This window comes from Triticum urartu, chromosome 7A (assembly GCF_056163025.1).
Source record: "Triticum urartu cultivar PI428250 chromosome 7A, HENAU_Tu73, whole genome shotgun sequence".
In the NCBI taxonomy this organism is placed as follows: Eukaryota; Viridiplantae; Streptophyta; class Magnoliopsida; order Poales; family Poaceae; genus Triticum; species Triticum urartu.
In genome coordinates, this window is record NC_141879.1 from 746784166 (window position 1) to 746856254 (window position 72089).

Below are 72089 nucleotides of genomic sequence, written 5' to 3' on the forward strand. Positions count from 1 at the left end.
AAGCATCTTCATGTGCATGCTCGCCTTCATACTCATGGTGACGAAATCGCCGCCGCCGCCATTAATAGTGGACCTGCTGTAGTAGTTGGTGGAGATCTCAATGGCGGCACCTGTGTCTCCGCCGAAGAATGTGTCGCGGAGGAAGAATCTGCCAGAGCTCTTGTGCCGGTACAGGACCAGATTGCCGAAGCAGGCGCCCGCGCGGCAGCCCTTGGGCGTGGGGAAGCAGCGGCGCACCTTGTTGTCGGCGAGGCTTCGGTACGTGCCGTTGCCGAGATTGATGCACGGCAAGGCTGGCCGTAGCAATGAGCGCTGGTGCCGCAAGGCGTGGCGCCAGTCTCGACAGACGGCGCCGAAGCTCAGTCGGTCGTTGTGGGATGCGAGGCGGGAGAGGACGAGGCCGGCAACCTCCGGCGGCAGCTCCCGCCAGCTCGGCGAGGAAGGACAAGTGTCGCCGTAGGTCGACTTGCCGACGCAGAGACCCATGAGGAGGCGCCCAAGGGCGACGCGACAGCGGCGGCGGCGATCTTTCTGGGAAGTCTTCGTATCAGAGGTCCGGGAGGATATATATGGTTTGCTGAGCTGTGCGCCGTTGATTCTCCTCCTCATACAACGTTGTTAACAATGGACCAAATATTACGGGTCATTCGTAACAATCACCTTAACAATAATATATTTGGCCACGCTCTCAGCACCCATCTCCAACGGCATGCACGTCTCATCGCTGCACCTCTTCTTCTTTTTTAAACTGTCACCTGACTTTGTTAACATACAGAAGCAGAAGCAGCTAGATCGCTAGCCACCAAAGAAGATAAAATGTCAGGAACAAGGATGGGCATATGGGCACCATGGTCCATGGGTAGCCAGGACATTCACCACTGAGTTACAGACACGATTACACACATACACTTTAAACAAGATAAAGCTTGTAAAAAGAAGAAATTTTGCATCCCCAAAAAGAACTCCGAGCAATATACAATTCATTGGAAAGAAGAGCCGAAGTGAGCACTGTGGATACGCCAACCCTGACTTTAGCCGCGAACTCAATCCACAGACAAGCTATCGTCCGTGTATGCAAAGCATCCATCCGGAACTGGATTTGGCCGATACGAAGGCCGATGACATCAATGTTTATCTTTAGCACCCCTAACACAAAAGCCTCAACGTCATGTACCATTATCTTTTAGGAACGAGCCATCAATGTTTATCTTTAGGAAGCTGTCGGGAGGCTTAGACCAGCGCTCAATAGGGGCAACAGCTGGACATGAAGTATACCAAGATGTGCAGAAAATTATGTAACTTGTATAGCAGTGGGTTCGGCTCCTCTACAGTTACGTTGTTGTTAGAGCATCTCCAACAGCCGCGCTAAGCGCCGCGCGCAAAAAACCTGTTTACCGCGCGCGCTGCGGCTGGTTTTGCGCGCCCGCCTGCGCTGGCTCCAGCAGCCGCGCTATAATGCAGCGCGCGCGCCGCTCCAGCAGAGCGCAAAAATACAGCGCGCGCGACTCGCCGGGCATTTTGCATATATGATATTTTGGAAAAAAATGAACATGTGAAATTTGACACAAACAAATTGATGAATAAAAGTTCATGCCCACAAGTTCATCCAACCAAGTTCAAATGCAAACTAAAGTTCAAGACATGAAAGACACATCAATCTTCATCTTCCTCGTCTTCGTTTTCGTCCTCATCTTCCGAAGACGACTCTTCCGCCTCCGAAGATGAATCTTCCTCCCTCTCCTCATCACGCACCGCATCACGCACCGCATCATGTGAAGCTCCGACAGTGTTGGCAAGATCTTCAACGGCATCTTCATGGGAATGTGTGTGAGAAGGCACATCGAAAGACATTGCACCCATGGCGGCCGGAGGTGCACCCATGCCTTCCATGAGAGAAGCAAAACTCATGCCTCCCATGGTGGCCATAGCGTCGGAGGGTGCTCCAAAGCCACCCATGCCTCCCATGGCAGCCGGAGGTGCACCCATGCCTCCCATGGCGGCCGGAGGTGCACCCATGACTCCCATGGCGGCCGGAGGTGCACCCATGCCTCCCATGGCTCCGAAGCCACCCATGCCTCGCATGGCGCTGAGGCCACCGCCACCCATGGCGCCGAAGCCACCGCCACCCATTGCACGAACCAAGGCTCTTTTTTGGATCAAGACTTTTTGTTGGGCAAGATTGACATACTCTTTTTGCACCGCATTGAGGTTAGATGTGTCCAAGAAGAATAAGTGCTTCTCCCATTCCAACAACTTAGCTCGCTCCTCGTTGCTCACTTTCCTCTCCTCCAAAGCCACCTTTCTCTCCTCGGCCGCCACCCTTCTCTCCTCGGCCGCCAACCTCCTCTCCTCGGCCACGGCATCTTGGTTCCTTGCCATTTTCCTCACCTCATTGGCTTCGACCCTTGCCTTCACAATAGCTTCCATAGCATTTTTGAGCTCATCATCTCCTTTCCTCTTCTTCTTTTCGGTTTTGTCTTTCTTGCACCCATCCGGTCATTTTGGCTTCGAGTATGAAACCGAGTTGCGTGTGGGGCTTCTCTTGCCGTCATCACTTGATGCATCATCCTCCTCCTCATCATCATTCATCTCAATTGCTCGCTTCCATTTGTTGCTAAAATGCAAATCCTCCAAACCATCACGCTTCTTCCATTTCTCATCATCCTTTAACACTTCATAGCAATGAGGCAAGGTAAAGACCCTGCCTTTCTTGATCTTCCCCTTCTTGGTTGTCCTTGTCTCTTCTTTGAACAAGTTTTGTGCAATGTTGTACTACAAGAAAAACAAAACAAGTTAGCACTTCGGTCACCAAAAACAAGTATGATGAACATATATGAGATGCCACTTACTCGATCATCCTCATTTGTGCCACTTGGGTTAATCTTGTCAACTGCCTTTTGTACGGCCGCCCACTTCTGACAATCCGAGTTGATTGTCGACCATCGGGACCGAAGTGATCTCTCGGAGCGGTCAATTCCACTCAAGTTGTGAGCATCAAAGTGTTCTTTCATTCGCCCCCAATACGCGTCTCTACTTTGATCACCTCCAATGGATGGATCCCTCGACACATGCAAATAAGTATGGCATAGTAACTTGTCATCGTTGGTTGAGTAATTGCCCGCTCTTCCTTTCGGCGCCTCGACAATTCCCTCACCCTCCTCGTCCACCTCAAACTCATGGTCTTCGAAATGGATGTCATTGGTTTGAGACCAATGCGAATTGTTGGACCCAACACCCATAGTGGACATGTATACATCATCGTTGAGACTACAAAGTTTTTTGAACAACGCAAATAAGCTATCTATATGTGATGATGATGCATTGAAAAAATAAGAAGAAAAGAAAAGTTGGAAATTTTTTCACCATGAGGGCATTTCGTCGAACACGTGGTGCGCGTCGGCGGCCGGCTCAACGACTGAGCTCACCGGCGCTTCGGTAGCCGCCGCGGCCGTCGAACGCCCTGCAAGCTTCTTTCCCCTCGCCTTCGTGGTGCCGGAGCCGTCCGCCGCCTTGTTTTTCTTCGCGGATGTTTTGCCCTTCTTCGTCCGCGCCGCATTGGGGACCTTCTTCGACGGTGCGGCGGCGGCATGGGACGGCGCCGGCGCGACGCCACCCGGCACCGTGGTCATCCGCGGCGGCAAGAAGAGGCTGCGCGCGAGGCCGACGCTCGGCGGAGCTCCGGCGGTGGCGACGCCAGCGCTTCCCGCGCTAGGGTTTCCGGCGGCGGCGACGGCTGCGGCGGCGGCGGCGGGGGGGGGGGGGGGGTGGGGGGGTCGCGGCTGTACAGCGGGGTGAGCGGGGTGCCGGTGTGCGCGTCCATGGGTGGGTGGCAGGGCGCCGGTGCCGGCGCGCGCGGGGCGTGTTGGAAATATGCCCTAGAGGCAATAATAAAAGCATTATTATTATATTTCCTTGTTCATGATAATTGTCTTTATTCATGCTATAATTGTGTTATCCGGAAATCGTAATACATGTGTGAATAACAGACACCAACATGTCCTTAGTAAGCCTCTAGTTGACTAGCTCGTTGATCGACAGATAGTCATGGTTTCCTGACTATGGACATTGGATGTCATTGATAACGAGATCACATCATTAGGAGAATGATGTGATGGACAAGACCCAATCCTAAACATAGCACAAGATCGTATAGTTCGTTTGCTAGAGTTTTCCAATGTCAAGTATCCTTTCCTTAGACCATGAGATCGTGTAACTACCGGATACCGTAGGAGTGCTTTGGGTATACCAAACGTCACAACATAACTGGGTGACTATAAAGGTAGACTACGGGTATCTCCGAAAGTGTCTGTTGGGTTGACACGGATCAAGACTGGGATTTGTCACTCCGTATGACGGAGAGGTATCACTGGGCCCACTCGGTAATGCATCATCATTATGAGCTCAAAGTGACCAAGTGTCTGGTCACGGGATCATGCATTACGGTACGAGTAAAGTGACTTGCCGGTAACGAGATTGAACGAGGTATTGGGATACCGGCGATCGAATCTCGGGCAAGTAACATACCGATTGACAAAGGGAATTGTATACGGGATTGCTTGAATCCTCAACATCGTGGTTCATCTGATGAGATCATCGAGGAGCATGTGGGAGCCAACATGGGTATCCAGATCCCACTGTTGGTTATTGACCGGAGAGTCGTCTCGGTCATGTCTACATGTCTCCCGAACCCGTAGGGTCTACACACTTAAGGTTCGGTGACGCTAGGGTTGTAGGGATATGTATATGCAGTAACCCGAATGTTGTTCGGAGTCCGGGATGAGATCCTGGACGTCACGAGGAGTTCCGGAATGGTCCGGAGGTAAAGAATTATATATAGGAAGTGCTATTTCGGCCATCGGGATAAGTTTCGGGGTTATCGGTATTGTACCGGGACCACCGGAAGGGTCCCGGGGGTCCACCGGGTGGGGCCACCTGCCCCGGGGGCCACATGGGCTGTAGGGGGTGCGCCTTGGCCTACATGGGCCAAGGGCACCAGCCCCAAGAGGCCCATGCGCCTAGGGTTTCAAAAGGGGAAGAGTCCCACAAGGGGAAGGCACCCCCTAGGTCCCTTGGGGGGGAGGGAATCCTCCCTTGGCCGCCGCCCCCTAGGAGATTGGATCTCCTAGGGCCGGCGCCCCCCCTAGGCCCTCCTATATATAGTGGGGGAGATGGAGGACTTCACACCTTAGCCTTTGGTGCCTCCCTCTCCCTCTCCAACACCTCCTCCTCTTCCATAGAGCTTAGCGAAGCCCTGCCGGAGTACTGCAGCTCCACCACCACCATGCCGTCGTGCTGCTGCTAGAGCCATCTTCCTCAACCTCTCCTCTCCCCTTGCTGGATCAAGAAGGAGGAGACGTTACGCAGACCGTACGTGTGTTGAACATGGAGGTGCCGTCCTTTCGGCGCTAGGATCTCCGGTGATTTGGATCACGTCGTGTACGACTACCTCATCCCCGTTCTTTGAACGCTTCCGCTCGCGATCTACAAAGGTATGTAGATGCATCCGATCACTCGTTGCTAGATGAACTCATAGATGGTTCTTGGTGAAACCGTAGGAAATTTTTTGTTTTCTGCAATGTTCCCCATCAGTGGCATCATGAGCTAGGTCTATGCGTAGTTCTTCTTGCGCGAGTAGAACACAATTTGTTGTGGGCGTAGATGTTGTCAATTTTCTTGCCTCTACTAGTCTTATCTTGCTTCAGCGGTATTGTGGGATGAAGCGGCCCGGACCAACCTTACACGTACGCTTACGTGAGACCGGTTGCACCGACTAACATGCACTAGTTGCATAAGGTGGCTGGCGGGTGTCTGTCTCTCCCACTTTAGTTGGAGCGGATTCGATGAAAATGGTCCTTATGAAGGGTAAATAGAAGTTGACAAATCACGTTGTGGCTTTCACGTAGGTAAGAAAACGTTCTTGCTAGAACCCTAATTCAGCCACGTAAAACTTGCAACAACAATTAGAGGACGTCTAATTTGTTTTTGCAGCAAGTGCTTTGTGATATGATATGGCCAAAGTTGTGATGAATGATGAATGATATATATGTGATGTATGAGATGTTCATGCTATTGTAATAGGAATCACGACTTGCATGTCGATGAGTATGACAACCGGCAGGAGCCATAGGAGTTGTCTTTATTTTTTGTATGACCTGCGTGTCATTGAGAAACGCCATGTAAATTACTTGACTTTATTGCTAAACGCGTTAGCCATAGTAGTAGAAGTAATAGTTGGCGAGCAACTTCATGGAGATACGATGATGGAGATCATGATGATGGAGATCATGGTGTCAAGCCGGTGACAAGATGATCATGGAGCCCCAAGATGGAGATCAAAGGAGCTATGTGATATTGGCCATATCATGTCACTATTATTATTTGATTGCATGTGATGTTTATCATGTTTTGCATCTTGTTTACTTAGAACGACGGTAGTAAATAAGATGATCCCTCATAATAATTTCAAGAAGTGTTCCCCCTAACTGTGCACCGTTGCGACAGTTCGTTGTTTCGAAGCACCACGTGATGATCGGGTGTGATAGATTCTAACGTTCACATACAACGGGTGTAAGACAAATTTACACATGCAAACACTTAGGTTGACTTGACGAGCCTAGCATGTACAGACATGGCCTCGGAACACAGAAGACCGAAAGGTCGAGCATGAGTCGTATAGAAGATACGATCAACATGAAGATGTTCACCGACGTTGATTAGTCCGTCTCACGTGATGATCGGACACGGCCTAGTTGACTCGGATCATGTTATACTTAGATGACTAGAAGAGGGATGTCTATCTAAGTGGGAGTTTATTAAATAATTTGATTAGATGAACTTAATTATCATGAACTTAGTCTAAAATATTTACAATATGTCTTGTAGATCAAATGGCCAACGTAGTCCTCAACTTCAACGCGTTCCTAGAGAAAACCAAGCTGAAAGACGATGGCAGCAACTACACGGACTGGGTCCGGAACCTGAGGATCATCCTCATAGCTGCCAAGAAAGATTATGTCCTACAAGCACCGCTGGGTGACGCACCTATTCTCCCTGCAGAACAAGACGTTATGAACGCTTGGCAGGCACGTACCGATGACTACTCCCTCGTTCAGTGCGGCATGCTTTACAGTTTAGAGCCGGGGCTCCAAAAGCGTTTTGAGAGACATGGAGCATATGAGATGTTCGAAGAGCTGAAAATGGTTTTCCAAGCTCATGCCCGGGTCGAGAGATATGAAGTCTCCGACAAATTCTTCAGCTGTAAGATGGAGGAAAATAGTTCTGTCAGTGAGCACATACTTACTATGTCGGGGTTACATAACCGCTTGACTCAGCTGGGAGTTAATCTCCGGGATGACGCGGTCATTGACAGAATCCTCCAGTCGCTTCCACCTAGCTACAAGAGCTTTGTGATGAACTTCAATATGCAGGGGATGGAAAAGACCATTCCTGAAGTATTTGCTATGCTGAAATCAGCAGAGGTAGAAGTCAAGAATGAACATCAAGTGTTGATGGTGAATAAAACCACTAAGTTCAAGAAGGGCAAGGGTAAAAAGAATTTCAAGAAGGACGGCAAGGAAGTTGCCGCGCCTGGCAAGCAAGCTGCCGGGAAGAAGCCAAAGAATGGACCCAAGCCCGAGACTGAGTGCTTTTATTGCAAGGGAAGTGGTCACTGGAAGCGGAATTGCCCCAAATACTTAGCGGACAAGAAGGCCGGCAAAACAAAAGGTATATGTGATATACATGTAATTGATGTGTACCTTACCAGTACTCGTAGTAGCTCTTGGGTATTTGATACCGGTGCAGTTGCTCACATTTGTAACTCAAAGCAGGAGCTGCGGAATAAGCGGAGACTGGCGAAGGACGAGGTGACGATGCGCGTCGGGAATGGTTCCAAGGTCGATGTGATCGCCGTCGGCACGCTACCTCTACATTTACCTACGGGATTAGTTTTAAACCTCAATAATTGTTATTTAGTGCCAGCTTTGAGCATGAACATTGTATCGGGATCTCGTTTAATTCAAAATGACTACTCATTTAAATCCGAGAATAATGGTTGTTCTATTTATATGAGAGATATGTTTTATGGTCATGCTCCTATGGTGAATGGTTTATTCTTAATGAATCTTGAGCGTAATGCTACACATGTTCATAGTGTGAGTACCAAAAGATGTAAGGTTGATAATGATAGTTCCACATACTTGTGGCACTGCCGCCTTGGTCACATAGGTGTCAAACGCATGAAGAAGCTCCATGCAGATGGACTTTTAGAGTCTCTTGATTATGAATCATTTGACACATGCGAACCATGCCTCATGGGAAAAATGACCAAGACTCCGTTCTCAGGAACAATGGAGCGAGCAACCAACTTATTGGAAATCATACATACTGATGTGTGCGGTCCAATGAGTGTTGAGGCTCGCGGTGGCTATCGTTATGTTCTCACCCTCACTGATGACTTGAGTAGATATGGGTATATCTACTTAATGAAACACAAGTCTGAAACCTTTGAAAAGTTCAAGGAATTTCAGAGTGAGGTTGAAAATCAACGTGACAGAAAAATCAAGTTTCTACGATCAGATCGTGGAGGAGAATACTTGAGTCACGAATTTGGCACACACTTAAGAAAATGTGGAATAGTTTCACAACTCACGCCGCCTGGAACACCTCAGCGTAATGGTGTGTCCGAACGTCGTAATCACACTCTATTAGATATGGTGCGATCTATGATGTCTCTTACCGATTTACCGCTATCCTTTTGGGGCTATGCTTTAGAGACTGCCGCATTCACTTTAAATACGGCTCCGTCGAAATCCGTTGAGACGACACCGTATAAATTATGGTTTGGGAAGAAACCTAAGCTGTCGTTTCTAAAAGTTTGGGGATGCAATGCTTATGTCAAGAAACTTCAACCTGAAAAGCTCGAACCCAAGTCGGAAAAATGCGTCTTCATAGGATACCCTAAAGAAACTATTGGGTATACCTTCTACCTCAGATCCGAAGGCAAGATCTTTGTTGCCAAGAATGGATCCTTTCTAGAGAAGGAGTTTCTCTCGAAAGAAGTAAGTGGGAGGAAAGTGGTACTTGATGAAGTATTACCTCTTGAACCGGAAGATGGCATAACTCAAGAAAATGTTCCTGAGGTGCCTGCACCGACTAGAGAGGAAGTTAATGATAATGATCAAGATACTTCTGATCAAGCTCCTACTGAAATTCGAAGGTCCACAAGGACACGTTCCACACAAGAGTGGTACGGCAACCCTGTCTTGGAAATCATGTTGTTAGACAACGGTGAACCTTCGAACTATGAAGAAGCGATGGCGGGCCCGGATTCCGACAAATGGCTAGAAGCCATGAAATCCGAGATAGAATCCATGTATGAAAATGAAGTATGGACTTTGACTGACTTGCCCGTTGAACGGCGAGCCATAGAAAATAAATGGATCTTTAAGAAGAAGACAGACGCGGATGGTAATGTGACCATCTATAAAGCTCGGCTTGTCGCTAAGGGTTATCGACAAGTTCAAGGGGTTGACTACGATGAGACTTTCTCACCGGTAGCGAAGCTAAAGTCCGTCCGAATCATGTTAGCAATTGCCGCATTCTACGATTATGAGATATGGCAAATGGACGTCAAAACGGCATTCCTTAATGGTTTCCTTAAGGAAGAATTGTATATGATGCAGCCGGAAGGTTTTGTCGATCCTAAGAATGCTGACAAGGTGTGCAAGCTCCAACGCTCGATTTATGGGCTGGTGCAAGCATCTCGGAGTTGGAACATTCGCTTTGATGAGATGATCAAAGCGTTTGGGTTTACGCAGACTTATGGAGAAGTCTGCGTTTACAAGAAAGTGAGTGGGAGCTCTGTAGCATTTCTCATACTATATGTAGATGACATACTTTTGATGGGAAATGATATAGAACTCTTGGACAGCATTAAGGCCTACTTGAATAAGAGTTTTTCAATGAAGAACCTTGGAAAAGCTGCTTATATATTAGGCATCAAAATCTATAGAGATAGATCGAGACGCCTCATAGGTCTTTCACAAAGCACATACCTTGATAAGATATTGAAGAAGTTCAATATGGATCAGTCTAAGAAGGGGTTCTTACCTGTGTTACAAGGTGTGAAATTGAGCTCTGCTCAATGTCCGACCACGGCAGAAGATATAGAAGAGATGAGCGTCATCCCCTATGCCTCAGCCATAGGTTCTATTATGTATGCCATGCTGTGTACCGGACCTGATGTAAACCTTGCCGTAAGTTTGGTAGGAAGGTACCAAAGTAATCCCGGCAAGGAACACTGGACAGCGGTCAAGAATATCTTGAAGTACCTGAAAAGGACTAAGGAAATGTTTCTCGTTTATGGAGGTGACGAAGAGCTCGTCGTAAAGGGTTACGTCGACGCTAGCTTCGACACAGATCTGGATGACTCTAAGTCACAAACCGGATACGTGTATATTTTGAATGGTGGGGCAGTAAGCTGGTGCAGTTGCAAGCAGGGCGTCGTGGCGGGATCTACATGTGAAGCGGAGTACATGGTAGCCTCGGAGGCAGCACATGAAGCAATATGGGTGAAGGAGTTCATCACCGACCTAGGAGTCATACCCAATGCGTCAGGGCCAATCAAACTCTTCTGTGACAACACTGGAGCTATTGCACTTGCCAAGGAGCCCAGGTTTCACAAGAATACAAGGCACATCAAGCGTCGCTTCAACTCCATTCGTGAAAATGTTCAAGATGGAGACATAGATATTTGTAAAGTACATACGGACCTGAATGTAGCAGATCCGTTGACTAAACCTCTCCCTAGAGCAAAACATGATCAACACCAGAATTCTATGGGTGTTCGATTCATCACAATGTAACTGGATTATTGACTCTAGTGCAAGTGGGAGACTGTTGGAAATATGCCCTAGAGGCAATAATAAAAGCATTATTATTATATTTCCTTATTCATGATAATTGTCTTTATTCATGCTATAATTGTGTTATCCGGAAATCGTAATACATGTGTGAATAACAGACACCAACATTTCCTTAGTAAGCCTCTAGTTGACTAGCTCGTTGATCGACAGATAGTCATGGTTTCCTGACTATGGACATTGGATTTCATTGATAACGAGATCACATCATTAGGAGAATGATGTGATGGACAAGACTCAATCCTAAACATAGCACAAGATCGTATAGTTCGTTTGCTAGAGTTTTCCAATGTCAAGTATCCTTTCCTTAGACCATGAGATCGTGTAACTCCCGGATACCGTAGGAGTGCTTTGGGTATACCAAACGTCACAACGTAACTGGGTGACTACAAAGGTAGACTACGGGTATCTCCGAAAGTGTCTGTTGGGTTGACACGGATCAAGACTGGGATTTGTCACTCTGTATGACGGAGAGGTATCACTGGGCCCACTCGGTAATGCATCATCATTATGAGCTCAAAGTGACCAAGTGTCTGGTCACGGGATCATGCATTACAGTACGAGTAAAGTGACTTGCCGGTAACGAGATTGAACGAGGTATTGGGATACCGACGATCGAATCTCGGGCAAGTAACATACCGATTGACAAAGGGAATTGTATAAGGGGTTGCTTGAATCCTCGACATCGTGGTTCATCCGATGAGATCATCGAGGAGCATGTGGGAGCCAACATGGGTATCCAGATCCTGCTGTTGGTTATTGACCGGAGAGTCGTCTCGGTCATGTCTACATGTCTCCCGAACCCGTAGGGTCTACACACTTAAGGTTCGGTGACGCTAGGGTTGTAGGGATATGTATATGCAGTAACCCGAATGTTGTTCGGAGTCCGGGATGAGATCCCGGACGTCACGAGGAGTTCCGGAATGGTCCGGAGGTAAATAATTATATATAGGAAGTGCTATTTCGGCCATCGGGACAAGTTTCGGGGTTATCGGTATTGTACCGGGACCACCGAAAGGGTCCCGGGGGTCCAGCGGGTTTGGCCACCTGCCCCGGGGGCCACATGGGCTGTAGGGGGTGCGCCTTGGCCTACATGGGCCAAGGGCACCAGCCCCAAGAGGCCCATGCGCCTAGGGTTTCAAAAGGGGAAGAGTCCCACAAGGGGAAGGCACCCCCTAGGTGCCTTGGGGGGGAGGGAATCCTCCCTTGGCCGCCGCCCCCTAGGATATTGGATCTCCTAGGGCTGGCGCCCCCCCCCCTAGGCCCTCCTATATATAGTTGGGGAGATGGATGACTTCACACCTTAGCCTTTGGTGCCTCCCTCTCCCTCTCCAACACCTCCTCCTCCTCCATAGAGCTTAGCGAAGCCCTGCCGGAGTACTGCAGCTCCACCACCACCACGCCGTCGTGCTGCTGCTGGAGCCATCTTCCTCAACCTCTCCTCTCCCCTTGCTGGATCAAGAAGGAGGAGGCGTTACGCTGACCGCACGTGTGTTGAACGCGGAGGTGCCATCCGTTCGGCGCTAGGATCTCCGGTGATTTGGATCACGTCGTGTACGACTACCTCATCCCCGTTCTTTGAACGCTTCCGCTCGCGATCTACAAAGGTATGTAGATGCATCCGATCACTCGTTGCTAGATGAACTCATAGATGGATCTTGGTGAAACCGTAGGAAAATTTTTGTTTTCTGCAGCGTTCCCCATCAGGGCGTAGGATGAGGAGAGGAGAGAGTGCGGCGCGAGTGCTCGAGTGTGCCGCGCGCTGTAGCTGGCGCCCGAAATACGCCGCGTGGGTAAGTGTTTTCAACCGCGCGCCCAACCCGTTATAGCGCGCGCGCCGTTTTTGCGCGCCCGCTAGAGCGACCCGCCGCGTTGCGCGCGCGCTAAAACGGCCTAATTTACGGCGCGGCGCTAGTTTAGCGCGGCTGTTGGAGATGCTCTTACTGTATGTGTGCTGTAGCTACCTTGATCTGCCGTCCATTGTAATCGAAAGGCTCTCCTTTATCTTCCTCCATCTATCTCTTGAGTCTTTTCTAGTGTGCGCTGACGCTGCCGACAAGCTCCACCTCAACCAACTCACCGGCGACAAGGTGCCACTCCGGCCGGCCGCCACACTCCCTTTCATCCACGCTAGCCGAAACACGGATGGATGCACCTTGAGCTACATCATCCAACGCTGCTTTTGTAGGAGACGACCAGGATGAAACAACTATGATCGTCCCCTTTGGTCAGGCTCCGGTACAAGCTCTACAAGAAGGCCCTGCCGCTGAAAAGGAAGATCACGGCACTAGGATGGCTACGTAATCCCGTTGTTAGACTGTATTATATGTAGACTCTGTATAGGTATTGTATACCATATTGTACACACCTTGTATACTCCTTATATATATGAGATAGCCCACCTCGTAAGAGGTACGGTGCAGTTTCCCAAACCCTATGTCTAATATGGTATCAGACTAGATCAGTCCCAATGACTTCCGCTGCCCTACCTAGCCCGATCGCCGCCGCCGCCGTTGCCCCGATCACCACCAACGCCGCCGGCGCGCCGGCGACTCCTGCCTCGCCGATTCTATCTTCGCGACCTCTCGTTTCGGTCTACACCGGCCAGCCGTCTCTGCTCGGCGCCTCCTCAGATCGGATGCAGCCGTCCGTGCCTGCACCTTCCTCGCCTGGGACGGGTGCCCAGATCCACTATGGCCACCCAGCCGGCCACTGGATGGCACCTCCGTCGATCCAGCCGTTGTCTTCGGCGCCATATGCTGCTGCGCCTGGGGCTCCCTCCTACGCCTCGCCATCGCTGTTGCCTTACGCGGCTACACCTACGGCTTCGCATGGCGCCCCACCTGCCGCACCCTATGGAGCTCCCATGCCGCCTGGCAACGTTGGGTACTACCCGAATCCATCAGGTCTATCGTATCATGGTGCTCCGGTGCTGGATGTGGCTACCTCCTCGGAGCTAGTTCCTACCGAACGCGGTGGTGACCCGCCTCCGGGGTATTACACGTCGCTCTCTGCTGCGGCGCCTCCACCCGATCATGCTACTGCTGCTGCGCCGTTCTACTTTGCGCACCTCATCCCAGTGAAGCTCACGACGGATAACTATCTGTCATGGCGTGCGCAGGTGCTGCCGCTCCTTCGCAGTCGTTACCTGGAGGGTTATGTTGATGGCACCCTGCTGTGCCCTCCGCCGCATCATCCAGCATATCATGCGTGGGTGGCTCAAGATCAGGCGATCCTCTCTGCAATACTGTCGTCTCTCACAGAGGGAGTATCTTCTTTGGTCCTGTTTGCTGCCACCTCTCGGGAGGCGTGGTCGGCCCTGCACACGAGCTTCTCGTCTCAGCAGCAGGCGCGTGCTCACACCATTCGCATGGAGCTAGGGGAGACCAAGCTCCTTGATCTCAGTGTCACCGACTACTTCAACAAGATGATGCGCCTTGCCGACACTTTGGCTTCCATTGGCCAGCCGCTTCGTCCTGAGGATTTCACCACCTTTGTTATGAATGGATTGGATGCTGACTATGATAACCTCGCTGAGAACATCAATGGTCGTGACACTCCGCTTCAACCTCGTGAGCTTTACTCACGCCTCCTCGCCACGGAACAACGTGTCAAGTCCCGCCGCTCCAACCCGAGTTTTGTGGCTGCTAATGCTGCCACCCGCGGCAAAGGGAAGCCCTACAAGCCACTGGCTGGAGACAAGGCGGGGTCTTCTGCTCCTCAGACTCAGTGGCCTCCCGCCGCTGCCTCTATGCCCACGACTGGGGGCGGCCGCTCCTGTTCCTGCTGCCCATCATGCGCCATCCAGCTCCCCTGTCAGTTGTGTGGCCTTCCTCGTCACATAGCATCCCGTTGTCATCGTCGCTTCAAGCGGGACTTTCTCGGCATTGGCAACAATGGAAAAGGCAACGACAAACAGGCTGCCTTGGCTACTCATGAGCATGCACATACTCCATCGTATCCCATTGATCCGACATGGTACATGGATACAGGCGCTACTCATCACCTGGCGGGCGAGATGGGTAAGCTTTCCACCCAGGAGCCTGATCGTGGTCATGATCAGGTTCACACCGCCAACGGAGCAGGTATGCATATATCACATGTTGGTCAGGCATCCCTTCTAACTCATAACCACAAATCTCTACATCTTCGCAATGTTCTTAGAGTTCCCTCTGCTACTCGTAGTTTATTGTCTGTTCCTCAACTTACTCGTGACAATAATGTCTTCACTGAGTTTCATCCTCTTTATTTTCTTGTTAAGGATCGGGACACGAGGGACGTTCTACTTAGAGGTCGCCTGCGCCATGGACTATATGCACTTGATATGCCATCTGTTCCTCGAGCGTTCAGTGGTGTCCGTGTTTCGCCCAATCATTGGCATGCCCGGCTTGGTCATCCTGCTACTCCCATAGTTCGTTCTATTCTTCACCATCATGATCTTCCAGTTGTGCCCAATAAAGATGCTGCCACAGTTTGTGATGCCTGCCAGCAAGGCAAGAGTCACCAGCTTTCGTTTTCAGAGTCGAGTCGTGTCGTCAAAACTCCACTTGAGCTTGTGTTTTCTGATGTATGGGGCCATGCCCAAACTTCTGTTAGTGGTCATAAATATTATGTCAGTTTTATTGATGCTTATAGTCAATTTACTTGGCTTTATCTTATCAAGCGCAAATCTGATGTGTTTGATGTTTTTCTTCAATTCCAAACTCATGTTGAGCGTCTTCTTAAGCATAAAATTATCCATGTTCAGTCCGATTGGGGGGGTGAGTACCACAACCTCAATGCGTTCTTTAATAAGCTTGGGATTTCTCACCGTGTGTCTTGTCCTCATACACATCAGCAGAATGGCGCAGCCGAACGTAAGCATCATCATATTGTTGAAACTGGCATCACCCTACTTGCTCATGCATCGGTACCTTTTCGTTTTTGGAGTGATGCTTTTTCGACAGCCTGTTTTCTTATAAATAGGCTTCCTACACGACTCCTTGGGATGAAAACACCACTTGAACTCTTGCTTAACGAATCTCCAGATTATACCTTTCTCAAAGTCTTTGGGTGTGCGTGCTGGCCTCACCTTCACCCTTATAACAAGCGTAAGCTCGAGTTTCGGTCCAAACATTGTGTCTTTCTTGGGTATAGCTCTCTTCACAAAGGGTACAAGTGTCTTCATATTCCGTCTAATCGTGTTTACATCTCGCGTGATGTGGTGTTTGATGAGAATGTGTTCCCTTTTTCATCTCTTTCACTACCTTCTGCTCCTCCAGCATCACCTTCCACCTCTCCACTGCCTGCTCAATTTGTTGATGTTGCATACTCTCCTACGTTGTTGCCTCATCATGCTGCAGGTACAGGTCGTGGGGTCCGTCTTGAGCTGCTGGAGGAACAGGAGTCGTCATCTACTCCCGACGTGAGCAGCGGTCCAGTGCATGCCCCATGCATGCCTCCGCTGCCCTTGCCTGGGTCTTCTGCCACCGAATCGGCTCCCTCTGTGTTGGACGCGCCCGTACCAACCTCACCTGGGCCGGTCTTCCAAGCATCGGGCGTTCCTGAGCTGGTTCGGCCCATGACGCCTGCCCTTGGCTCGCCTGCGCCATCTCCTGGGCTGACGTCTGCTACCGCGTCACCTGAGCTGGCATCTCCTGCCGCATCGCCTGGCTCAGTTGGAGCGGCCGCCTCGTCACCAGTGGCTTCACCGGTTCAGTCTTCACCAGCGGTGTCGTCACCACCTGCTGCACCACCTGCTGTGACTGCTCATCGTCCTCATACACGTAGCCGGTCCGGCATTGTTTGTCCCAAGGAGCGCAAGGATGGGACGGTTGCCTGGCTTGCAACCTGTGTGGCACAGTTGCAAGAAGATCCCTTCGCTGAACCACGACATTTCCAGGCTGCTCTTGGGATTCCTCGCTGGCGTCAAGCCATGGAACAAGAGTATCAGGCATTATTGAAGAATGGTACTTGGCAGTTAGTCCCTCCGGTCTCCGATGTTAATGTCATTGATTCCAAGTGGGTTTTCAAAGTTAAAAGGCATGCTGACGGTTCTATTGAACGCTACAAGGCACGGTTAGTGGCGAGAGGGTTCAAACAACGGTATGGTCTCGACTATGAGGATACTTTTAGCCCGGTTTTCAAACCTACTACTATCCGGCTGTTGCTCTCTTTGGCTGTTACTCGAGGCTGGTTTCTTCGCCAACTGGATGCTCAGAATGATTTCCTCCATGGTGTTCTGGATGAGGAGGTGTATATGCATCAGCCCCCGGGATTTGTTGATCCTGCTCGCCCTCATCACTTGTGCCGCCTGGTCAAGGCGCTCTACGGGCTGAAGCAGGCTCCTCGTGCATGGCATGTGAGGCTTGGCTCCGTTCTTCGGGCGCTTGGTTTTGTTCCTTCCACTGCTGACACATCGCTCTTTCTTCTGCGTCGGCCTGAGGTGACTATGTATCTACTGGTCTACGTTGATGACATTATCCTCATTAGCTCCTCTGATGCTGCTACTGGTCGTTTGATATCCGCGTTGAGTGGTGACTTTGCGGTGAAAGATTTAGGCACTTTGCATTACTTCCTTGGGCTGGAAGTTTCTCGCTCCTCTGCTGGCTTGATGCTCTCACAGCACAAGTACTCTTTGGACCTGTTGCGACGGGCAGGCATGCTGAAGTGCAAACATGTCACAACTCCGATGTCTGCCACTGATCGTTTGTCCGCGTTTGATGGAGATCTTCTTGCTTCCGATGATGCAACTGAGTATCGTAGTGTTGTTGGTGGCCTGCAGTACCTCACTATCACTCGGCCTGACATCTCCTATGCAGTCAATCGGGTGTGTCAGTTCCTTCATGCTCCTCGGACTTCTCATTGGACGGCGGTCAAGCGCATTCTACGCTACATATGTCTTACTGTCTCATATGGTTTACTTCTTCAGCCGGCACCATCCGCTGAGCTTTCGGCGTTCTCTGATGCAGACTGGGCCGGTAACCCGGATGACGGACGATCCACGGGGGGGCATGCTGTCTTCTTTGGTCCTAACCTGATCGCCTGGACTGCTCGTAAACAAGTTACAGTGTCTAGAAGAAGCACTGAAGCTGAATACAAAGCAGTTGCCAATGCTACGGCCGAGATCACATGGGTACAGTCTTTATTGAGAGAGTTGGGAGTCCCTCAAGTTCAGCCGCCTGTTCTCTGGTGTGATAACATCGGTGCTACCTATCTGTCGTCTAATCCGGTGTTTCATGCTCGAACAAAACACATTGAAGTTGACTATCACTTTGTACGGGAACGTGTTGCACAGAAGCTACTCCACATCAAGTTTATCTCCTCTAAAGATCAACTTGCTGACATCTTCACGAAGCCTTTACCACAACCTCAGTTTGTAGGGTGCAGGTGCAATCTTGACATACTTTGTACCTCAGGGCATAGTTAAGATTGAGGGAGGGTGTTAGACTGTATTATACGTAGACTCTGTATAGGTATTGTATACCATATTGTACATACCTTGTATACTCCTTATATATATGAGATAGCCCACCTCGTAAGAGGTACGGTGCAGTTTCGCAAACCCTACGTCTAATACCCGTTCCCGTCTCATCATCGCCCTAACCGGCGACGCGAAATGGATGCTCCTCGACATGCCTTCGCATGATGGACACTCGTTGTAAGTGCTTCGTCCTCCTCTATCAGGGCCAGAGCCGGCGGCCAACGCAATTAGTGTACGCAATGGCTCCGCAGCAGGGTGGTGAGGCATGGGACTATGGGATGTGCACAGGACGGCAGACACGAGTGGTCGTCTTCTTGTTCAGCCTCGTTGTCTAGCTCACGCACCCACGCGTGGCACCGTCCCGGTGCACAGAAATGGGAGCGACATTGTTGTGCGGCTGCCTGCGCCAACAGTGCGGCTTGTGCGTGGGTGCACGTGTGGGATGAATGACGCGGTGATCGCGTCCTGTCGACTCGTACGAGAGCCCGGCGGCCAACAACACCGGCAGCAACGGTACGCACGGGAGCTGCTAGCTGCTCTGCTGGGGAACATGCAGGATGACAAGACCAACTGTTCGATGTGTGGATACAGATGCACCGGGCGTGCCTGCTCTGCCGCAGCCAGCTCTCGCCGCGGAAGGTCGCCGCGGCAGCAATCACGGTGGGTGGAGTCATCAGCCCACGTCCAAGAGTGGAGAAAGGAGAACCTTCCGATTACAATGGACGGCAGATCAAGTTACCTACAGCACCCATACAGTAACAACATAACAGCGATCGTACCGTTCAGTGTGCATTGTAACCTCACCATGGGCAGCTTCCAGCCCACTAAACCGCACCGTGCCAACTCCTCCTTTAGGCCCTCCACTTGGCGGTTGTGACGAGCGCGAACCACCGCGGCCGGCCTTCTCGGGAAACACTATGAAATCTAGGCACTCCCTTATTATGTCGAGCTGATTTTTTCTTTTTCATGTTCGATATACGCTGCTCCAGTTTCCAGTCTCCCCCACGGTCATCTTTTTGCCAACGAAGCGACAGTTCTTTTAAGAGGAAACGCTATTCATCAGTGGCTCATCTAGTAGTGACTTCCATATGTAACGTGGATACTTACCATAGTTAGAAAAATGTTTTATGTTTGGCGTTTCACCACGCTTTTTGAAAATATATGCCTTTGTTTCAAAAAACTAGTTCTATTATATACCATAAAAAGTACAAGGCCCCTCAAAAATAATAAAAATCACATTAAGGTACAGGCACCACCAACCGACCATCACCATCGCCGGAACGTGCAGCTGATGCATTGTTATCGCCGCTCCTCTATAGAGTTAGCTTGATCATGTCGATGACAGTCAGAAAGTCTGCGTGTCTGTGGCCTCAAGGTCCAGTGCCACCGAGCTGCAGTCGTCACCATTTAAGACATGAATCAATATGAAGCGCCTGACATCAAATCTCGCTGGCCTGCACACACGACGATAAACGCTAACCTCATCGCTCCGAGACGACATGTATCTATGCAAGAGCTTTGTCAAACCTGTCACAACGAACAAACTCGAGGAGCATCTTAGCCAGGAAGACCAAGTCGAAGATGAAGTGCCGCCAACCACCAAAACGCCGCCCTTACAACAAAAACTTCCGAACTTATACTACTCACCAGAGTCAAGGCATGGGATCCACTTCCCATCCCGATTGCCTAAGCGACAAGTAGAGAGGGATGTGAATCCATGGGATCACTAACAAAGCTTGAAGTGGGCGAGTGCCTTAACTGTGGAAAACGCGGGAGATATTTCAACCCCATGAAAATGTGCTTTTGTTTTGTTCACATATATCTGTACGTTAAAACCTCCACTAAGAAATGATGGAAAGAAAACAAACCCCTCTCCCTTGCCTTGCCCCACATCTGCCGATCGGCCCTCTCACTGCTCTGCCTCGGCGGCAAGCTTCCTTTCACAGTCTGATTTGTACCTCCACAAGAGAATGCACGGGGAACATGGCTTGATTTGACGAATACGCGAGCAACAACAGAAACGCGACAGGTACACCCCTTAGTCCTGAACATCAGTGGTTTCAAGACCTCCCAGTGACTACTCCGCCCCCGCCATCGCCAAACGTTGCTTCCTCTTCTCATCCTCCTCCGCAACTCATGGATGGCTGGGGCTCCTCTACATCGCGGATCTAGTGCGGCACGGTGTTGCCGACCACAACGATGTTGACGCGCTTCATGCTTTGCTCACCGAGCAATAGTGACTCAAGGTCCCCAACACTACCTCCTCCAGCATCGTCCCGACCTCGCCTTGTCGCGCTCCTCACTGACAAGAAGAACAACGCTGCCACCCTAGCTTCCACGTGTCTCCTCTTCCTTTCTTCTCCTCCTCTAAAGGTGCCAACGCCAACCACCTCCTCCCCGGTAAGCTGGTATGGAAGACGAGCCCCTCCTTGGCCATGGAGACCCCTCAGCGCATGTGCAGTCCATGCCCCACCCTGATTTTTTCAGGAGGATGTGGCGGACGAGAACGTCTCTCTATATTGCAGTGTGGCGGGAAAGGCCGTTGGTGACCAAGAGGGGTGGTGAGGGTAGGAAGCACAGGACTTCGCCTTCGTGAGAGGGGGAATCCGTGGGGAACGTGGCTAACGGCCGGGGAGGATGAGCCAATTTCATCGACGACCATAGTTAGAAGATGCAGTGCTTGCCACCTGAATGGGAATCTAGAGGGAGAAATCAAACATCATGATGGGAAGAGACAAGATAAGAGAGTAAGAGCATCTCCAATAAGTCCCACAAAAAGCGTTCCTAAAATTGTTTTACGCGATGTCCATATAATTTAGTGAAGGTTTGCAAGTGTTGTGCTTTAGAGAAAATCCAACGGATCTCGTATCCGTAAAAACAAATTACGTCTAGGGGATGTTTCGGCCAAAAATCATCTTCAACAGATCCCATGAACGTGGAATAAATTTACAGTATCATGTACACTTGGCCCAACTTCCCTCTCATTTAGGGGAAGTTTTGCTTCCCGTAAACTTTTGGCGGCAAGGTAACCACCTAAAACTTTCCAAGCCGCCATCCTCCCTCGGATCCATATTAATTGTCACTCAAGCGGATGTATCCAGTACTATTTGAGCGACAAATAATATTAATCAGAGGGAGTATCATATTTACAGAACATGTTGGAGCAATTCTTTTATCCAACTCCACTAGGAGTCTAGAGCAGAATTTTGTACGGGAAAGGGGTCTCTTGGAGATGCTCTAAGAGTAACGACTTGCGGTGCATATCGTGATGCAAAAAGAAATGAAGCGAACGGCTGGGCCACGCATGCTGCGAAGAATAGCGCACGGATCGGACGTATGCGTCGCGTCACGAACGTTTCCAGGAACGTTCGCATGACTTCCGAAGAAGATTTGATCTCTCTCTCTCAAAAAAAAAAAAGAGAAGATTTTGATATTTTCAGCGATCGGGCAATTATCTTATATATGGAAGAAATAGATCGGGCAAAATGTATGTGAGATGCATACGTATGAATATGATTTGGAAACTCCGTTTGGAGAATCCATTTATGCCGGTGCAGCATGCCGGATAGCTCCACGGCTGCCATATATCTCCTGATAAATACGTACATACAAGCCGTGCCGTGCATGCAACGCGCTAATCAACGAAGCATCCATACAGATCTCGCCATTGCTCGTTCAACCTCCTTGCTCGGCGCCGACCATGTACGGCCCCGACTTACGACCGTCGAGGTACCACCACCAGGCGGACCCGCCGCCGCCGCCCAACGGGTCCAAGGCGCTGAGCCTCCTGCTCCGCCTGTGCGCGATGCTGCTCGCCGTCGTGTCGGCGGTGGTGATGGCCGCGTCAAGCGAGTGCGCCGCCCACGCTCCCTCGGACGACTCCGGCGCCGCCGCATCCGTCGTCACCTTCACCTATAACCGGTTCGGCGCCTTCGTGCTCCTGGTCGGGTGCAACATCACGGCCGCCATCCTGGAGGCGCTGGCGGTGTACCTGCACGTCAGCCTCGACGTGGCCGCCGTCACCGCCGCCGCTGCGGCCGACGAGAAGGATAGTCTGGACGAGGAGGAGGCGCCGGCCGGGGTCAACATCCCCGCCATCGTGCTGGTCGTTGTGGACCTGCTCGTGCACGCGTTGCTCTACTCGGCGACAGCGGCAGCCTACACGGCGGCGGCCGCGTACGCCGCGCAGATCGGCACCTGCGTGCGGTTCGCCGGGCAGGTGGAGCGGGCCAAGATCCTGTCGCTCGCTGCCTCCATCGCCGTCACCGTCGCTGCCGTCGCCAAGGACGTGCCGCTGCCATTCAACGTCCCGCCCGTTCTAGGTTGAATTAAATAATCGTGATGCGTGCATGCGAGTGTAGGTACGTACGTTTGCAGGTACTTTGGTCGCGTGGTTGCCATTAGGAGTACTAGGAATCTACTACAATATGATTTGGTGGTATGTACAACTTCTTTATTTTTTAGATGAAAGCTACAAGTACTATGATTTGTACAACTCTTGATTATGTTGCAATCTCCGAGTATCAGGAATTCAGGATGTGTACATTTTACTTTCTGTGAGCCATCTCGTGGGTAGGAGTCCTCTTCCAATTTTACAACAACTGGTATCTTAGCTATGTTGTCCCTGAAGATGGGAGAGTATACATGTTTGGCTTTTTTCTTTGAAAATAGCGTAAGTACCCCATGGCATGTGGATGGACACGCCATGATAGTATACAGCTCTACATAGCTGCTCTCTCGTCGTTTATTCTGTCTTAGAAACCTATGCTTGCCTCATTAATTCCGAAACGTATTAGGTTGCTTTCTCTTGGTATTTATTTTCACATAAACCCTTATGTTTATGTGATATAAAATTGTATGATCAGGTTGATATTCCATGGTGCTTATCTATGTTATTTTGTAATCAAAAGATTACATACTAATGATGTAGCTATTGGGCAAAGACTATCCAAGTGAAACCGACAGAGTAGAAGTATATCATTGACGTTTAATGGATGAATTATGGCACATACTTGGTCTAATGATGGCATATATTACTAATTAATTTCGGGAATAGCGCGAACTAGCCTGTGGTTGGATTGTTAAAGGGACAGTGGTATCCCAGCCCACAAGGGTTCAAGTATGGTGCTCGCATTATTCCTGGATTATTTCAGGATTTCCGGCGATGAGCTTTCAGTGGGAGGAGACGTTCCCCTCGACGACGAGGCGCCTATGGTGACTTCTTAAATCTCAAGATGATATGCCGGCTCCTTCCCTTGAAGGTGCTCATAGGGGCAGTGGCGACTCTAGTAGGGGGGCTTCAACAGGCTCTAGCCTACCCTCCAAAAATATAATTTCTTTTACTACTACACTTCATCCAACCCAGCAACCCAATCTCTCGGTCTCAGGCTCTCAGCAAACAACACCAATAGTACACAAGCAAGTAGCGGAAAACACATCGAGTAGGTACACATGAGAGCGACATGACACACACTCATCTAGCGATGCCCGATGGCTGGCCAGTCAAGCATAGAGCCGGCAATACCAAATTTTGTCTGTTTAAATGGGCAATACCAAATATAAAGTTCAATTTGATTTTCAAAATATTCAGAACAATTACAGTAAATACGAAGTACATGTTTTCAGTAGCAATCTGATTTTTTTTAGCTTATTTGAAGAAAGGTATTCAGAGATAGTGCCTGTATTTTGCTAAACAAATTCAAAAATTGGTTGAAAATTTGATATTAAAAAAAACATCCAGCAAATACTACATGTTTCCAATAGTAATCTAGGAAAGTTGAGCTTGTTTGAAAAAAGGGGAATGAGAGATAACGACTATTTGGCTAGACAGATTTAAATTTCCGTTCAAAATTTGACACTTTCAAAAAATAAATGCCAATAAAAAATCCATATTTTCAGTAGTATTCTGGAAAAATCTTAGCTTATTCAACAAAGGATTAGGAGATGATGTTTTTTCTCTTTAAAATGGCATTTAGATTTCTCGCCGTTAACTTTGAGCCCACCCTTCATTTTCTTCCTGGATTCGCCACTGCATAGGGGTAGGGTGTGCATGTGTGCGTTTATAGGAATGAGTGTATGCGCGTATGTATGAACGCTTGCGTTTCTACCGTGTTAAAAAAATATTCGGGAATAGTAGCTGGATGCCGTTCCCCGGGGGCAATCCCAACAAACCCTCCATCTCACGTTGGTTTCTCGTTGCACGAATCATGACACAGGGCGAAGACACATTAGATTCCCAAACCCTTTTCGATGTGCTAAAAAAGCTAGTGAACCATGTACATTTCAAAAATCCCACCACCCATAAGATTGGTTACGAATGTGAGCCTCCATCGTAGTAAAATCTCAGCCCCCCCCCCCCCCCCTCTCTCTCTCTCTTTTATCTATCTGGCAAAACAATGTTTTTTCTCACTTAGGTACACGGCAATTTTACATAGAATTTTTAATAAGAACATAACATTTTATTAATAAGTAACATGGTACTTTTGTATTAAGAGATGTCATTTTTATTTTTAAGAGATGGCATTTTTTAAGAGATGGCTTTTTATAATAAGAGATGTCAAGATATGGCATTTTTTATTTAAGAGATGGCATTTGTTGTGTGATGCAAAAATGCCATCTCTTCAAAAGATGACATTTTTAATTAAGAGATGCCTTTTTTATTAGGAGATGACATTGTTTTACTTAAGAGATGGCATTTTTTATTATTAAGAGATGGCATTTTTTATTATTAATAGATGACATTTTTTGTGTGATGCTTTTTTAATGTTTGATAGGATGGCATTTTCCATGTAGAGGATGACGGTTTTATAAGATCTCTCATCTTTTTTGTAAAAAGTTTTAGCGTGGTGATTTAAATATTTTTAACTGGGCCTTTTAGAGCATCTCCAATAGATGGTCCAAATTTTGACGGTCCAAAGCCGGACATGTAAAATATGGACCGCCAAATGGTGCGTTTTGGAGCTTCAAAAAATGCTCAACTCTAACAGATGGTCCAAATAGGAGATTAAAAGAGCTTCTCCAATAGATGGTCCAAAACAAGAAGTAAAAAACAGCCGCGCGAACACCTTGTGCGCGCGGTGGAAAAGGATGGCCGCCGGTTGGATTGGCTCCTGCGAACGGCTGCGGACGGCGGCGGTGATGAGAGCTAGCTCGGGGGACAACGAAGAGGAGTTTGGCGGCCGACGGGGAGAAGGTGCGGGCTAGGTGCGGCGGTCGTGCAGCCGGCAACAGGGCCATGGAGAGGCCCGCAGCCGACGGGGAGGAGGCTGGCGGCGGCCTAAGGACCCGACGAAGGCCTACAGGGCCAGCTAGACCGCCGGAGGTGCCGAATCCCATCACGGCTGCCTCCCGATTCGGTGGCGCCCGGGCGGCTGTGAGACGGCTTCCTGCAAGGGAGGCGACGGGGGCGAGAAAGGTGGCGGCGACAGAGGCGGGGATTTGGGCGGTGGCGGAGGCGATTTCCAGCCAGCTGGTGTTCGGGGGGGCGGATGGGCACGACTGTGAAATGAAATGAAGGATGATTGGGCGTTGGCGGGCGGCCGCCGAATTTGGAGCAGTTGTATCTCCCGATGCAAATTTGCACCATGAGGTGTTGTATTTTACATCGACAAGAGGCCGCGGTTAATTTTATTTTTTTTACATATGGACCGTCTGTTGAAGCAGCGTTTTTTGTCTCAGATGATTCAAAAGTTAGATATTTTTACACTTGTACAGTCTAAGATGCTCTTTTTTTTTCGGGTGCGTCTAAGATGCTCTTAGATCTCTAGGTCTCTCTAGCACGTCCCATGGCGAACGACCATAAACGTTCACTGGGGCGGAGGGTGGCTATCTGAGTGAACGTAACCATCCGCTGCGATCTCCCTCCTGGCGACCGTGCGGACCATTAATTTTTATTTGTGACGCCATATCACATTGATACATACACCATCCAACTGTACTTTAGGGCGACGTCTATAAATCTGGTGGCTCTCATCCTTCCTTTTACATGCACATTAATACTGTCCTCCGAATTAAGAGAAGCTTGGTCGCATATGAGTAATGCTGTCCACGTACAACAAACCACACACGCCATTGGAAATGGCCAATTCTTTTAATTGTATAACTCGAATTTGCACCGTAATAGAATCTGGTTTGAAATGTCGTATATACGGCTATTTCGGTTGCATATATATGTATACCACTGGCTTATGAAACATTATTTTCTGGAGATCATAACATGTTTACATGGAAAAAAATTTAATAGCACTATCATGATGCCCTAAAACAGTTCCGGTCATGGCCAAGAAAATAAAAGGCAAACAACAGGATGCAATAAATTGCATTTCCTGCAATTCCGATCGTGCTTAATAACCAATCGTTCAACATTTAAAATACGTGCGAACTGAGTATTGCTTAGATGGTTAGGTTCCTTGTGGAGAAACTAGCCCACCAGGATTTAAGTCCCAGACTTGGCACTAGTGGCCGCATTTCCGGCAAAATTCATTCAATGAGAGAAGCTATTCCCGTCGACTAAGATGCTCCTATGGTGACTTTGTCAATCTCAAGATTAGATGTCGGCTCAGTATGGATAGGGCGTGCATGTGTGCGTTCATAAGGGTGAGTGTATGTACGTGTATGTGGGCCTCTATGATTGCATTGTGTTAGGGGAGTTAAAATGCGTGAATGATCGCACAAAAGGACCTTAATTAATTTTCACATCAGATCACATTAATTAATACGTAGCTTGTCCAACCAGACTTGAGGACGGCGTCCTAAACGGTCCCGATCTTGCGCAACAAGAAAAGCTGAAGCAAAGGTGTGGCATAAACTGGTCATATTCTAAATTGGTGGTTGTGTTATAGTTTGATGGAAATGAAAATGGGAGCTTGAGGTCCTTTAGCTCAAAAAAAAACCGTCATTCAACAGTTAGGAAGAGTATAATGATCCTGTAAAAAAGAAGAGAATAATAAGGGGCATATAGAGATGACGTTGCAGTTTTCCCTATGTGAACAGAAAAACAAGAGAAAATAATGAAATGCCAAACTATAAAAAGATAGAATGTGTAGAAAAAAAATTAATTGGCAACCTCATAGTCAGCCCATTAGATGAGGTATAACCAACGATAGTTCTAAATGACATTGCAATAGCCAGTGTCGGGCTATATTATTGTACGTGCTTGTAATTCGTATTCCAGTAACTAAAGTAGTATAATACTCATATCACGTATAATTAATTACTCAAAATAATTAGTTTTCAATCTTGACATCAGATCACATTAATACAGAGATGGCCCAACCACACTTTGTGGAGGTCCCTATATATTGGAGGTGTTGAGGAGTGTGCTGGCAGACTTTGGACAGAATTAGTATAGCTAACTTGCATACAGATCGATGGTGCATGCAAACAATATCCGCATTAGTGAGTTAATTATATTTTTGATACAAGAACTTGCATATGATGTACAGATTCATACATAAACTTGAAAAGTGACACAAATCGACTATACAACCTGTGATTCGGGTACATTCAAGTACAAGCCATATAAGGTTATGATCCAAGTGGGGAGGACATTTGACCCCTCCCCCCACCCCCGCCCCGCGCCTCGCGCGTGTGCCATGCCCTTTTATATGTTCAATATTGCACTCACATGTGACGCATATCGTACCGTTGGTGAGCTCGCTGCTAATCAACTGCATGCATAATTTATTTTAGACGACTGTATAGCTGATGGCCAGAGCACGTCAGAATATGCAGAATCGCCGTTGTCAAATTGGCCAGAGAGACTCGGATCTAGAGCCTCTACGATATTATTGTGCGTCCTGCAATATAGCGTCTACACGCAACCCTCCTCGATCATACCGGCAATACAGCGCCCAGGATGAATGTGTTTGTCCAAACTTCCGTTAGGCATAAGTTCATAAACCAAGAGCGGGCCATACATATCGACGGTGGTGCCACCAACGTGCATATGTACATGCAGTGCTAATTAATACTTCCGTGAATATGACAACGCATTCATGCAAATTACGCAATCTATGTGCATAGCTATGAGCGTGTACTCGTTCATTGAATTATATGTACATATGAGCTTCACAAGGTTGCGGTTACGTAGGCAACTGGTCAGTAGAAGCCCAAGTAGGCCTTGCTTGGGATGATCATGGAGAAGTACATGGACAATAACGCGAGCATGTCGTGTTGTTTTTCATGCCCGATATGTTAGCTCCTTATTTCTCTCCTCAGATAAATGGGGATCTACCCCCAAACCCATGTTCCTCCTCTTCCTAACGGATATATGAATCTCTAAAAGTCCGGTTAGCAGGTCAGCTACTAAGCGCTAGCTATGTCCAGGACCTTCTCTAGCCACGCCTCAAACGATTAGCCTTGAAGGAATTTCTGAACTATTTTGGCTGAGATATTTCCAGGTCACATGTAATGTTACTCTAAAGCTTCCAGGGTATTACAAAAAGGCACCAAATAGAAAAGCATATGCAATTCCGAATGAACTGCAGCTCTCGACGGTGATGCCCTCGATTGTGGCGCCACTACCGAGTGTGGCATAGCCCCCAGGTGTATTGCAGCCCTCAAAGGCAGACCAATCGGAAACCGAATAATAGATTTGAGGAACTAATAAATTTTATTTCATCAAATAGGACTAGGGTGTTGGTGAGGAGAAACTCCGGAGTGACGCTCGAAGAAGACAAAAAAACGAACTCACTAAGGACTGAAATATGCAATTTAATCACAAACGTGTCTTAGTTTTTCACGCCCCACACGTTGTTGATGTGGTCTAAGTTGTTGAAGCGATGACAACACCATGTGGAGTCCTCGTCGGATTTGACCATGGAGAATGCAAAGTCAGTGATGGCGAAGTCAATGTTGGTCGTGTCCTAGTCAGAGTCAGTTGATTGTGTTTGAAGTCGACGTAGCGGTGAGGTCGGCATAGCAAGGTTTCGATGCGCTAGGGTCGGTGCGGCCAGCCCGGGTCTGTGGAGTGACGATGCCGACAAATGAAGCGACGAGGCCGTACGCCAGAGTGATCATGTGATCTGTTACACAAAATAGTACAAGCCAAAGTAATAATTTCTCAAAATAATTTAATATGCGCTGCAATGGAGGCAGCACCCATAGGATACGAGGAGTATGTTGGTTCGGTACTTGAAGTAATCTGGCTGAGGATTGAAACCAATTGTAATACGACTAAGTGAAGGATCCGACTGGACTTGAACAAAGTACTAACAGATGTAGCATGGTTTCAGATTTAGTTCCGACCGAACCACAGCCCTAGGACCGATCTAGTCCCTCTGAGAAAAAAAGGGGGGTCAGTTGAAAAAATTTAAACATAGATAAAAGACTAAATCATTAACTTTTCCTATGACCGATGTAGATCAACCCTATGATGGGCGCCAACTGTCGTGATTATAAATTAGACAGTAAAAGGGGTGTATGGACGGAGCTTGATCTATCGAGATGCAAATCGATGACATAAGATTGTATAGAGGTTCAGCCCCTTGTGGTGGAGGTAAAAACTCTAGTCCTGTCTTTCTGGGAGTTTTTTCTCTTTTTTTTTTGCAAAAAAGGTTTTTCATTCATCAACCATGGTCGTTACAGTCCCAGATTACATAAGGCCCGAATCTCCTCCGGAGCATGACGAAGCCAAATGGCGGTCCGAATAGCTCGTCCCATCTGGGCAAGCTGGTGGCTAACCTGATTTAACTCCCTTCTAACATGTGAAATCACATGGGTACACCACAGACCCAGCATGCGTTTAGTTTCCTCTACCATTGATGCTACTGGAGATCTGTTGGTTGTAGCATCAGCGATCATTGCCGGTGCTGTACTGCAGTCTGTTTCCAATATAAAAGGAACAGAACTCCATTCCAGAGCAAGGGACACACCCTCCATGCAAGCTGCAAACTTGGTCTCCAGTGCGCTCGAACACTTCGACAGGAAACGACATGATGCAAAGACCACAGTGCCGCGGTGGTCGCAAAGGATCATACCTGCACCACCTGTCCCATCCGCGGCAACGAAGGCACCGTCGACATTCAGCTTGCACCAGCCGTCAGGTGGTCTGGTCAATTTCTCCAATGGCCGAGGCTCAGCTGTCATCATTGAACGATCCATCTTTTGGCTGAGCATGAAGTGGGTGCCGTTTGAGTACAGACTACAATGGTTGTGAACCCTCGACCTAGAACCTTGGGCAGGCTTATGTAGAGTCCGCCATGCACCTGGGTCCATTGGCTGGTCATAAGTGCTACTAAATGGTATATTGAATATCAGCTGGTAAGGCAGGTCATAGTGGGGAGTAACTTCGACTAGTAACATGCATATGCTACTAGTCTGTTACTATCTCTATAGTGCATAGTATCATAGATTAATATCATAGGTAGTTTTATTTATTTCCATGCATGACACATAGTAGTACTTACATGCATGTAGTTATAATGACACTCAACCACTTTCTTCCCATTCATTCGTTGGATGCTTGTGGTGTATTAATGATCCTGGTTAACGAAAAGCAAAGTTGACTTGCAAAGGAGTCATTAAATTTTACCTTGGTATCTGTGATATGAGTTTGTGGCCTTGTATAAGGGAATGGAGGGAGTACTACTTAGGTTACCCCCACTATGGCCAGCCTAATGTTTGCCATTTATTGCGTAGTCAACTATCATGTGTAACTCCTCTCTAAGACTACCCACAATGGGAGTAACATAGGTAAAATGGATGATGTGGCAAGCAATAAATGAAGAAAGAGAGGCATATGGTAGCATAGCTAGTTACTACTACTATGAGTAACATCACACATATCAAAACAAAATGAGTCTATAGCCTAATAAATGAAGTGTTGCATGCTACCACACATATGTTACTTCCCACTATAGAGGTAGTAACATAGAGTAGTAACATGGGCATGTTACTACTCTATGTTATTACCCATTGTGGCTAGTCTAAAAACAAGTACAATAGGATGACGTAGGCGGGCTGTAAGCCTTTCAAGATTATACTTTAGATGAGTTGGAGGAGAGAGAGGACGAGAGAGAAGGGAAGTGGGCTACTGATTAACAGCCGGCTGCGGCACGTGCTCCTAGGCATGTTTTAAGAGAAACAGACGGGCCATGCATTAAAAAAGTAGTATATATATATATGCAACTATTGTACTTGTCGACTATAAGGTCGCCCATAAATGATGTGGCAAGATCATATAGCCAGCAGCTAGCAGCTGGCTATATACTACTAAATATGCTCTAAATGCTTCTGGTTGTTCGACTGTAGTATCATCCCAACTTTTAAAGCTCCGGGCTCATGGGAAAACGGACTGGTGTCTACTCTGACTGGGTGGCGTGTTTGTCTGGTCCTTTGCATTCATGGTCCTGGGCCTGCATGGACCTCTTAGTTGGGCCTTATGTTGTCACGGGCCTATCCGATGGGGGATTCCCTCGTCACTGCTGGAGCACGGTAATCACTGTGATTGGCGAATATCCATCGCGTCAGCTATTTTAGGAATCAGGGAGATGACACCAAAGCAATCGTCCGTCCAAACCTCCTCTGTTAAGAATGGCAGAGTTAGCTCACCATTCTCACTGGCGGAAACATTGGCTGCTACAGGCCAACAATCCTCCGCCAACGAAACCCTATTCTTAAGTCTTGTTTCGGTGCGGTTCAACAGCCAACAATTATTAGAAGAAAAAACAGCGCTGGTCGGCGAAGCTTAATCCCTCCTCTCGCGCGCACGCAAGGATTAGGGAAACCTGGTTTCCATTGGGAGTCTAGAAAAAGTAGGACTATAGCTTTTTTTTTAGAGACAGGACTTATATTTTTCTGCGATCTAGGATTAGGACTATAGCTAGGAGTATATCCTAGTCCGAGTAGTACTAGTATAGTCTAGTTCATCTTTTACGTACACGTCAAGGCCGTTAATGCAAGACCGCAAAAATCTATAGAAAGAGAATAACCAAGGTCGATCATTGTTCTGGTGTGGATCGTTGTTGGCTAGATCGATTCGATCAAGGTCGGGATAGAAACGTCCAGAAGAATCGACCACGCAGGGCACGGCAGGTGCCCATATCTCGTCATGGGTCTCTGCCTCGGCAAGTCGACATCGAATGGCACTTCTTCTACTTCTCCTCTCTGGATGGACGAGCCGTATGACCTCGGCGACGGCACTTCTTCTACTTCTCCGCCCTGGAAGGACCTGCCGCATGAGCTCGCCGGCGTGGTCCTCTCACGTCTCGCGTCCCACGATGATCGCCTCAGCTTTTGCGCCGTTTGCCTGGACTGGCGCCTGGCCGCAAAGCACCAGCGTCTGCTGCTGCCGCCAGCCGTGCCGTGCATCAACCTTGGCAAAGGCGAGTACCAGAGCCTTATCGATGGCAAGGTGCGCCGGTTCCCCGTCCCCAGCGATTGCCGCGCCGACGCTTCATTCGGCAGCTTGCTCCTATTTCAGCATGGGCCATCCTCGAGCTGCTTCCTCCAAGACCCATTCTCTGGAACCACGCCGGCCATAGAGCTACCCTGCTACTACAACTGGATGCCCCTTCGTGCTAATGGCATCGTCGGCACCTTCAAGCCCCACCACGGGCGTGGCGTGCCACACAACAACATTCAAAAGATTGTCCTCTTGTCACCTAAACTCGTCATCGCTGTGTTCCAAGACTGTCCGTTCCCCAACTATTCCAACTTTGGAGGTTTCTGCCCGGGCACGGCACTTCCGTTTTTGTGGTCAGAAGCAGCCGACACATTCGCTATTCAGCACCATGGCGGGACCTTTTGTTACGAGGACGTAGCCTTCCATCATGGAAAGATCTTTGCTGTCTGTGGGATGGGGAATCTGTTCACCCATGAGTTTGTCGGAGATTCATTGTCCAAAAGTCGTGTCGAGCATGTCATTAAGGAACAACCCAATGCGGGCTACATGGACATGAAATGCTACCTAGTCACATCAGCCGACAACACAAAGCTACTGATGGTGCGTTGGAGCATTCTTGAAGTGATGAACGAATTCAAGCTTGATCACCACACAATGGATCTGCGTGTATTCGAGGCAGACTTGGATAAGGGCCGGTGGTCTGAGATGAAAGACTTGGGCGACCAGGTCCTCTTTGTTGGACAGACTGGCTCGAGTGCGTTCGCGGTAACAGGTTCCTCTGCACAGTATCACCAGATTTTTCAAGGAGGGAACCTTGTGTTTCTTTCGGGAAATGATTCACTACCGGAACAGGGCTCTAAGCCGACAGCCAAATGTATGCCGACGGCCACCGTCGGCCTAATCCGAGCTATGCCGACAGCTAGATCCTGGCCGTCGGCGTACAACGACCGTCCGGCTATCCCTGCCTACGCCGACAGCAGCCGTCGGCACAGGACAGCCGTCGGCTTATCCCGGACTACGCCTACAGCTGCCGTCGGCATATATAAGCCGTCGGCATAGATGCGGGCCCGCCGACAACCCTCATCACGGTCGGCTAACGACGTCAAATCTATACCGACGGCCGTGACGGGTGGCCGTCGGCATAGATTCGGGTGACACGTCACCGATCCAGAGCGCACCGACCAGGACCTATGCCGACGGCAGCCGTCGGCATAGCCGACACGTCATCGATTCGTGGCGCTGTCCATCTGCCCTGGCCGCAGCTATGCCGACGGCTTTGCCGTCGGCATAGTTTTTTCTTTTTTTCTTTTTTTCCATATAGTATTATTGTTATTATTATTAAGCATACAGTATGTGTTAATAACCATACATATAGATTGTGTTAGTAAGCATACATATAGTATGTGTTAATAAGCATATAGTGTGTTAATAAGCATATAGTATGTGTTAATAAGCATACATATAGTTTTTTTGTTTTTTTTCACTGTTTTCTTTATTATTATTATTTAACGAACTTACATACAGTATGTGTTAATAAGCATACATACATTATTTTTCGGTTCTGTACAGAGCGGTGTGACCCCCCTCACGAACGGTGCCGCCGCCAGCCGACAACTAGAATGGGGAACAGCCGCATCGGGTCTATTCGAAGGGGACTTTGCTCCAAGTGTTCATATATATCGGATGACCTACCACAACCGGATGGTGTTATGCCATGTCCGAAGAGGCGACACGCATCTCCGGGGTGTGGCCCCATCACGGACGGCGCCGCCGCCGGCACCTGGATGGGGGGGGGGGAATGGACGCGTCGGGTCTACATGGAGTGGATGTATCTGTGGGTTTGGCCCGGATGTTGCTCCCGGGTGTCCCTATGGGCGGACCTGACACAACCGGGTGGAGAGGTCCACTGGTCAAAGCCCGTCCGTGCAAAGTCAAAGGGCTAGATCCTGTGGTCAAACGCTACAGGGTTAGCCGGGACGGGGGCCCTGGGGGGGGGAGGGGGTAGCAATGCCACCGGAGTGTCGTACCGGGCCCTCATACATGCGGGGTGGTGTTGTGGCATGTCCGAAGAGGCGGCACGCGTCTCCGGGGTGTGGCCCCCGTCACGGACGGCGCCGACGCCGGCACCTGGAGGGGGAAACGGACGCGTCGGGTCTACACGGAGAGGATCTTGCTGTGGGTCTGGCCCGTATGTTGCTCCCCGGTGTCCCTCTGGGCCGACCTGACACAGCCGGGTGGAGAGGTCTACTGGTCAAAGCCCGTCCGTGGGAAGTCAAAGGGCTAGATCTCGTGGTCAACCGCTCCAGGGTTAGGCGGGACGGGGGCCCTGGGGGGTAGCAATGCCACCGGAGCGCCGTACCGCGCCTCATACATGTGGGGTGGTGTTGTGGCATGTCCGAAGAGGCGGCACGCGTCTCCGGTGCGTGGCCCCCCTCATGGACGGCGCAGCCGCCGGCACCTGGAGGGGGGAAACTACCGCGTCGGGTCTACACGGAGTGGATGTAGCTGTGGGTTTGGCCCGGATGTTGCTCCCGGGTGTCCCTCTGGGCCAACTCGACACAACCGGGTGGAGAGGTCCACTGGTCAAAGCCCGTCCGTGCAAAGTTAAAGGGCTAGATCCCGTGGTCAAATGCTACAGGGTTAGCCGGGACGGGGGCCCTGAGGGGGTAGCAATGCCACCGGAGCGTCGTACCGGGCCCTCATACATGCGGGGTGGTGTTGTGGCATGTCCGAAGAGGCGGAACGCGTCTCCGGGGTGTGGCCCCCGTCACGGACGGCGCCGACGCCGGCACCTGGAAGAGGAAACGGACGCGTCGGGTCTACACGGAGAGGATCTTGCTGTGGGTCTGGCCCGGATGTTGCTCCCCGGTGTCCCTCTGGGCCGACCTGACACAACCGGGTGGAGAGGTCTACTGGTCAAAGCCCGTCCGTGGGAAGTCAAAGGGCTAGATCTCGTGGTCAACCGCTCCAGGGTTAGGCGGGACGGGGGCCCTGGGGGGTAGCAATGCCACCGGAGCGTCGTACCGCGCCTCATACATGTGGGGTGGTGTTGTGGCATGTCCGAAGAGGCGGCACGCGTCTCCGGTGCGTGGCCCCCCTCATGGACGGCGCAGCCGCCGGCACCTGGAGGGGGGAAACTACCGCGTCGGGTCTACATGGAGTGGATGTAGCTGTGGGTTTGGCCCGGATGTTGCTCCCCGGTGTCCCTCTGGGCCAACTCGACACAACCGGGTGGAGAGGTCCACTGGTCAAAGCCCGTCCGTGCAAAGTCAAAGGGCTAGATCCCGTGGTCAAACGCTACAGGGTTAGCCGGGACGGGGGCCCTGAGGGGGTAGCAATGCCACCGGAGCGTCGTACCGGGCCCTCATACATGCGGGGTGGTATTGTGGCATGTCCGAAGAGGCGACACGCCTCTCCGGGGTGTGCCCCCCGACACGGACAGCGCCGCCGCCGGCACCTAGAGGGGGGAAACGGACGCGTCGGGTCTACACGGAGTGGATGTAGCTGTGGGTTTGGCCCGGATGTTGCTCCCGGGTGTCCCTCTGTCGATGACCCCTCCCCCTTCACTCACCTGACGAACTAAGCTACCCCCGCCCCCACCCCCACCCTCACCGTCGACGACCCCCTCCCCCTTCAATCACCTGACGAACTAAGCTCCAGATCGAGCACGCGATCGAGGGCGGCCATGGCGCTCCCATACCCGCGACCAGGCCACGGCCTTGGCGGACGAAGCTGCTCGAATTCGGCACCTCCCCTCCCCTCCCCTCTGTGTGGTTCCGGGAGAGGAGAGGGCTGAGCGGTTTAAAAAAAATAAAAAATCTATATGAAATAATAATACATAAAAAAGGAAAATTATAACTATAAAAAAATTTAGAAATCTATATAAAATAAAAAAACTAAAAGAAAACATTAAAAAATTTATATAAAATAAAAAAGGAAAATAAATAAAAAAAATAAAAAAGTATGCCTACGGCTAAGCCGTCGGCATAGGTGCCACGTGGCCTCCTCATGTATGCCGACGGCTTAGCCGTCGGCATAGGCTGCCTTATCCACCCGCGGGGCGAACCCCCTCCACTCATTCTCTCCTTCCCCCCGAGCTGCGTCGCCGCCGCAACCCCGACCTGCGCCGCCGCCGACGCATTCTGCGCCCCGCCCACTCCACCCCGGCTGCCCCCTCGCCGCTGCCGCACTCCACCCCGCCCACTCTACCGCGCCCCCTCGCTGCACACCCCACCCCTGCCGCCGCCCTCCCCCGCCTCCACACCCGCGTCGCCGCTCCCGCATCCACACCCGCCGTCGCCCCGCACTTCTCCCGACCCCGCCGCTGCCCCGGCCTCCCACCGACCGCGCGCCGGCTGCGGCTCCTGCCGGCCGTGCGCCCGGTGCTCCCGTCCCCGGCCGGCCCTTCCCTCCACCGCCGCCCCCCGCTCGCCCGCTGCACCGGCCGCCCCTGCCTCACCGTCCGCGGCCGCCCCTGCCTCACCGTCCCCGGCCGCCCCGGTGAGCTTTTTTTTCCTCATTTTTTGCAATTTTTACTACTTGTTATATATGTGATAGATGCATGTTCTATGGATGAATGGATGGATTGATGTATATTGGTTAGTTATAGCTTTGGTCAAGTTGGTGATGTTGTCAAATAGCTATGTGAGATGCGCTATAAAAATTTTGAAGAACAAAATTGGTATATCTGAGATGTTGTCAAATAGCTATAGTTTCATTTTGTGATGTTGTCAAAATAGGTATATCTGAGATGTTGTCAAAATTGGTATATGTGAGATGATGTTGTCAAATAGCTATATCCGATGAGTAGTTATTTTATCATGATGATCTTGCTAAAAAAATTGAAGAACAAAATTTGACACTTGATGAAAATTAGGATTATAAGTATCATGATGATCTAAAAATTTCTTGATGAAAGTTAGGCTACAATATTGCATGCATGACTTTCCCGGTTATGCCTTGTTCTGCGGATGGTGTACAAGTGGAAAGATGCCTTGCCCAGTGTGCATGCAGGCCTTGATTTTCATTTGGCTGAAGAAGGGTGGCAAGTATGTTGCATTTGACCTGCATCGACAGTTCCTCCCTCCAGACCATCCTGATAGGGAAGACAAGAAGAACTTCACAAAAGGCAAAATTGTCCATGAAGTAAACGAGATTCCAACGTTTTCTGGTGCGGATGTGCTTGCTCAGCTGAAAGCTCTTAAGCCTGCCGGTGAGGGGAAAGGCAAAGGCAAAGGCAAAGGCAAAGGCAAAGGCAAAGCCACAGGCGAAGACGAGGGCGAGGGCAAAGGAAAAAGTAAAGGGAAATTTTTTGAAGGATATGGTGAGACGCACAACTGGACTCACATTACCCCCTTCACGCAGCTTCCCTATTTTAAGGACCTCAAACTTCCATACAACATAGACGTGATGCACACCGAAAAGAATGTTGCAGAGTCCCTTTTTCACACGATCCTCAACATTCCTGATAAGACAAAGGATAATGTTAATGCTAGAGTTGATCAACAGAATATTTGCGATAGACCACGTCTACACATGCAGCCTCCCACAGGCAGTCGAAAATCTTGGTTCAAGCCAGATGCTGACTTCGTACTTAAAAATGATCATAAGATGGAGACACTCAAGTGGCTGAAACACGTTGTGAAGTTCACTGATGGTTATGCGTCGAATATAAGTAAGGGGGTCAATCTTTCAACGGGCAGAGTGACCGGGCTCAAGAGTCATGACTATCATGTATGGATTGAGCGGATTATGCCGGTGATGGTTCGGGGCTATGTTCCCGAGCGTGTCTGGCGTGTGCTTGCGGAGTTAAGCCATTTCTTCCGCACGCTTTGTGCTAAAGAAGTATGTCCTGAGAAGATAAAAGAAATGCATAAGAAGGCGCCGGAGTTGATATGCAAGCTAGAGAAGATCTTCCCGCCAGGCTTCTTTACTCCGATGACACATCTCCTTTTGCATCTCCCGAACGAGGTATTGTTGGGGGGCCCTGTGCAGAATCGTTGGCAGTACGGCCCTGAGAGACAGAACAAGCATCTGAGACAGAAATGTGGAAACAAAGCTAAGATTGAAGCTTCCATAGCTGAGGCAGTTATCCTAGAGGAGGTGGCAGACCTCAGGACAGCCTACTATCCGGACCATGTTCCCACGTTGCACAATAAGGTGTCTCGATACAATACAGAAGAACCCAAGTATAAACCCAAGTTGCCTCTATTCATCGGGCGAGGTAGTAGGGCTGGATGCTCGAAATCTTATCTCATGCCACGAGATGAGTGGGAGGATGTCATGTTCTATATCTTGCACAACATCAAGGAAGTTGAGGATGAGTGGATGAGGTAATACCTTTGCACCATTCTTTTAGTCAATTCGTTATGTTCACTTTGCCTAGTTCTTATACCGCTTTTCTTATTGTAGTCGATTCATTGAAGAAGAATGGACGGGAATGCTGCCTCCTTCTGAAGCGGAGGCACTTGCTCTTCTCCGAAAGGGTGCTGATGGAAGGAAAAATTTCGTTGCGTGGTTCATCGAGAAAGTAATTTTTCACACTTTCAATTAAACTCATGCACCCTATAATTTCAATTAAACTCATGCACCCTATAATTTCAATTAAACTTGTAGGGAAATGATCCGACCGAATCAATGGATGAAGAATTGAGATGGGTTTCCATGGGTTTTGATCCTATCGTCATGACATGCGAAAAGTATGATGTGAATGGGTATCGCTTCCATACAGAGGAGCACCAGAACAGCCGGCCTGATCCCAAAACCATAAATACCGGATTCTTCACTGAAGGGGATAATGAAGTAGATTACTATGGAAGGGTAGGAAAAATATACGAGCTTACATTCAAACGTGGCCGCGAACACCTAAGTCTCACTGTGTTCAAATGCCGATGGTTCGACCCCAAAAAGGGTCTGAGACATACGCCTTCTATTGGTTTAGTTGAAGTTAAACCATCAACCGTCTATGCCGAAGCTGATCTCTTTATCGCCGCTACCCAGGCCACACAAGTATATTATCTGCCTTACCCATGCCAAAAAGAGTACCTAAAGGGTTGGGAAGTTGTGTTCAAGGTGTCGCCGCATGGTAAGCTACCGGACCCGAACGATGATGATTACTACAACATAAACCCCATGACATACGAGGGAATGTTCTATCAAGAGGAACATGATGACGTGGTCCGAAACAACGAGGATGATGACTTGGGTTATGTTGACCTGGACCCAAACGACGACGATGCACAGATTGATGGTGAGGCAGTTGTGAATCAAAGAGACATAATTATGCTTAAAAAGTTAAATGAAGACGCTGACGATGAGGAAGAGCCTCCACCTCCGTCAGACAACGAAGAAGATATGCGTGATAGTGATGATGAGACCGGTCCACAAATAGATTACAATAGTGATGATTCATATGGGTTCTAGAAAATGTAAGTTCTTTTAATGATCATTACAATAGTATGCTTAATGTGCTCTTCTGGTATTAATGTTTTTCCTGTATGCTTGTTTAATTGATATCCTTACTAATTGTTTATTCTCTTCTCAATGTAGGTTTAATAATCATTTGATTCTTTTGCAGAAACTGGATCCTTCACGGAAAGGGTCGTAAACCGAACGGCCTTATCACTGTCCTGTTGAAGGAGTTTTGGCCTGGCCTATTCTACCCGCGGCCAGATAGGGACCCGCAGCAGCGGGTTTTGGCCACGAGCTGGGCCCACTACGAGGCTTGCAGCAACGCGGAGTACGGGACGACCGCTAAGGCCGTGATCACCAAATTTTGGGTAAGTTCTCTTCTAAATCACTTGTCTTCAGTTTCGTTCATAGTTTATCATTGAATCACTCAACTCATGCCTTGTTTGCTTCTGGTTTTTGCATGATTGCAGCAACTCTATAGAGTTCTTGACGAGCACAAGGCCAGAGCCGACGTGGTCTTGCTTGCGGCTGCGAAGAAGAAAGCTCGTCGGTTGCAGTACGAGGTGCGCTGGGTTGCCGTCTCGCAGTACTACCACTACTACCTGCACCAAAAGATGCCCAAAACTCAAGCGCAGAAGCTACGACTTACCTTGAGAAGGAGCAGTTCATGATGGTAACTATTACTAACTTTTCATTGTTTCAAGCAGTCAACTATATGTTTCGTGCTCACATGTCATGCTTCCAAAATTTGCATAGGTTGTTCCTCGTTGGTGCTATGGAAGTCATGACGGATGGGCGAGTTTGGTGGATAGGTGGCTCGGCGCCGATGCAGAGTTTGCTGCCAAGAGCATCAAGGCCCGGGCTAACCGTGGAGACGACGGGACACACGGCCAAGGAAACAGGAACCACTGGGGCTTCAAGGCCATGAAGGTATATCTATGTGCATGATGCATTTTTTTTCTTCTTTACGTCATGTTCTTATGTATGGCTGACTTCTATTTGACGTTGTAGGAGGACAAGTTGAAGAGGCCGCTCTCAGACATGGAGTCGTGGAAGCTGGCCCGCGAGCGGAGTCATCGCAAGGAGGGCGAGAGCCAGTACTACGGCAAGACCGAGGAGCACCTGGGGTCTTACATTCATCAATATCAGGAGTTGCATCCGGATGTTCCTGTTGCTGAGGTCGCCCAGTCTCAGATCGACGACACGGCGGTGGTGGCCATCCAGGGGAAGAAGAATGGCCGGTATCCGTGTTTCGATGGCTTGATCACTCCTTCGATCTCGTACACACGGCTTCGGGCTAGCAACCCGAGCCAGTTAGAGAGTACGGGGCGTTCACAGACTCCCTTAGCCCGCCAGCATGCTGTAAGTACTTCCTCTTTATCTTTTTCTATATTGTATTCTCAGTTTATTTTCAGCATTGCTCACTTAGAAACAACCTAAATTATGTAGGCATATAAGGAGTTTGTCGAGCATAGGAATCTCGAGGTGCGGGAGTACTTGAAACGAGTGAAGGCAAACGATGATTACAACCGTCAGATGATGACGGTTAGTTTTGCCCTCTTAAAACCAACCTAAATTTTTGCACTTTCATTCCTTCTGATCTTCTAGTTTGCTTGTTTAACTAACATTCAGGCTATGTTGGCGTCTTGGACTAACCGCACGGATCCAACACAAATGGGACCCCCACCACCACCTGCGGGAGAACCCCCACATGTGCCCACGTTCGATGAATGGGTGGCACTAGGCAGTGATGGTTCGGTTAGTACATTTGCCTAACTACTAGCAAACTAGTTCTCGTTCATGAAACACTATCATATCATATTTACCGTTAGAATCTTTTCTGAAACATGTAGGGGACCGGTGGCTCGACTCCTGCTCCGTCGACCCCAGTCACTCCGATCTGGCAAAGTGGTGGTGGTCGCGATGACGGTTTTGGCGGAGGTGGTGCTTTTGACGGAGGCGGTGGTGGTTATGGCGGAGGTGGTGCTTTCGGCGGGGGTGCTCTTGCTTGATGATTCCGTGCATGTGGCCATCGTGCCATGCCTTTCATATTCCTACTTTTATCATGTTTCATGTCTTGCACTACTTTTATGTTCATGAACTTCCATCGGTGATGATCTTTAGATAATGTGATGAACTTGAGTATGTTTAGATGATGATGGTGAACTTGAGTATGTTTAGATGAACTTGAGTATGTTCACATGATGAATTGTCATATTTCTGCATAATTTCATATTGTTCTGTTTTGAAATGCTGTCAAATGAATTGGAAAAGAGAAAACAGGGAAAATAAAAAAACAAAAAAAAACTATGCCTACGGCAAAGCCGTCGGCATATATACGCCCAGGAGTTACCAGGGCTTGCCACGTGGCAAACTATGCCGACGGCTTTGCCGTAGGCATAGCCCTGCTGCCAGGAGAAACCAGGAGCTGCCATGTGGCAGACATATGCCTACAGCAAAGCCGTCGACATAGATGGAAATCTATGCCGATGGCTTTGCCGTAGGCATAGCCCTGCCGCCAGGAGAAGCCGGGGGACGACACGTGGCGCAGGTATGCCGACGGCTTGGTCGTCGGCATAGATTTCCATCTATGCCGACGGCCAAGCCGTCGGCATACCTGCGCCACGTGTCGTCTCCTGAATCGCGCTGTTGACGGCGCCGTCCGTTGCCGTCAGACGGAAAACAACGCCGACAGCTAAACTATGCCGACGGCTATCCCACGGCCGTCGGCATATGCACCTATGCCGACGGCTATACTACACCGACGGTCTGACACATCTACGCTGCGTGATCTACGCCGACGGGGCTATGCCGACGGCGGCCGTAGGCATAGATCTATGCCGACGGCAAAGGACCTATGCCGACGGCCCTGGGCCGTAGGCATAGCCCGCGAGTCCGGCAGTGATTGGTCATGGAAATGGGAATGTAAGCAACATTCTGCACGGTGTAAGTGCTTCAATTGTCGAAAGTTCGTCCATGGCATTCCTATCTATTGTGTGTTCGACATAATGAGTGGCAAAAGCTGTATAGTTTCCCTTAGTAGGAGTAATAGTCAAAAGAAATATTTTAGGTCTGAATGGTTCTTCCCCTCTGCGTAACAATCGAAAGATTCTACAAGATGGATTGATGATAGACACACATACATATCCCTATAGAATCCACTGATGAACCAATTCATGTATTGAAATGTCAATATTTCATTATTATTTTCCACAACGCTACTGTCTACTGTAATGTTAATTATCAGAAAAAAAATCATATGCTCTAACACCTAATTTGATTTCCCGTATTGATGTGAATCATGTCTTACTTTCTTCCTATATATACAAAATCATGTAGATTTTTCTCTATGCAATTATTTGACCTCTCGACCTGTAGTACAATTCAGTTCAGTCGTATGAAAGACATTAGCAAGCTGCAAGCATTACTAATGCGCTTGTAGCTTAATTGTAGGACGTTTTGAGACACATGTAACATGGAACTTAAATGTAATTTTCATTTTACTTTTTAGGTGGAAAGCTAGTAACACCGCCCATATTTTGTAATTTTTGCTTGTTTTACCATGGTACTGCTTTATATTGGGCCCTCTATTTTGAACAATATTTTAAACGTATCAGCGGATGTTTACTTAATAAAATAATTATTTTCTAAGAATGTACTCCCTTTTTTTTCGAAAAGGGGGGTCTCCCCGGCCTCTGCATCAGAAAGATGCATACGGCCATCTTGTTAACCAAATAACAAAAAGTGCCAACAAGGTTCCACAGTCTCCAGCCAAACAAAAAGAAAAAGATAAATGCAGCTCACACAAAGCGACGGACGGCTAGATACACAAACTAGCCCGAAAAAGATGCCACAACCGGCTGGCTAACAATAGATAGGGAAACTAATTGCCTATTCTATTACATGACCGCCATCCAAACCGGTTGAAGATATCCCGAGCTACCATCTCCCAACGGATAGATCCAGTAACCAAATGCTCCCTGACCTCCATCGGAGTGAGTAGCGACCACGAACGGATCAGTACCGTAGCTCGGAAAATAACCTGCAAAAAATGAATCAGTGATGTTCTGTTAAAAACCAAATCATTTCTGCAATTCCAGATAGTCCATAAGAAAGCGCAAACTCCAACCCGAATATGTCTTGCTAATTCAGGCTCAACCCCATTAAGCCATGTCCCAAATAAAGCATTGACCGAAGTCGGTGGAGTAATATTAAAAGCAATATGGACCGTCCGCCAAAGAACTTTGGCCAACGGGCAATCAAAGAATAAATGCTTAATCGTCTCATCCCGATCACAGAAACTACACCTAGTAGGTCCTGTCCAATTGCGTTTAATCAAGTTGTCCTTTGTTAAAATAACTTGTTTATGGACAAACCACATAAACACTTTAATTTTTAAAGGAACTTTGACAGCCCAAACATACTTGGAAGTTGGAATAGCATTCGAATTAATAACATCAATATACATTGATTTAACTGTAAATACTCCAGAACTAGTCAACTTCCAACGCAATATATCGGGTTGGTGAGAAAGTTGAACCTCCATCAGTCTCCTAACTAGATGGAGCCATTCTTCCCAACGATTGCCCGCTAGCGACCGTCGAAACTGAATATTAAGGGGGACAGATTGGAATACCGTTGCCACGAACACCTCACGTCGTTGAGCAATCCGATATAAAGACGGATATTGAATGGCTAAAGGTGATTCACCAAGCCAAGTATCCTCCCAGAAACGTGTACTTGTACGGTTTCCAATAGCAAATCTCGTCCTATTGAACATAGATTGTTTGACTTTCATTAGTCCTTTCCAGAAAGGCGAATCAGTCGGCCTGACTGTGAGCTGGGACAATGTTTTCGTTTGGAGGTACTTGTTGCGGAGGATCTGCGCTCACATGGCCTCAGTCCCGGAAGACAGCTTCCACAACCACTTACTAAGAAGTCATCTGTTCTTAACTTCAAGATTTTCAATACCAAGACCCCCTTGGTCTTTCGGTCTATAGATGATGTCCCATATAGCAAGCCGGTATTTTCTTTTAAGTTCATCACCCTGCCAAAAGAAACGCGACCGATAGAAGTCCAGTCGTTTCCTAACACCAACTGGGACCTCAAAGAAAGATAAGAGAAACATAGGCATGCTCGTGAGCACCGAATTAATCAATATCAAACGGCCTCCGTATGACATGAGCTTACCCTTCCAACAGCTCAGTTTTTTCTCAAATCGATCCTCGATGCACTTCCATTCTCTGTTTGTTAGCCTACGATGGTGAATCGGAATACCAAGTTAAGAGAAGGGTAAACTCCCCAACTCGCACCCAAACAATTGCCTATAAGACTCCTGGTCGTCTTTGGCTCTACCAAAGCAGAACAATTCGCTCTTATGAAAGTTAATCTTTAACCCGGTCAATTGTTCAAACAGGCATAACACTAGCTTCATATTTCTCGCCTTGGCCAAATCATGCTCCATAAAGATGATTGTATCATCGGCGTACTGAAGGATGGAAACACCTCCCTCAACAAGATGAGGTACCAACCCACTCACTTGACCATTCTCCTTAGCCCTTCCTATCAAAATTGCTAACATATCCACCACAATGTTAAACAAGATAGGGGACATCGGATCTCCTTGTCTTAGGCCTTTATGTGTCTGGAAATAATGACCTATGTCGTCATTCACTTTAATTCCCACACTCCCTTTTTGCGTAAATGATTCGACCTGTCGGCGCCAGGCTTCATCAAAACCTTTCATACGCAATGCCTGTTGGAGGAATGGCCACTTAACCTTATCGTACGCTTTTTCGAAATCCACCTTAAAAATTACTCCATCTAATTTTTTGGAATGGATTTCATGGAGCGTTTCATGAAGAACAACCACCCCTTCAAGGATGTTCCTGTCCGGCATGAAAGCAGTTTGGGATTGCTGCACCACAGACTGCGCAATCTGTGTGAGCCTATTAGTCCTGACCTTGGTGAAGATTTTGAAACTAACATTGAGGAGGCAAATCGGCCTGAAATGCTCAATCCTCACAACATCCGTTTTCTTCAGGAGCAATGTGATAGTTCCAAAATTCAAGTGAAATAATTGAAGCTGTGCAGAGAATAAATCATGAAACACAGGTAGTAAATCCCCCTTAATAATGTGCCAACACTTTTTATAGAACTCAGCCGGGAACCCATCCGGACCGGAAGCCTTATTATTTTTCATTTGTGCAATAGCATCGAACACCTCCTTTCTGAGAACGGGGCAACCATGATATCATTATCAGCAGCAGACAATTGAGGCACGTCCTCAACCCTGAACTCATCGAGGGACACACAATTGTCCTCCGACGGTCCAAATAACTGTCTATAGTATTCGGTAATATAGGTTCTGAGATTATCCTGACCTAAAATAGTACCCTCATCCTGCTCTAGCTGAAAGATCCGCTTCTTTCTGTGCTTACCATTAGCAATGAGGTGAAAAAATTGAGTATTCGCGTCCCCTTGGACTACTTTGCGGACCTTGGCACGCAAAGCCCACTTCAATTCTTTTTCGCGGAAAAGTTCTTTCAGCCTCTTCTCCGCCTCATTTTTAACTTGGAGCTCGGCGGGCAGCAACATCGCGGATTCGGCTTTTACGTCCAAGGCCTGTACAAGAGAGAGGAGCCTATCCTTCTCAATCTTCTACACCCCACTGAGGTTCTTAGCCCAACCCCGTAAGAAACTTCTCAAATGCCTAATTTTATTCTGCCAGCGCTCGACCGCCGTCCTTCCTCCAACACCCTTGGCCCACTCCCTGGCTATGATGTCTAAGAACCCCTCGCGTTCGAACCAGGCCATCTCAAAAGAGAAGGTGTTTTTGTTTCCCATATGGTTCGGCTCCCCTGAGTCAACAAACAATGGTGTGTGATCGGAAATTCCCCGCGTGAGAGCTTGCACCGTAACAAGAGGGAACTTCTGTTCCCACTCCACGCTGGCGAGAACCCGATCAAGCTTTTCATATGTCGGGTTTGGCATAGCATTAGCCTAGGTAAACTTTCTACCAGAAAGCTCTATCTCCCTTAGATCTAAGCTTTCAATAATAGTATTGAACATAAACGACCACCTGCCATCAAAGTTATCATTATTTTTCTCCTCTCTCCTTCTAATGATATTGAAATCACCCCCGACCAAAATCGGAAGCTGTTTGGACCCACAGATCCGAACAAGATCCGCCAGAAACTCCGGTTTAAGCTCGGGTTGAGCGGCACCATAGACCGCTACCAAAGCCCAGTTGAACCCATCAACTTTAGACCTAACTCGAAACTTTACCGCGAAGTCACCCATTACTACACTCCGGACTTCAAGGGAATCACATCTCACACCCAGTAAGATACCTCCCGATCTACCTCGTGGCGGGAGGCAATGCCAATCGAAATCAAGACCACCCACAAGAGAGGAAAGAAACTGCGGCGCAAAATTCTCTCTACCGGTTTCCGATAAAGCAATGAAATCTAACCGATGTTCCAGAGAAGCTTCAGCAAGAAACCTTCTTTTAGCCAAGTCCTTCAGACCTCTGCTATTCCAAAAGATTCCTTTCATAGTTCATCATGAAATTTTTTAGCAGTCCGAATCCTAGCACTCCTACGAACTGCAGAATCGGGATAAATCTTTCGTTTCCACTTACGCTTTGGCTTAGTGGGCTCCGTCACCCGGTCCTCATAACCGGACTGAACGGAACTGACAGCTACATCATCTAAGGGCGCATCATTGCCCTCAGACTCCTGATTAGAAGGTGCTAGATCCGCACATAGATTATTTAGCACTCTAACCCCTAACGCATCAATTTCCTCATCATTCATGGGTTTGACCGCAGCAAGATTACGAATAGTCTCTAAGGCCCGCTCCGCCTCTAAATCTAACATATCATTCACCGAATTGGAGATTTCATTATCAGTAGCGCCTAGTGAAACTCCTAATTGGTTTGCATTATTAATAATCTCCTCAGGAGCAAAATGCAATAAAGAATTAGATATGTTAACGGACATACCAGCAGAGATCGCAGCATCGAAGCTTGGCCGCCCTCATAGCGCACCGCTGCTGCATATCGTCCACCTCCGGAAGGTCCAGAACGCGAGCACTCATCCGTCTCCCCGTCGAGACCGGGTCTGGGATACCGCCAAAGGCAACAACCTCCTCCGAGAATGAGGAAGCTGCGGGCTCCCAATGCCCTCGGACAAGTGCTCGGCGGGTAGGACAAGAGACGGGACAACTGGGGCCACCTGCCCACTCCCTCCTCCTGCCCCGCCCACCGGCTCAGAGCGAAGCGTCGAAGTCGCCGACGGTGCGGTCCTCCTGACCGCAGACGAGGAAGGGATGTCTAGGGCCACCTGCCCCAGCCCCTCCTCCCCCAACGTCACGGGAGACGCGGGTGCCACAGCCAGGGCCTGAGGAGGAAGAGCCGAAGCCACCTGCCTCGGGCTCCCACTCCTAGCGCTGGCGGGCCCCGACGTGGCCGGCGTCACCGGCGTCGGTATAGGGAGGGGAGAGGACAAGGCCACCTGCCCTGACCCCCGTCCCCCAAGGCCCACCTCGGACGTAGATGAAAATGCCAGAGCCACGTCAACCGGTGAAGCAAGGGAAATAGGAGCGACCTCCGGCTCTACATCCTGAACTGCAGTCCCCGCAAAGTCCAAAGAATGTAGCGTGTGCTCAAACACATCATTAGTCTCTACCCTATCACCCCACAGCCTGGGAGGCGCAGAAGCAGGCGCAAAGGACCCAAAACGCAGTGTCGTCGTGGGCACCGAAGGTGACGGTGCCGGCTCAACCCCGGTCCCCTCCCCAGGCAACTGAGCATCTGGGCGAGACCCGGTCGACCCCTCTCGAGCAGACTCGGTTGGCGCCCCCTTGGCTCCTGCACCACCATCACTCTCGTGCATATCAACATCATCCCCAGCAACCTCTTCAGCAAACATCTCAACGTCCTCAAACTCTATGTCGAGCGGGAATACCTCTCCCCTATATGTCCAGTGAACCACATCAGGCACGAAATCAACATTCAGAACACTCACCAACATCCGAGCCACTCCATGAGCCCGAGTGAAAGCCATATCCACTCTCTCCGTCTTTCCAACCATGATACCCATACTGGCTACAACTCGAACGTCCTGCAGAGGCTTAGATGGGGCCCCAGAAAACCGCAACCAGATCTGCATAAGCGGCTTTCCTTTAGGCTCCACCTTCGTCCACTCGTGAAACTCCAAAATACACTTATTACTAGGAACTCTACACAAGCCAAAACTCAGCAGTTTCTGTAAATCCTCCACAGAAGGGGAATCCACCTTAAAGACATTAGCTTCGAGGCTGACCAGCTCCCACTGAAAGTCCCCCGGTGCCAACTCCTGAAGCCTCCGGATAATCTGAGCCTCAGTCACCTCGCCCTGAGTTGCTTTCACAATCCCGGTAGTCAGGCACTGTGTATCCTCGGGAATCTCCCTCGCGGCCGGGGACTCGAAGAACAATAACTCCGCACAGTACAACCCATACATAGTCAGAGATGGAGCCTGGTCACGCACTAACGGGCAATCTCCTGAATCATGTGCAAGCTTGCCACACGAGTCACACAGCTCTGCGACGCACTCTGCAATAAAATGGCCCTTCTCACCACACTGGTAACACAGCATCCTTTACTTCTTGCGCGCCCACTTGGCCGCCTTCTCGGAATCAGACCTGTCTAACGCTTCACCCACAGCCCCAGGCACCGGAACATCAACATTGGCCAGGGCCGTTACCACCTCCATCGCCTGAGTAGGAAGATCCATAGACTGAACATTATCTGTCTCAACCGCAGTAGCCGCATGGTCAACAGCAGCCGGAGGCGGAGGCTGCCGACGAAACCTCCCACGGCCACCACCCCGACCACCCCGATATCCACGGAATCCACCTCTCTGGCGGTGATCCGGACCGGATGCCCCCTCGACAAAGCCACCAGGAGGTCCCAAAAATGGTCTGTCAGCAGACCCATCACTCTGCCAAGCATAGCCTCGGCCTCCACAGTAGATGATGAACCACGGTGCTTTCTGTCTCCATACGCGTCGACACCATCATCACCCCACTGACCTCGGGGCGGCTCAAAAGATTCTCGACCTGTCTCCATACTATCTGAACTTCACATTGTTTGTTCAAGTCGTGATATGTGCTAGCATCTTGTTTGAGTGGTTAGGCTTTAGCAGAACTATGGTATCACCAGCACTTTGCAGAACGGACTTAAACAACCACATGCTTTAAACAAACATAGGCATTACCGAAGTAGCACAAACAACATCAAACCATATTCGTTGTAGCTTCATAACACACACTAACTTATGGATAGAGATTATACAACCCTTTAGTCATCGATCATTGCCAGGGCTTCCTCGTGCTTGTCGCACTTGATGACCACATATGTGCACGAATGGTCGAAGAGGGTGACCGTGAAAGCATCTTGGGTAAGTACCTTGAATGCCTAGAGGTAGCCGATCTGCAACGCATGAGCAGTGGCAAAGGCTCGACACCCTTCATCCATGCCAACCCTTCATTGACATCGTTGAGCGTCACCTTCCAACTGCAACCTGTGTTCGTCCTTAAAAGTGGTGAACCTTGGGATGGTGCTCAGGTAAGGATGAAACTTATCAGCAATGGGAAGCAATTCCAACTGAGGTGCAAACATCACCTGGGTTAAGTGGGTTGTAGAAACTTCCTCGGGGAAGTGGCTATCCTTTGTAGGCCTCCTGGTCCGCCTCATGGAGGCAATGTCTTCTCTTCCATCCTTACCTCGGAGGCAATTGCAGTTTTATCTTCCGATAGTCTCTCTTGATCCACATATGTTCATCTTGTGGCAGAGATCAAGGCAACAATGGAGGATAGGGAGTTTATTCCTGAGAAATTACATCATGAACAAAACAGTGTGGCGGCTTGTTTGGCAAATTATAGTCGCGTAAAGTGCACCACGACAATGTGGTTAGTTCAAGATCCCCCCCCCCCCCCCCCCCCCCCCCCTTTATTGAGCAACTTTTGCCTTAGAATGGTAACACCATAATCTTGGTACAGGAGATACATTTTTCTAACAGCTATTATAGGAGATACATTTGTTTAGCATTTCACCATACTTTTTTAAAAACACTTCTGCTTCGGTACACCGCCTAAACACAGCGACGGCTGAAATTATCCCATACCCCTTCATAATAAAGGGCGGGATCGTTTTATTTTAAAAGTATGTCGCCCGCGCCGATTCACACGACCTCGTGTATACGAATTGCATAGGCGCAAGGGGTTGGGCCAGGTATTAAGCCATGCCCCTCCTACCACGTTCTATGTAAGAGACTTAAAAATAGAGATAAAAGGGATACCTCTCGTGAGCACACGAAATCGAGACCTCGCACTTGACGCACGCCCGCTTCACCTCAACACTGCTTATGGTGTTCTACAACGTGAAATATATAAGAAAACACAACATTGTTCATATATAAAAAAACATTTCAGCAAAACTTTGAATGTTCTACTAAAAAAGGCATGAACAATTTTGAAATGCCGAATAGTTTTTGAAATTATAAAACAATATTTGAAAACACAAACATTTGTTGAAATTTGAACAAAATTTTAACACATGAATATTTTTTAATGATGAAAGCGAATCTTAATTTCGATGCTCAATTCAAAAGTTATAACTTAAGAAATTGAAAACCAAATTAACTGCACGTGAAACAATACACAAATACCAATGGACGTGAATTTTTTAACACGGTCATGTCTATTACCAGGGTTTCTTTCTTTTTAGTCATGAGGTGTAAAAGGCAGACAGAAAGTTTCCTAATATGCCTTTGATCGCTAGATGTGGCCAAAAACTATTACGGTACATTAAAAGTTTCAGTATTGTATGGTTCTCACTCCAAGTGGAAGAACCATGACATCATCGAAAATTTTGTACGACCACGACCTCGACTTAGTGAAACTAGACTAGCTTCACCGCTGATCATGCCGTACACACAATAGCTTGTGACTGCATAGCCGAGTTTTGGGCAGTGGTCGCCGAGAAGGAAGACACAGTTCCCTCTGAAGCCCTGGTCTGATGAACCAGCCACCACAAGCGCTCTGGAGCTAGTCTCGCCGACAACGAGGACCTGGCTGCCCAAGTCCTTGACCTCGGACCACCGGCCCTTCTGCAAGTCAGCCTCAAACACCTGTAGATCCATCGCCCAATGTTAGCAGCAAACCAAGCCCATGTGTGTGCGCGTGCGTGAGTCAGGCTGGTGCGTGCGCGTGTGCGTGGACCCAGCTAGCGTGCGTGGGGTAGACCAGGAGGTTACGGGATCGCGAGTTGGGCGTGATCGCTGCGGGCTCGCCGCGAGCTGCACGCGTACGTGCGCAAGGTGGGCGCGAGCTGAGCGGGCCGATCGGGGCGCCAGGAGGGGTGGGTGCGTGTGGGTCGTGCCCAACACAGGCCCAGCAATATAAGCCCTTGATCGATCTTTGTAACGGTGTGGTCTAGGGCATCGAGTACGAGCTCGACGAAATATACGCCGTACGGCGGCGGTGGGCGTTTGAGCGCCCGGAAAAACTCCTGTGTCCACCCCTTCCATCCCTTCTTCTTCCTCGATCCGTTACACACCAGGAGAGGGAGAGAGAGGAAAGGAGAGCTAGGCAAAAAAAAGTGTCAACTTTATTTGGATCTACAACACAAAATGTCAATATATCATACTCCCTCCGTTTCAAAATATAATGCGCCCGCGCTTCCCGAGGTCCAACTTTGACCATAAATTTAACCAACGAGACCGACCGCGGCAGGAGAAAAAATTATATAATTGAAAACTTCTTTTGAATACGAATTCACTGGTATAACTTTTGCTCCCGCCGCAGTCGGTCTTGTTGGTTAAATTTATGGTCAATGTTGAAGCACGGGAATAGAGGAAGCACTATATTTTGTAACAGAGGGAGTACACTAGTTCATTTTAAAATTACATATGCATTTTCAGTGTGTTATTAATGTCTAGTACTCCCTCCGTAAACTAATATAAGAGTGTTTAGATTACTAATATAGTGATCTAAACACTCTTACATTAGTTTACAGAGGGAGTAGTTGTTTGGCAGTTCAAGGCTATTTTACATGTTGTGTATCCGAACACTCAATTTTAAATTTCAGATTAGATGCAAAAGTTTGCCCAGGCTTCATAAAAATTCTGGCTCCGCCACTGAACGCATGCCCGCAATATAAGCCCCTGTTCGATCTTTGTAACGGTGTGGTCTAGGGCATCGAGTACGAGCTCGAGAAAATATACGCCGTACGGCGGCGGCGGGCGTTCGAGCGCCCGGAAAAACTCCTGTGTCCACCCCTTCCATCCCTTCTTCTTCCTCGATCTGTTACACACTAGGAGAGAGAGAGAGAGAGAGAGAGAGAGAGAGAGAGGGGGGGGGGGGGGGGGGGGGGGAAGGAGAGCTAGGCATAGCCACGGTTCCAACACCCAACGATGACCAAACTCCACTATCCATCTGGCAAGGGATACTCCACCGCATCATTAGTAGCTTTTGCTTGTGGGAAGACGTCACCAGGTGGCGTTGGACGTAACGCGTGTTCGCCATTGCAGCAACAACAGGCCCTTCCTTGATGACATGCTCGACCCTACTGGTACCGCAGGTCTGAGACAACGGCGTCTCTCCGAGGACCAACTCATAGGTGAAGAGATTCTCCCTAGATCTGAGCGCAAAGATCTTTCCACGGTGGAAGGCTATGTCCTTGTAGATTATGCTCCAGACATGGCCCTGAGGATCTTGATACCACGTGAAAGGTGTATTTGACCATGAAAATGTGGCAGGCGGGATCTTGGTCGTGCTTGGCCGGAAACATCCAATTTTGATTAGGCTGCAGGCGTCGAAAAATACAACAACTAGCTGAGAGGAGCACACGATTATCTTCCTCAGGGGCCATGACGTGTTGGGATTTTACTCGCACGCTGTCCTGAGCACATCAGATTCGCCGCACACAACAACGTCCTGATGGCACATTCGTTCGTAGTGGCATGGGACCTTGATAGCCGGCGTGGACAGGGAGAAAGGGTCGCCGAGGAAGCACCGATGGGAGCGCTTGTGCCCGTATAGGACCCAGGAGTCGAATGTGGCACACGCACGGTAGCCCTTGGGCGTGGCGAAACTGCGGACTTTGCCGTTGCCGGCCAGGTCCTGGTACCGGCCGCGGCCGAGCTTGATCCACGGCATGGCCGGCGGTAGCAAGCTGCTCTGCTGCTGTGCGGCGAGGCGCCAGCCGCGGCACACAGCGCCAAAGCTGGCGCGGTCCGTGTGGCGCACTGGCAGAGCAGCCTAGAGAGGATTACGCCGGCGATCTCTCGTTGGAGGTCCGGCCAACACGAAGCGGTCTTGGCGAGACAGAGTCCCATGATGTATGAGTATGAGACTATGCGACGTAGATATTGAAAAAAATTGTCTCTCGAAAGATTCTTTTAGGAAAAAACTAGCGCCCACACATGTGGCATCTTGCACATCGCCCACACACCTTCAACACCACTCATTTTGTCACGTATGAACAGATAACATCAGCAGGAATCTTTTTGGTTTTCGGCTTAAAATGTTTTATCTCCTAATTAAAATATCAAATTAAAAATCCGTTTTCACCATTAAATCCGCCCCGACGAGATCTTCAAAACTAGACCCCATGTTGATATGTTTCGATGAATTTTTTTTGCCTAAAAGTTACCATGATGTTTACACTGTAGTTGCCATAGTGCTTAAACTAAAGTTGCCATTTGCCAATTTTAGTTTGTAGAGCATGGCAATTTTAGTTTTTTGATGATGGCAATTCCAGTACTTTGACCATGAAAATTATTTAGTGTATGAACCATGGCAATTTTAAGTGCATGTATCATGGCAATTTTAGTTTATGGTTCATGGCAGGTCTAGTTTCTTAATTCCCCGTTTTATAATATGTCACAATTTACTTTTAAATGTAGAAGAAAATAGCTGAAACATATCATGACAACTTCAGTGTAAACATCATGCTAATTCATGTGCAATAGACATGACAACTTTTGACCTAAAAAAATTCGTCAAAATATATTGATATGAGATCTAGTTTCGAAGATCTTGTCGCGAGGGATTTAATGGTGAAAACGGATCTTCAATCGGATTTTTCATTTAAAAGATAAAACATTTTAAAAACTGAAAATCCAAAAAGATTCTTACATGCATGCATGCGGTGAAGTGGCGCAGTTTGTGTGTTATAGGACGTGTGGGCGTGTTTGGCTCCCACCACACATGTGGGCGTTAGTGTTATCCTTCTTTTATAGATATAGATCCGTGTCCTAATATGACCGGGGATTGCAATGGAGCGCTCCATTGCAGCCCCGGTAGCGCTCCATTGCAATCCCCGACGGCGCTCCATTGCAAACCTTGACGAGCTTCAACGACCCCATGTGCGCTTCATTGCAGCTCTGGCGTGCTTCAATGCAGCTCCGGCGTGCTTCAATGCAGTTCCGGTGTGCTTCATTGTAGCTCCGGCGACTCTTCATTACAGCCCTCGCAAAGCTCAACGACCCCGCGCGACACTCCATTGCAGCCTCCGGCAGTGCTCCATTGCAGCCCTGTGCACTTCACTACAGCACCGCGAGCGGAGCACATCGCGTCGGGACGCCGGTGCAGCACCACAAGCGCATCGCATCGGACGCTGCTCTGCAGCACCACAAGCGCATCGCATCGGACGCCGCTCTGCAGCACCACAAGAGTCGCCTCCCCGGCGAGATCCCCGGCCAGCCGGTGCCGCAAGGCCGGATGCGACCTGCATGCTGCAAGGGGTCCGCACACCGGTGCACCGGGCCGCCGCCGCCACTCCTCCGGCGGGAAGAAGATAGAGAGAGGGGACGCTTCGATGGTACGGGGCGAGAGCAACGTGCAAGAAGCATAGGCAATTTGATGGAGAAGGGAAGGGGATCGGCTGAGTTGGTGGAGGAGAGAACACGACATCCCGGCAAGAAAGGATAAGGCGTGTGTGCGGTTGGTGGTCCCGTAAAGGATGTGTGGCGTGCGACGGGCACGTCTTAGATCACGAGAAATCAGTCACTAGATTTTAATTGTTTTCCTTTTTTTGGCATTTCATCGCAATTTTTATTTATGGAAGACCATCATGGTGATTGATTAATCAAAGAAGTTACATTGTCTAATTTTGCTCACCAGACAAACTAGAGACTCGTCAATCCCACGACAAGAAACTTTATTACAATAACTAAGAGTCTAAGACTAGTTAGCACATGCGCCACTTGATTTGCTGATCGAAAACAATGCTTAAACTTGACCTTCCCAATCAAGGTAGAGATGTCTTTTGTGAATATGACTACCGCCGCGTGCCACCAAGTACTCTTATCGGAGCAACAGTAGATAGCCGTTAGAGAATCGGATTCCACTTCAAATCACTGGAAGCCTAGCACTAGTAGAAAACAGGGCTTTGGTCCAGGCCGGGTCAGCCCATTAGTCCCGGTTCAGTCCAGAACCGGGACTAATGTGGGCATTGGTCCCGGTTCGTGAGGCCAGGGGGCCGGCCGGGCCACGTGGGCCATTGGTCCCGGTTCATCTGGACCTTTTGGTCCCGGTTGGTGGGATGAACCGGGACCAATGGACCTTGCTCCTGGCCCACCACCATTGGTCCCGGTTGGTGGCTTGAACCGGGACCAAAGGCTCCCCTTTAGTCCCGGCTCATGTCACCAACCGGGACCAATGAGGTGCCTATATATACCCCTCGCTCGCGAGCAGAGCACCCCAGTGCTCTGTTTTTCTCTGGCCGAGGGGGAGAGGGCTTGGTGGTGCTCTAGCTCACCTCCTATGCACACAAGGTGTTCGATGGAATGCCCAAGCCACACTACCTAAGCTTTCTCCTCTCCAAGCTCGACTCCAAACTCCATTTTCCATAATATTCGTCTAGGTTTAGCGGTCCTTCACGCCCCGTCCCCGTCTTCACCGCCGTCGATCACCCGCGCCGAGCTCATCGCCGGCACCACCGTGGTGAGCCTCTTGTTCTTATCTTCTTTCTGAAAGGAAAAATATTCTTACTTGTATGTTTACATAGATACTTGTATTTTTTTCTTACTTTTATTATTGCATCTTATATAGTGCGATGGTTTTGGTATCCGCCCCCGTCGGCCCTCGTCCTGTCTATGATTCGGATGTGGTATATATATTATCTTTATAACTATTGGTTCATTTATTATTTATGAAAATTATGCCGACCAACATGACATAGATTTTATTTATGTAGGATGTATGTGAATCGGAAATGCCAACCGACCCTATTGTCGAGAGGTTAAATTTAGTTGAAGAAGAAAACAATTTGTTGAAGGAAAAAATAAAAAAATTTGAGGAGGAGAAGATGATATTGGAGTTGCATGTTGCGGATGTCGTCGATGATCACCAGATCAAGATGGATGCAATGCGCTTGAAGATTAGAAAGATTAGAAAATATGCCATTCATACCGAGGCTTGGTATCATTATGCCATTGGATCAATTGTTACCTTGGTTGCGATTATGATCGCATTTGTTTTCGCATTGAAATGTTTTACATAGTTTCAATGTATGGTTTAATTAATTAGATGCTCTGGAGAGCTATATGTTGTTAGATGAGAACTATGTATGCACTTTGGTTTTAATGTGATGATGAACTTCTATTAATTTGGACACTTAATTATATATAATGCACGCAGATGAACCAGCAATGGATGTACGGTGACAGACACACCTGCGAGTACATTAAGGGCGTGCATGAGTTTCTCGATGCGGCTGAGGCAAACAAGCAGAATGGTTTTATGTGTTGTCCATGCACTGAATGTGGGAATACGAGGTCTTACTCTAACCAGAAAATCCTTCACTCCCACCTGCTTTACAAGGGTTTCATGCCACACTATAATGTTTGGACGAGGCACGGAGAAATAGGGGTTATGATGGAAGACGGCGAAGAAGAAGAGTACGATGACAACTATGTGCCCCCTGAACACGGTGATGCTGCAACGGGGGGAGCTGGTGAAGATCAAGAGGAACCAGACGATGTGCCCAATGATGCTGCAACGGGTGAAGCTGCTGAAGATCAAGAAGAACCAGACGATGTGCCCGATGATGATGATCTCCGCCGGGTCATTATCGATGCAAGGACGCAATGCGAAAGTCAAAAGGAGAAGCTGAAGTTCGATCGCATGTTAGAGGATCACAAAAAAGGGTTATACCCCAATTGCGAAGATGGAAACACAAAGCTCGGTACCGTACTGGAATTGCTGCAGTGGAAGGCAGAGAATGCTGTGGCTGACAAAGGATTTGAGAAGCTACTGAAAATACTGAAGAAGAAGCTTCCAAAGGATAACGAATTGCCCGACAGTACATACGCAGCAAAGAAGGTCGTATGCCCTCTAGGATTAGAGGTGGAGAAGATACATGCATGCCCTAATGACTGCATCCTCTACCGCGGTGCATACAAGGATCTGAACGCATGCCCGGTATGCGATGCATTGCGGTATAAGATCAGACGAGATGACCCTGGTGATGTTGACGGCGAGCCCCCCAGGAAGAGGGTTCCTGCGAAGGTGATGTGGTATGCTCCTATAATACCACGGTTGAAACGTCTGTTCAGAAACGAAGAGCATGCCAAGTTGATGCGATGGCACAGTGAGAATCGAAAGAAAGATGGGAAGTTGAGAGCACCCGCTGACGGGTCGCAGTGGAGAAAAATCGAGAGAAAGTACTGGGATGAGTTTGCAAAGGACCCAAGGAATGTATGGTTTGCTTTAAGCGCGGATGGCATTAATCATTTCGGGGAGCAGAGCAGCAATCACAGCACCTAGCCTGTGACTCTATGTATGTATAACCTTCCTCCTTGGATGTGCATGAAGCGGAAGTTCATTATGATGCCAGTTCTCATCCAAGGCCCTAAGCAACTCGCCAACCGAAGGGGGCTCACACCGGTTTATAAGCCCTTCCCTTTCTGCCTTGTTGAGTTTCTCTCAAAGTGAAAATAGATGCCCTAATAGAGAAAAGTTTAACCTAAATTCATAGTGAATTTCTATGAAATTCATAGAAATTTACTAGGAATTTAGGTTGAATTTTCTCTATAAGCGCATCTATTCTCATTTTTAGTAAGTTAATCACAAACTTGTGATTCAAACAATTTTCAAAGAATTCAAATTTTAACTATTCAAATTTGAAAACTAATGGCACTAACAGAAAGTTTATAATTTTTCTAAAACTAATGGCACTAACAGAAAGTTTATAATTTTGCTAACCTAAAAGCAAACAGAATTAAAAATTAAAGCAAAAAACAAAAGAAAATAAATAATGCAAAAAACAAATCAAAAAAACAGGAAAAAAACTATTTTTATAGTAAATTTAATCACAAAATAAAATAAATAAAGCAACAAAGAAAACTAAAAAAGTGTTTTCAAATTTGTAAACTAATGGCACTAACAGAAAGTTTATAATTTTTTTAAAACTAAAAGCAAAAAGAATAAAAAAATAAAGCAAAAAACAAAAGAAAATAAATAATGAAGAAAACAAAACAAAAAAACTGGAAAAAAATAGCAACAATAAGTATTTTTTTGTAAGTAGAAACAAAATAAAATAAATAAAGCAACAAAGAAAACAAGAAAACAAGAAAAGTGTTTTCAAATTTGAAAACTAATGGCATTAACAAAAAGTTTATAATTTTTCTAAAACTAAAAGCATAAAGAATTGAAAAATAAAGCAAAAAACAAAAGAAAATAAATAAAGCAACAAAAAACAAAAAAATGCCACCTACTGGGCCCCCACGGCCTGAATACGACTAGAAACCCATCCAAGGGCCAGGATTCAGGCCCGCAGGAGGCCCAGCAGGCCCACAGGCATAGCAGTGACAATTAGGCCTGTAAGCCTGCAATGGAGAGGAGCTCGAGAGGGGTGCGGCAGTGGGGCTTATAAACCACTGCGCACCCCTCTCAACTAGCGAGGTGGGACTAAACTTTCGACGTAGCAGCCGCACAAGGCCTTTGGTCCCGGTTGATGGCACCAACCGGGACTAAAGGGGGGCATTGGTCATTGTTCATGGCACAAACCGTGACCACTGCCCCCCTTTAGTCCCGGTTGGTACCACCAACCGGGACCAAAGGCCGTCGCTTCCCGCCCTTTGGGCTGGTGAAAAGAGGCCTTTGGTCTCGGTTGGTGGCACCAACCGGGACTAATGCCTACCTTTAGTCCCAGTTGCTGCCACGAACCGGGACTAAAGGCTCTGCTATATAAGTCCACACTTAGGAAATTTTCGCCAACTGCTCCATTCCCCATCCCCGACGCCGCCAGGCTGCTCGTCCTCCTCGTCACCGTCGCCGCGCCCTGCCCCATCCCTGCGTGCTTGCTGTCGCTGCGCCCTGCCCCGTCGCCGTCGCCGCGCCCTGTCGCTGTCGTCGTCATCGCGCCCTCCTGCCCATCGCCGGCCGCCCTGCCCCGAGCCCCGCCTCCTCGTCCCCGTCACCGTGTGCCACCCCGAGCCCGTCGTCCCCGTCACCACGTGCCGCCCCGCACGTTGTCCCCGTCGCCGGCATCCCCGAGCCCACTGTCCACCTTCCCGTCGCTGGCCTCCTCTCCCCGTCGCCGCCCGCCCCCAGTGAGCTCCCCCCTTTCCCATCCCCGTCGCCGACGACGCCACCCATTGCCGCCACTGGTCTCTGTTTATGGATATGGCTATATATGCATGTATTTTCTTTGTGTATATATGTTCATATATGCAAAAGTTACATTTTTAGAAAATCATCTATATATGTTCATATATGGAAAAGTTCTATATGAATGTGGCTATATGTATGTTCATGGAAAATAATTTTGCTCGATGATCTTTTTGTTCACGATGTTCATATAATTTTTTTCATGTATGTATAAATGTCGATATGAATTGTACCTATGATGTTTTTTTATTCATAGATGAATATGTATGTGGCTATGTATGTGTATGTGGCTATGTGAATATGCAAAGAAGAGGAGATGAAGAAGATGATATGTTTTCTTATTCGTGGGTGTGTCGAGAGGGTCATCTATAACTTTAGTGAATTTTAGGTTATTTTCATTTTAGGTCATTTTAGGTCGTGGGTGTGTCGAGAGGGCGGCCAAGGGGTCGAGGGTCGTCGAACATGAGAGGGGGGATGATAGATGATGATGAGGGGGGAGGGGGGACGTCGGACATTCATGAGAGAGGCGGGGAAGAAGGGGAAGAAGAGGGAGAAGAAGACGGGGTGGAGAGGGGGTCTAGGGTCGCCGAGGGGTCGAGCGTCCTCGAACATGACAAGAAGAAGAGGATAAAAAAAGAAGAGGAATAAGAAAAAAAGAGGAGAAGAAAGAATAGAGGAGAAGATCTCCTCTATTCTTTCTTCTCCTATTTTTTTTTCTTCTTCTTCCTCTTTTTTTATCGGGAACGAGGGTCATCGAGGGTCGCCGAGCGGTAGAGGAGAAAGATTCTTCTCCTCTTTTTTTTTCTTCTTCTCTTCTTCTCTTTTTTTTCTTCTTCTTCCTCTTTAATTTATCGGGAACGAGGGTCATCGAGGGTCAGGGTCGCCGAACGGTAGACAAAACCCTAAATAGCAAGTATCGTGGGTGTGAGATACATGTGGCCATCGGTGTCGGACACTACATCCACGTCCCACAAGTGGCGCGGGCTTCGACGCCCACGTCACTTGTGGGACGTGGATGTAGTGTCTGACACCGATGGCCACATGTATCTCACACCCACGATACTTGCTATTTAGGGTTTCCTCTACCGCTCGGTGACCCTCGACGACCCTCGTTCCCGATAAAAAAAAGAGGAAGAAGAAGAAAAAAAGAGGAGAAGAAAGAATAGAGGAGTTCTTACTCCTCTATGCTTTCTTCTCCCCTTTTTTTTCTTCTTCCTCTTCTTTTTTTATCCTTGAAGCGTTGTCGAGGCCACCCCAAACCCTAGAGAAGCAGCGTCGAGGCCACCCCAAATCCTAGAGAAGCAGCGTCGAGGCCACTAATTAATATTAGTTCTACGTTTGCCACTAATATATCCATCTGTCATGTTTGAATAATAATTGCCATGTTGTCAATATTTGTAGAAACTATGGACACCGCCCGAGACGAAGTACAAGAAGAGTTGTTGGGGGACATAATCGCACGAGGAAGTGATGCCGTCTGCTCGTTGTTTCTCAATGACACCGATGGTCTGGAAGCAGCTGGCTATGATTATGATGGCTCCGGTGACTTAATGCCGGTGCAAGAAGGAGACCGTGAGGACGGCTCCGGTGACCCAATGCCGGTGCAAGAAGGAGACCGTGATGACGTCTCCGGTGACTGAACCGAGTCCGGCCAGGTATATATATTAGTTAAGCTTCTGCTGACTAGCTAATTGATGCATTCATTGTTTTGGTATATACACATGTTAACTAAGTCTTTGTTCTTTTTTCTAGCCCTCCGGATCGAGCACAACTTCGGTAAAGAGACGAGGCCCGAAGAAAAAGTTGAGCTCGGATGAAAAGTTTGAGATCATAGCAATCGCGCCCGACGGCCAACCGATTGAACCCCTCCGGACAAAGAGCGCATTTGTTGCTCAGTGCGGGGTTTTGGTTAGGGACAAGATCCCGATCAGCATCCAGCAATGGTTTAAGCCGGCTACAGAAGACCCTGAGGTGTCTTATGTCAATGATATGCAGAAAAATGATCTTTGGACTGAGCTGAAGTCAAATTTCACCCTACCGCCAGAGGATAATCCAGAGAAGCCAGTTAAAGAGCAATTAATCAAGTCTTTTGCTCTTAAGAGGATGGCAGAACTATTCAGGAGGTGGAAGAAAGATCTGAATAAGTTTGTCAAAAATAATGAGACACCAGAATTCAAGGGCAGATATGAGAAGATCAGAGATCACTGGCCCGCATTTGTGGCCCACAAGACATCGGAAAAGAGTAAGAAGATGTTGGCGACAAACAAGCAAAATGCTGCGAAGAAGAAGCATCACCATCGCATGGGGTCAGGTGGCTACCTCGTAGCCCGGCCTAAGTGGGCCAAGACTGAGAATGATCTGGTTGATAAAGGGATCGAACCAGAGACAATTAACTGGCCAGATAGTTGCCGGACTTGGTTCTTCGGGGCTGGCGGAACCTTGGACCCTGTAACAGGGAAGTGCATTTGGACGAACGATCAAATGGACATACCATTCAGGAAGCTTCAGCAGTATATCGAAGCAGCGCAGCAAGGGACGTTCTTTCCGGACAGAGAGAACGACGAGCTCACCATGACCCTCGGGAATCCTGAGCACCCTGGACGGACACGAGGCACGCCAGGCTCCATTCCGTGGAAGGTTGGGTTTCCGGACGCAGGCGGTTACAAATCCCATGAGAGGAGGAAAAAAGTGCAGCAGACCCAAATGCAGGCGCTGCAAGCAAGGGTGCGATGGAGGAACGAGAAGCAAATCGCAGCAAACGTACTGCCGAAACTTCCCCCGAAGCTACCCCGCCATCTCAGCGGAGAAGCAGCGTGGCTTCCACCGAGCTGCTTCAGCCGGAGCATGCCTTGATGGTTCCTGCCAGCTATCCCATGGATGCTATCACGGAGTCTCATAATTGCCACCTTATGACGCAATGGATGAATTTGAAGGTCAAGGTGGCTGTTGGCTCTGTTTATCCTACTGAACCCGGTGCAACTTTTCACTGCCTGCCGATTCCAGAAGGATATGCTAGGGTGATGGTGGATGAAATAACGGAGGGATTTGAGGACCTCCAGCTTGACCACCCTACCGGTGAAGGGGAGACTAGGCTGGGGTTTGCTCTGAAGACTCCATGCCTATGGCGGAAGGAGCTCATCAACCTTCCGAACTGGACGCCTCCGCCTCCTCCTCCTCCTCCTCCGGCAAGTCAGGGCACTCCGTGTTGGAGAACGTTGCAGAAAACAAAAAATTTCCTACTGGTTTCACCAAGATCATCTAGGAGTTCAACTAGCAACGAGCTATCGAATGCATCTACATACCTTTGTAGATCGCGCACGGAAGCGTTCAAAAGAACGGTGATGATGTAGTCGTACTCGACGTGATCCAAATCACCAATGACCAAGCGCCGAACGGACGGCACCTCCGCGTTCAACACACGTACGGGACGGGAGATGTCTCCTCCTTCCTGATCCAGCAAGGGGAAGGAGAGGTTGATGAAGATCCAGCAGCACGACGGCGTGGTGGTGGATGCAGGGCGTCACAGTAGCAGGGCTTCGCCTATGCTACAAGAGGGAGAGACGTAACGGGGGAAGATGGAGGCGCCAGGGGCTGGTGTATGAAGTCCCTCCTCTCCCCCACTATATATAGGGGTGCCAAGGGGGGGTGGTGCGCAGCCTAGGAGATCCAATCTCCTATGGCCGGCGGCCAAGGGGAGGTTTCCCTCCCCCCCAAGGCACCTAGGGGTGCCTTCCACCACTTGGACTCTTCCTTGGTGGAAACCCTAGGCGCATGGGCCTAGTAGGGCTGGTGCCCTTGGCCCATGTAGGCCAAGGCGCACCCCCTACAGCCCATGTGGCCCCCCCGGGTCAGGTGGCCCCACCCGGTGGGCCCATGGGACCCCTCCGGTGGTCCCGGTACAATACCGATGACCCCGAAACTTGTCCCGATGCCCGAAACAGCACTTCCTATATATAATTCTTTACCTCCGGACCATTCCGGAACTCCTCATGACGTCCGGGATCTCATCCGGGACTCCGAACAACATTCGGGTTACTGCATATACATATCTTCACAACCCTAGCGTCACCGAACCTTAAGTGTGTAGACCCTACAGGCTCGGGAGACAAGCAGACATGACCGAGACGACTCTCCGGTCAATAACCAACAGCGGGATCTGGATACCCATGTTGGCTCCCACATGCTCCACGATGATCTCATCGGATGAACCACGATGTCGAGGATTCAATCAACCCCGTATGCAATTCCCTTTGTCAATCGATATGTTACTTGCCCGAGATTCGATCATTGGTATCCCAATACCTCGTTCAATCTCGTTACCGGCAAGTCACTTTACTCGTACCGTAATGCATGATCCCGTGACCAGACACTTGGTCACTTTGAGCTCATTATGATGATGCATCACCGAGTGGGCCCAGTGATACCTCTCCGTCATACGGAGTGACAAATCCCAGTCTTGATCCATGTCAACCCAACAGACACTTTCGGAGATACCCGTAGTCTACCTTTATAGTCACCCAGTTATGTTGTGACGTTTGGTATACCCAAAGCACTCCTACGGTATCCGAGAGTTACACGATCTCATGGTCTAAGGAAAAGATACTTGACATTGGAAAACTCTAGCAAACGAACTATACGATCTTGTGCTATGTTTAGGATTGGGTCTTGTCCATCACATCATTCTCCTAATGATGTGATCTCGTTATCAATGACATCCAATGTCCATAGTCAGGAAACCATGACTATCTGTTGATCAACGAGCTAGTCAACTAGAGGCTTACTAGGGACATGTTGGTGTCTGTTATTCACACATGTATTACGATTTCCGGATAACACAATTATAGCATGAATAAAGACAATTATCATGAACAAGGAAATATAATAATAATGCTTTTATTATTGCCTCTAGGGCATATTTCCAACACTCCGCCTCCTCCACCGCCTCCTCCTCCGGCGAGTCAGGGCACTCCGCCTCCTCCACCGCCTCCTCCTCCGGCGAGTGACGATCAGGACATTCGACCGGCTCCTTCTCCAGCGCGTGGCGGCACTTCGCCTCCTTCTCCGCCTGCGCCGACGCGCCCGAGCAGCCAGCCTCCTCCTTCTCCGCCTCGTCAGCAAGGGCGGAAGAGACCTGCCGCCACTCCGGCTACTCCGGCGCGTCGTAGTCCTTCTCCTCCACCTCGTAAGCAAGTAAAGAAGACAACCGCTTCGTCTGCTCTGCCGGCGTCTAGCAGTACAGCCAGAGGTGGGAGGAAATACAGATTTGGTCCTTCTCTGAAGACTCCAGAGAAGTTACCATACGAGAGGACCCCGGAGGAGAACGCCGAGATCGCACGAGAAGAAGTGAGGAACTACTTTGAAGGAGTGAAAGCAAAGAAACATCCACCTCCGGAGGAGAAGGTAGATTCGGTGAAAGCGAAGCGCACTCTGGCTGCCCTGACAAAACCACCCAGGTCTCCGCCGAAAGGAAACTATGAGCGCATTATTGCAAAGGAGTTTGCCGAAGCGGAGCGGTCGGGAAGTACTGTCAGTGATCAAAGGCTGAAAGAACGACGAGCTGGGAAACAAATTGCCCAGCTCGGCGAACAAGCGAAGCAATCGTGCCCCCCGCTCAAGGTGCCTAGCGACAACGTCGCTAATGATCCGAGGATGGTGCCCGGTTATAGCAATCTTGGCGATTACCTGCCCGACGATGTACATTATGATTTCATGGAGGTGCAGATACAAAGATACGAGTACGGGAAGCCTCTCGTCAAAGATGAAAGATCTCTATCAACGATGATGCGAAGATTGCATGATTGGTACTTGAAAATCAGCAGAGACTCTGGGGGGAGGAGTACTTTGCATGTGGAAGTTAAAAAGGAGCATGACCTCGTTGGAATTGAACTGTTGCCTGTTCCATTCGAGGAGTTCTTTCAGTTTTTCAATCAATTGGCCCTCGATAAAACAACGGTCGCTTGCTACTGTCTGTAAGTAGTACTACTTCTGTCATTAAGTCTCTCTATATAGCTCAGCTCTTTCATTGCATTTATTTATAATCATCCTCAATATATTATGCAGATTGAAGATCGCCGAATTGAAGAAAAGACAAGTCGGTGATATTGGATTCATTAACACATATCTCATAGATGCAACTCAGGTTAAATTTCATGTCGCAGATATCGATGCCAACTTGCTACGATCGTTGGTAATAAATGAAAACAAAGATATAATACTCTTTCCTTACAAATTCAAGTGAGTGTTATTGTCTTGTGCATATTCGGTTTCCCTTATATATTAGTCAAGGTTATAGTAATGTAATTGATGAGTTATGCATGCATGTGCAGTTACCACTATATTCTCCTAGAGATTAAGCTTGAGCAGGGACTAGTAACCGTCTTAGACTCAAGACGAAAAGATCCCCAGGACTATGCAGACATGACTCAAATGCTCGAGGGGTAAGTTAAATCGATCATTATCCACCATATCAGCAACTTTGTTCATTTCCTAATATATCAAGTAATTGTTTTCTTTGTCTGGCAGGGTTTGGAAAAAATTCTCCAAAAAAGCTCCAGGACTCCCGAAGAAACTGCAATTTAGACACCCAAAAGTAAGTACTATAGTAGCATGTTCCGTGCATCTCCTATTGATTCAAGCGCTAGTTTCATCAATACCATTTGGCATTCTTGCTTATCAGTTTGATTGACCTCTATTTCTTGTAAAGTGGTTGTGGCAGGAACAAGGGAATGATTTCTGTGGATACTACGTTTGCGAGTCCATCCGCCACACGACCTGTGAGCGGGGCTACACTGACGAACAATATGAAGTACATAAATAACAACATTCACAATTTTATTTTATTACCATCATTTGTGTTGAGTTTCATTCATTCATATATATATATGTATTGACCCCCTTCTTCAAATTAGATGTTTCGGAAGCGGGATGAACTCCTAGCACCAGCTCGCATGCGAGCAATTCAGGAGGAATTGGCGGCATTCATTCTTGACCACGTGATCACTGAAGACGGAGAATACTATGTGGACCATGAGTCTGTATGATTATATTTGTAAGAGATAATTATTGTATATATGTAGCCGGTAGTGTCGGATAGATATACGAGAACTTGTTGTTCGACCAATCTCTCGGAGAAGGAGAGGTGGTCGATATCACTTCTCTTTGTATGCATATATGTTCATGATGATCTTCTATTTTCTTCGTTTGCTTACTAGCTAGCTAGCGTGTCTAGTCCTCTCTATACGTATGTATAGTACGTAGCGTCGACCAAGCACGGACATCAGAGAGGACATTTCTCTCTATTAATCATAGCTAGTTAACACAATATATGAAACACCTAAATTAACCCCCCAAAACCCCCAACCCCCCCCCCCCCCCTTCAAAAAAAAACAAAACCCCCAGCCACAGAAATGCTGATGCGTGGATGCCTATTGGTCCCGGTTGCTGCCACCAACCGGGACCAAAGGGTCTCCTGCCTGGGCTCCGCGCACAGGCCACGTGGAGGCCCATCAGTCACGATTCTGGATTGAACCGGGACTAAAGGGACAGGGCATTAGTACCGACCCTTTAGTCCCGGTTCAGGAACCGGGACAAAAGGCCCTTACGAACCGGGACAACAGGCCCTTTTTCTATCAGTGTAGGCTTTTCATTACACTTTTTTACGAACACTTCTGCTTCGATACACCCCCCCCCCTCCTATATACATCGATGACTGAGATTATATATTACCCCATATCCCTTCATAATAAAGCGCAGAATTGGTTTTTTAAAAGTGTGTCTCCTGTGCTGATACGCGGGACCTCGTGTGTACGAATCTCACGAGGACTCGAGATCGAGACCTCCCACTTGAGGCGGGCACTGCTAGCCGCTTCACCACACCGTTGCTTCTACTTTTCTACAGTGTACATCGATGACTGAGATTATATATTACCCCATATCCCTTCATAATAAAGGGCAGAATGGGTTTTCTAAAAGTGCGTCTCCCGTGCTGATACGCGGGACCTCATGTGTACGAATCTCACGAGGACTCGAGATCGAGCCCTCCCACTTGAGGCGCGCACTGCTAGCCGCTTCACCACACCGCTGCTTCTGGTTTTCTACAGTGCAAAATAAATAAGAACACATAACATCATTCATCAATATGAAAACATTTCAGAAAAATTTCAAAAATTTTATTGAAAAAGAATTGAACAATTTTGAAAGGCCAAATTGTATTTGAAATTACAAACAAAATATGGAAACACAAACGTTATCAATTTCTGAACAAGTTTCGAAACATGAACAATTTCCGAACAACTTTGAAACATGAACAATTTTTATAATTTTTTGTTTTATTCATTTTTTATTTTTGTTTGTCCCATTTTCCTTTTGCTTTTTCATTTTTTTTCATTTTTTCACTTTCTTTTTAAAAACATGAATTATTTTTAAATAATGATTATTTCCCTAAATTCATGGACTTTTTGAATTCATGAATTTTTCTTAAATTCACGAACTTTGTTTTCAAATCCATGATTTTTTTCCAAATCCACAAATTATTTTGGACATTTACGAACTTTTAAAAGCCGGCGATTTTTTTTCCAAATTTGTAAACATTTTTCAGAATTTATTAACCTTTTTCCAAATCTGGGGACGCTTTGGGCCGCGCTAACAGGAACCTGACGGAAACGATATCATTGCCTAGTTGGGCCAGGGCCTGGGAGAAATGATTCTCTCCTTTGGCCGGACGTAGTCTAGCACGCCCCTCTCAACTGATGATTTTTTGGATTGTGGATAAATAGCCCCAACTGCTTGCAGCAGCCTGACACGGACATAGCAGGCATTTGTGCCATGTTTGAATGACTTCCAACATTGTTTGTACGTTGCGACATGTCTGGCCCTTTATCTGCCCTCGTTTGACAGAGACAACTTCAAATTATGCTAAAGTTGTCAAAAATCCAAAGAAGTTGGCATGATGCCTTGAAATGGTCATAGAAGCTGGTGGTTAAAAATTGAGGCGGTTTGAACGATGTTGAGAAACAACGTGCTTTAAAACGAACCCTCCTAGCCCTCTACTGAACACCCTCCGTCGCACATGGTCTATTTTTTGACATCCTTTAAAGGTTCTATTTCTCAAAAGGAGTGATCCAAGCGAAACTCAGTCTACTGTGAAATATGTGGCGATAGACGGACCAATACTTAAGAATGGACCCTCCATTGAGTTCAGTCAAGTTCTGTTAACGCGGAATATGTTGCAGAATTAATGAAAGCATAATCCGTTCAGTCCAGTCAAGTTGTATGAACAAACCCAGTTCATCTTTGAAGAAAATAATAGTTTCAGAACACCATCAGGCTGCATCGGAGCTGTCCAATGTTGGGAACGGTGCGATGCTTCCTTCTGCGAGGTGAGGAACCTGTCAGTAATGTTACTTATGTGTACGTTCTTGAGCTTCTTTGCGTTCAATTACGCTCCATTTCAACTGAGACGGGCTCTACATTCACAACTTTCAGTTATGCAGCAGCATCTGGACAACGCAGTTTCTTTATATTTTCATAAATAAAGAGTTGTATCCAAGGGTCAACTTTGACAGCCCTCCATCCTAAAATAAGTATCTCAACTCTAGTATAACTTTGTACTAAAATTAGTACAAAGTTGATACACTTATTTTGCTTATTTTGGGACGGAGGGAGAATGGTTGTACCGGATAAACAGTGGAAATCAATTTTCTCTTGATTTTGTGGAAATTTTCTTCTCAAGCATTACTGTTGGAAGTAAACCGAAATACTTTAAATTAATCTCATGATTAGTTTACATATACTACCTGGCTTCCATTGAGAGTCAAAAAATTGGATTGTACCTAGGGAGTGTGTCCTAGTCCGAGTAGTAGTACTAGTATAGTCTCGTTCATCTTCTACACGTCCTAGTCCGAGTACGTCCTAGTCCGAGCTGCAGGTTATCTGACTTGGCTGTATATATATACACGTCAACGCCGTTGAAGCAATACCGTAAAAATCAATAGATAGAGAGTAACCAGCCACGTCCACGTCTAGACGAAGCTTTGTACGTGCCTGCGCCTGTTCGGGATCAAGTCGGCTCATCCTCGTGGCCGGTTATTTTTTCGGGAATTGGTAACCAAAACCTTGCCCATATGGGTCTCTGCCTCGGCAAGTCAACCTCCGGCGACACTTCTCCTACTTCTCGGCCCTGGAAGGACCTGCCGCATGAGCTCGCCGGCGTTTCTACTTCTCCGCCTTGGAAGGACCTGCCGCATGAGCTCGCCGGCGTGGTCCTCTCACGTCTCGCATCCCATGACGACCGCTTAAGCTTTGGCGCCGTTTGCCACGACTGGCGCCTCGCCGCAAAGCACCAGCGCCTGCAGCTGCCGCCACCCGTGCCGTGCATCAACCTTGGCAAATGCGAGTACCAGAGCCTTATCGATGGTAAAGTGCGCCGCTTCCCCATGCCCAGCGATGCCCGCGCCGACGCTTCATACGGCAGCTTGCTCGTACTCGAGCACGGGGCATCCGCGAGATGCTTCCTCTGGGACCCATTCTCCCGAACCAGCACGACGGCCATAAAGCTCCCATGCTACTACCGCTGGATGAGCCTTCGTGAGAATGACGTCGTCGGCACCTTCAAGCCCCACCCCGGGCGTGGCGGGCCACAATCCGACATTCAAAAGATTGTCTTCTTCTCACCTAAACTTGTCATCGCGTTGTTCCAAGGCTGTCCATTCATCAACTATCTCAACTTTGGAGGTTTCTGTCCGGGCATGCCGCTCCCGCTTTTGTGGTCAGAGGCAGCAGACACATTGGCTAGTCAGCACCATGGCAGGTCCTTCCGTTACAAGGATGTAGCCTTCCATCATGGAAAAATCTTTGCTCTCTGCGGGATGGAGAATCTGTTCGCCCATGAGTTTGTCGAAGATTCGTTGTCCAAAAGTCGGGTGGAGCATGTCATTAAGGAACAACCAAATACGGTCTACATGGACTCGAAAAGCTACCTAGTCACATCGGCCGACAAGAAAAAGCTACTGATGGTGCGGTGGAGCATTCTTGAAGTGATGAACGAGCTCAAGCTTGATCACCACACGATGGATCTGCATGTATTCGAGGCAGACTTGGATAAGGGCCGGTGGTTTGAGGTGAATGACTTGGGCGACCAGGTCCTCTTTGTTGGACAGACTAGCTCGAGAGCGTTTGCGGTAACAGGTTCCTCTGAGCACTATCACCAGAGTTTTCGAGGAGTGAACCTCGTGTTTCTTACGGGCAATGATTGGTCATGGGACTGGAAACGTAAGCAGCATTCTGCACA

General features: G+C 48.4%; 2 protein-coding genes and 1 long non-coding RNA gene across 3 annotated transcripts in view; 2 read left to right on the forward strand and 1 right to left on the reverse strand.

Moving 5' to 3' along the window:
• The window catches only part of LOC147962721 (uncharacterized), a 1347-nt gene extending 738 nt beyond the window's left edge, over nt 1-609 (reverse strand). The window contains exon 1 of the mRNA XM_087534283.1: nt 1-609. This exon is cut by the window's left edge and continues 738 nt beyond it. Within this exon, the coding sequence (XP_087390409.1) occupies nt 1-609 (609 nt within the window).
• Nucleotides 610-22084: 21475 nt separating this feature from the next.
• Nucleotides 22085-22881, forward strand: LOC147962722 (CASP-like protein 1U2). The gene has a single exon (XM_087534284.1). It carries the CDS (start codon nt 22085-22087, stop codon nt 22709-22711), a length of 627 nt encoding a protein of 208 aa, XP_087390410.1. The 3' UTR covers nt 22712-22881.
• An 18394-nt stretch (nt 22882-41275) lies between these two features.
• On the forward strand, nt 41276-41806 carry LOC125519595 (uncharacterized). Its single transcript, XR_015612402.1, has 3 exons — nt 41276-41500; nt 41588-41683; nt 41771-41806. It is a non-coding gene; the product is annotated as an uncharacterized LOC125519595 (long non-coding RNA).
• Nucleotides 41807-72089: the final 30283 nt, after the last annotated feature.

Coding starts and splice junctions, on each gene's coding strand:
- LOC147962722 (XM_087534284.1), top strand. CDS start 22,085: ATGTACGGCCCCGACTTACGACCGTCGAGGTACCACCACCAGGCGGAC.